This window comes from Phyllobates terribilis, unplaced genomic scaffold, assembly GCF_046119375.1.
Source record: "Phyllobates terribilis strain yellow unplaced genomic scaffold, ASM4611937v1 Scaffold_27__1_contigs__length_16484149, whole genome shotgun sequence".
NCBI classification, from domain to species: domain Eukaryota; kingdom Metazoa; phylum Chordata; class Amphibia; order Anura; family Dendrobatidae; genus Phyllobates; species Phyllobates terribilis.
Genome location: NW_027362787.1, coordinates 15,498,495 through 15,570,583, shown reverse-complemented (window position 1 = coordinate 15,570,583; position 72,089 = coordinate 15,498,495). Strand labels below are relative to the sequence as shown.

The following is a 72,089-nucleotide window of genomic DNA, read 5'->3' as shown; positions in this document are numbered from 1 at the left end:
CCTCCACATTTATACCAGGAATGGCGTTGAAATCAGGGCTGAATGGAGCAGCCGAATCCGAAGCCTCCCATCTGGGAAATGCTAGATCATGTGGCAAAGCCCCTTGTACACTGGCGTGCGCCAATTCACTAGTAGCAGGGACAGCGCTTGTACTGGGCAGTGTTCCCTGATTTGGAGACGTTTCTCCAGTAGCGCTATTTGCCCCTATTGCTGTACTGGTCCTTGGGCTTGAGGATGGACCAGAATCACTGCTCATTTCTGAGCTCTCAGTGTCGCCGCTACTAAAGCCCTCAAAATCCACATCTCCATCTGAGATTGCACTGTCATCAGTGTCAGAACATAGCAGGGCATACACCTCCTCTGCGGTATAAGTCTGACGGGCCATTTTATTTGTTTTTATATTTTTTGACTGCACAGGACTGACGGGACTGACCGGACTGGACTGACCTGCCATGACTGACTGACCCGACAGGACTGACTGACTGACAGGACTGACTAACCCTAACCTAACTCTTACTTTCTTTTTTTTTTTTTACTTTCACAGTGGCAAGGCTGACACAGCTCTTGTCACACTGTTTCTCCTCTGCTCTCTCACTGAGATCGGAGGGGAAGCAGTGTATTTATCAGGCAGATCGCCCGGGAGAGTTTGTTGCTAAAACAAACTTCCCTAGTGATCTCTCTGATTGGCTGGTGTGACGCTGACATCATCGAGACCTGAACCAATCAAGTCTCGATGAGGTCAGAGGTAACAGCACCGGGATCCCCTCGCTGCTAAGGTATGTGGGGGTCCCGATCACCGACTGTCACTATCTTTTAAACGCCTCAATCGCTATGGATCGCGGCATCTAGAAGATAGGAGCAGGTTAACATCATGGGGACCTGATCCAATCAGGTCCCCATGATGTCACATATCAGAGCTATCTCTCTGCACCGGAACCGTAGCACTTGCAGGACCCTGGGGGTCCTGAGCGCTGCGGGACCACCCACCGTTTTTAAACGTCGGCGCTGCACAGAGCCCAGGCAGCGCTGACGTTTATGTACAGTGGGCGGTCCTGAACCGGTTAACAGATGGAGCATCATGTCCTTCAGACCACCACTTTTATGGCCTGGTATTATTGTAGCTTGGATTAGGGTATACAACAACCATGCTTTGTGCACTGCAGTCTACACTCGTCCAGTCCAGTCGGGCCTCCCTGACTGTTGGTCAGTAAGATATGTGTAAGTATTTTCTGTATGATATATTATTCTGCTGATACAACTAGTGAGACCTCCGTGCACAAAGATTTCATTCTTTTGTCTGAGTTAAATGCTTTGAAAAACATGATTCAATCCGAGCACCATATCTAAGGAGTCTCGCCACGTGAAGCTAGTTTCATGAAAACATGCCTCCATTTTTTACTTATTAAAGTGTTGTACAAGGTCTGACCTCGTGTTTTTACCATAAACCAGAATCATTTTATAATAAATCTGCCAGATGCTGCGGGGGAAGAGATACTGGCACCATGCCTGCCCTGTGCATCAGTAATCACAGGACACCCCTATAAATATCTGACATAAAAGGACATTGAACATTAACGGAACAAAATGTACAGCAATTCTTTCTATCTCTGTATGCCCCTGAAGAAAATCATTCTACTTATCCGCATATTTAAGTGACCCTCCACAGGAGCATCATTATGAACCCTAAGGTGTCATTACAGGGGTCTCATGGTCATCAGCTAGAACATTGAAACAAATGATGGGACATGTGAAATGTAATCCTTCTTACATGGGACATGTAGACCACCTTCCATTTATCCTGTGGCCTATAGTTATACGGAGCTATTCTGTAGTAGGTGTGTAGATATTGTGATCTTTTGGCCACTTTACCTGCATACAAATCTACTTCTGTATTTCTGTGCTCCAGCTCTGTGTGCTGCTTGGTCTGGAATACGTGAGCTGCGGGGACTTTAACACCTTCCTTCTGGAGAAGGGGCGGCTTGACATCCCCAGCGCAAGGTACATTTTATGTTACCTACAATCCTGATCATAACTGTATAGAAATGTCTAGCATTGATCCGTTCACTTCCCTGCTGTATTATCTGCCTTTGGGTTCTGGTGTTTTTAATATAAAAAATATTGTAGATTGCAGCGAAATTAACCAGAACATTGACAGAAATCTGAGTGGCCTCATTATTCTTCAGTGGGATCTGGCAGGATTTGTTGTATGTTCTGCATATGGTCATCTTGTTCTAATCGTCCAGTCAATGTAGATAATATTGGCTGGAAGCAATATCTTTGTGTTTCTTGTCTTCTCCTCGGAAAGTTACACTCATTCATGTCTTTCTGTCAGATTCTATGCCGCTGAACTGGTCTGTGGAATCCAGTACCTCCACTCCAAGGGCGTCATCCACAGAGACCTCAAGCCCGAGAACATCTTGGTGGCTGAAACGGGCCATATTAAGATCACAGATTTCGGTCTCGCAATTGACAACATGCATGGAGACCGAACAGCCACCGAATACGCTGGGACTGCCGGTTACATGGCTCCTGAGGTGGGATAATAGTGCTTTCCTATTTAGTTATCGCTAAAATTACAGTCCATGGGAATGTTAACATTTTGACCTTTTTGTTCTTACTTCCATGATAGATTTTTGCTGGCGAGGAGTATAACGCCGGAGTAGACTGGTATTCTCTTGGCGTCATCTTAAAAGATATGGTTACCAGTGAGTGTACGTTCCATCTGACACTCGATGAGGCATCCTCCGGCATTGATGACATCATTAAACAGGTCAGTATAGTTCCAGGTTATTAGTACTAGGGGTTGTACAATATTCATTTAAATGGTGAAGTTGTGAGAATGTTTTATTGCCTCTACCGCTTACCTTCATGGGTTTTACTTTATTGTTTTTAGCTCCTACAGAAAGATCCTGCCAGACGCTTAGGAGTCCATGGTAACATCCGAGAGCACGTGTTTTTCCAGTGTATTGATTGGGTCTCTGTGGAAGCCCTGAAAGTGCCTCCACCACACATCCCTGTAGTAAGTATATGACCAGATCACATTGCACCTCTGTTAAGTATTAGTTAGTGCTGACACTTAGGCTATGTGCCCACGATGCAGAAATGCCCAGGATTTTTTCCTGAGCGTTTCTGCATCTCCCTGGCAGAAAAAAACACATGCGGATTGTACATGCAGATTGTACATGCGGATGGTACTTGCGGATCGTACATGCGAATCGTACATGCGGATCGTACATGCGGATCGTACATGCGGATCGTACATGCGGATCGTACATGCGTTTTTCCTGCCGGGGACATGCGGAAATGGAGCGTTATTCACTGACATTTCCGCATGCGGATTGTACATGTGGATTGTACATGTGGATCGTACATGCGGATTGTACATGCGGATTGTACGTGCGGATCGTACATGCAGATCGTACATGCGGATTGTACATGCGGATTGTACATGCGGATCGTACATGCGGATCGTACATGCGGATTGTACATGCGTTTTTCCTGCCGGGGACATGCGGAAATGGAGCGTTATTCACTGACATTTCCGCATGCGGATTGTACATGTGGATTGTACATGTGGATCGTACATGCGGATCATACATGCGGATTGTACATGCCTTTTTCCTGCCAGGGACATGCGGATGTGAAGCGTTCTTCACATGCATTTCCGCCTGCGGATTGACAAGCGCTTTCCAAGCGATTTTAGCATCACTTGGAAAGTGCTTGTGACAACTAGGTCACACTATATAAATCCATGCAAACTGCATGGATTTATATAGTGTGACCCGAGAGAGTGGTTAAAAATAAAAAAACAAATGTATACTTACCCTCCGATGGCCCGCGCTGGCTTGCTTCGCTCGGTGCCGGCACTTTGCAGTGGATTGAAAGACCTGCCGATGTCAGCGTCGCATGACCCGTCACATGACTCTGACGTCAGCGCAGGTCCTTCAATCCACTGCAAAGTGCCGGGAAGCAAGTAGGAGCGCAGCGCGGGCCGCCGGAAGGTAAATATACATTTATTTTTTATTTTATTCTTTTTTTACAAATTTTTTAATGGTGCCTAGGTCCGGAGGAGAGTCTCCTCTCCTCTAGTCCTGGGTACCATCCGCACATTAGAACGCACCAATTACGCAAGTACAGATGCAGTCTTGCGGAATTGGCGCGTTCTAATGCAAGTCAATGGCGGCGATAAATGCAGCATTTCCGCAAAATAATTGGTAGTGCTGCGTTTTTTTCCTCAATGATAATCCGCAGCGGAAATTTCCGCAGCATGTGCACAGCGGATTATCATTGGGGAACATAGCAGACCTTCTACCATGCGTTTTTAATGCGTTTCCGCAGCTGCAAAAACGCTGCAGAAACACATTAAAAACGCATCGTGGGCACACAGCCTAACATTGGAAAATCAACATCATCCAGAGCTGCTGGTCCTGGTCTGATGGTCCAGATCATTTCATATCATCCTTCTCCAGAACGTTTGAGATTTTGGTAATAATTATTTTTTTGTTTGTTTTATAGCCATCTAAAGCTCATCACAGTTCTCGACCACACCATCTGGAGAAATTAGAAGCAGCAGAGGCCAAAAAGTCACCTCTATCAGCAAAGGACCAGGCCATGTTCAAGGGATTTTCTTTTGTCAACTTGGAAACCCTTGACAAGACACCAGCTCCATAGTCATCAGAGCCAGCTGTCTTCCTCAGCCTCCAGAAGACCTTGAAGAACTGAAGATTGGACATCACTTTGATGATCATCTGAAAGCACTGCTGGAATGAAGATGACCATGGATACGACACTGAGGGACCCAAAACACAGACCCCAAAGATGAAGAAGCCAGACAATGTAATCATGCGCTGGCAGTAAGTATAAGCGCCACAACATCTGCGCTTCACTATACTCATAGACATGTGCAGAACATTTTACACTAACCGGTAATTGGATTTCCTCTTACTCATGACAGCTCCATCTTTCGGTGCTGTCTTAGGCTAAGAAGAAATAACATGGTGTGCGATGGCCGGCTATTAAGGGGAGGAAGGAGGCCGGATTTTTTTTTTAACTAACATTGCACATGTCTATGATCATTTTTACCATTACCAGCAGTAAGATTTCCTCACACTCATGAAAGTGCTGTCATGGGTGTCGGGAAGAGGTGTGTGATGGCCGGCTATTAAGGGGAGGAAGGAGGCCGGATTTTTTTTTTTTTTTTAATTAGCAGTTAATAATGAAGATAAGCATAGCAATGACAGAGGATCCCAATATATGACACCAAAGACAGAGATGCCAGCAGATCTACTCCTATTCTGGCAGTAAGTATAAGCGCCACAACATCTGCGCTTCATTATACTCATAGACATGTGCAGAACATTTTACATTAACCGGTAATTGGATTTCCTCTTGCTCATAACAGCTCCAGTCTTTGGTGCTGTCTTGGGGTAAGAAGAAATAACATGGTGTGCGATGGCCGGCTATTAAGGGGAGGAGGAGGCCAGATTTTTTTTTAACCAACATTGCACATGTCTATGATCATTTTTACCAGTAACAGTAGTAAGATGACTTCTGAGACCCAACAACAAAATTTCCCCAAAAAGTCCCATGTAATAACGACAACATACAGAATTTAACCAAAACTCCTTTTAATGGTTAGAGGTCGGTCACAGCCAAAAAGGATGTGCTCAGCGCGTAACTGGTATAAAACCCGGTTAAGGCACTGTTGGCCAGCTGAAACGGGTACAAATCCATATTCCACTGCCGGACTCCCGGCGCATATCATACTTCGTACTGGAGAAAAACATCAAGATAGAGCAAATGACTGCTGCTGTGACTTAAATACAGAACAACCAAATAATACCAACAAAACACACTGTACATGGGAAAAAAGGGGAGGGGTGGTGGGAAACGCAGACTGCGGGTCCCATGCTTGTGTGGAGAGAGGCAGGAAGAGGCAGGTGACTAGCCCAGGGGATGGGGGAAGACTCGGTTACCCGGGCCTTTAGCCTTAAGGAGGTCGCGGTGGTCGGCTCCCGGGCCCGTACTCTGGGGTCTCTCTTTAAAAAGGCGTTGATAGATGTTAAGTTTATAAAAGTTCGTGACGCAACCTGTGGCTTCTGGTGAGGATCACCAGCGCTGCGCAGTCCACTGAGGCCGATGATAAGGCAGCTGGATGGTATAGCTCCCCACAGGTGGAGCTAGGCCTCAGGGCAGTGTATGACGGGGTATGCAGGACAAGGAGACTCAGCCGCGTCAGAGCAAGAACAGGGACAGACACGATAGTCACTTCAGTACCTTTTACTGATGGAAATTCAGGCACTCCCCGGAGCACTGTAGGGTGAAGAGTGTATGTCCGGATCCTCCCCAATGAGCGGGTTTTGGGCCTCCTGTTCCTTGCCTCTGCGTAGTAAGTTTCTGACCTGCCTGGAGCTAGGCCTAACTTTGTCTCTGTCCTGCGCTGGCTGTCCTTGTGGTAGGGCCTTCTCTTGGAGTGCACGCTCCCGACCTACGGGGCCTATGTGTCTCCTGGCTCTGGTACGTATCAGCACTTTAGCGATCCTGGGACTTGTAGTTCTCCAGGGATTCCGGTTATATCTTACTGGGTCGGGGATATCCCGGTAAGCTTCGGACCCGGTGTCCGGTAATTTCTTCTTCGGGGTGAGCTAGTTAAGCTCCTCTGCCCCCTATGTACTAACTCTCTCCTCTCGCCTTCGGCCTACTCGGGCCCTCAATAGGCTACTCACACTAACGGCAGCTTGCCGCGCTTCACTGATCTTATGGCGCCGGCACACCTAAGCTCACTATTCTGAGCTACGACTCAACCGGGCTCAACTCTGTATTCAGGCTTGCACTAACTGAACTCTCCAGAGGAATTGCTGAGTCACTGAGCTCCACTGCAGACTGACCTGTTTCTGTGTCTCACTCTGCAGGAACTGACTGCCTGGCTCCACCTTCCCTTCTTTATATATCCCTAACGGGCTCCCTCTGGTGGTCTGAGATGGAAGGTGGAGATGTGTGAATGGTTATGGGGGCCTCTTGTGGAGGAATCCGTCAATACACCCTTCTAGGATCTGTCATACCAAGCACAGCTGGGCTTCACATTCCCCCCTAGTTAATCTCAGCACTCCCGAGCTGAAGTACATTTTATAAAACAATAACAATAGTAAACTTAAGCAATACATGAACAATATTCCCTTTATGGGAGGCACGAATCTTAAACGTTGCATAACAAAACAATTACAGAGTGTCCTCAGAATCCAAGTCTCCTGTGGTGAGGTTCCCAGCAAGGATGTCCATCTCACAAGGTAGAGTACTTTGGTAGTTTTGAGGGACCTGTCCTAAACCTTCTACGTTGGCCCTGGGGTAGCTGCAGGGCATGAAGATCCCGAGTTGGACCTCCAAAAGAGCCACTCCAAACAGGTTTTGCTTCTGAGGTCACCTAAAGGGCACTCCAGGGAGCGCTATTATATATAGTAAGAGTTTTTGGGCTGCACACAGTCCTCAGCCACGAAGTTCTTAGGCAAATAAAGAATTAATGAGAAAAAAGCACAAATGGATAAGCATGCATAAAAATAAACAGTCATGCAGTACATTACAATTTAATATACAATACCCCAGGGGTAACTATATATATTTTCAGAGATTTTTAACTATCTACTGAGTGTACCTAACAGGAGGTTTACCTCTTGTACTACATATTGACCTGCGTAGTGCTGTGGTTGGTGGAGTGTCAGTGTCTGTATCCTCAGTTACTCTACCAGTTCTACATGTAACCATGTTGTAAAACTGCCTTAACCTCTCTCTTGGACTGGCAAGTCTACCATTGGCTGGGCCCTGTTGCTCTGCTCCTGCCGGGGATCCTTCATCCGGGGATACTTCTTGAGCTGGCTCTTCTACAGCACTTACAGGTTTAACTTGCTGTGGAGGGTTTGCTGGCTGTTCATAGAATTGGAGTACTGGAATAATTACTGCACCTCCTATTTGAGGCCAATCCGCTGGGAAGTCTCCTAGGTCAGTGTGGGTCACTGCTTCTTTAGGTTCTTCCTGGGTTGTGAGAGGCACTTTTTCTTGGTGTTTCTGTAAGTCTGGACACAACTTTAGGTGGTCCCTGGACACTGTGGCAGATGTTCTTCCTCCATCACGACTAATTATGCATGTCTTTTTGTTGTTAAACCGTGACGGTAACACAGTGTAGGGGTCTTTTTCCCACTGGTCATCAAGTTTGTGGTTACTTCTTTTTCTTTTTAACACTGTTTCACCTGGTGTGAAAGGTTCTGCGGGTGCGTTTTTGTTGTATTAAACTTCCTGCTTTTCTCTCACCCGAGTAAGACTGTCCTTGACACAAGCTTGTACCCTTCTGTACTGCTCTTGTCTGGTTTTGTCCCAGTCCTCAGTGGTCATATCAGCTTCAGGTTCAACAACACCAAGCTCCAGATCCATGGGCTGCTTTCCTGGCCTTGCCCGCATGAGATATGCCGAAGTGCAGTTGGTGGAACTCACTGGTATATGATTCTACAGATCCACTAGGTCAGGTAGTAGGTCTGGCCACTGGTTTCTCTCCTCAAGTGGTATGGTCTTTAGCAGGTCGATGATAATGTTGTTCATCTTTTCGCAGAGACCGTTTGTTTGCGGGTGATACGGTGTAGCTCTTATATTTTTACACCCGTAGAGATGGCAGAACTCCTTAAACAGCTCAGCCTCAAAGGCCGGGCCCTGGTCCGTCAGCACCTGCTCAGGGTAACCATGGGGTCTGCAGAAATACGCTTGGAACGTCTTTGCTGCTGTCTCTGCCGTCAGGTCTTTGACGGGGGCGACCACCAAGAAACGTGAGTAGTGATCCACCATAGTCAGAGCATAGGAGTACCCTGACCTGCTGGGGGAGAGCTCAACATGGTCCAGGGCCACGATCTCCAGGGGTCGAGTCGTCTTGATGGGTTGCAGGGGTGCCTTCTGGCTGCTGAAGTCTTTCCTTCTTAGGCCGCAGGGTCCACAGTCCCAGCACCACCTCTCAATGGAGCTGCGCATTTCTACCCAGTAGAATCGACATTTCAGCAGGGTCTCTAGCTTTTTCCAACCAAAGTGCCCCGCCTGATCGTGGTAAGCCTCTAATACCATCTGGATGTCTGTCTTAGGGACTACTATCTGCCATACCATCTCATGAGTCTTTGGATTGACGCACCTCCGGCACAGCTTCTCATGGTAGATAAACAGCCGACTTCGCTCATTCCACAGCTGCTTTGCTTGCAGAGACGCATCTTTCTCCAGGGAGGCACCTTCTTGAGTTATCAGCTGTTTGATGCGGCTGACAACCGGGTCGCTATCCTGGGTCTCTTTCCAGCTGTGCTGAGACAGGGGGTTTAACGTTTTTCCACGCTGATTCCTGGAGGCTCGTTGCTCATGGATCATCCCACTTCGATGAAGGGCAGGTAGCTCAATCTCTTCCAGGTCATCCACTTCTTCTTCTGTGTCTGACTGGTGAGGCATCCTAGACAGGGCATCGGCTTTGGCGTTCTTGCGGCCCGCCCGGTATTTGATTGTAAATTGGTAGTTTGACAGCCGAGCCATCCATCGTTGTTCCGGAGCTCTCAACTTAGCTGTTTCAAGATGGGTCAAGGGGTTGTTATCAGTAAAGGCAGTGAACTTGCTGGAAGCCAGATAGTGCTTGAATCTTTCAGTGATGGCCCAGACCAAGTCCAGGAACTCCAACTTGAAGCTGCTATAGTTCTCTGGGTTCCTCTCAGTCGGGTGGAGCTTCCTACTTGCGTATGCGATCACCTTCTCCTGCCCATTCTGCTTCTGACTTAGAACAGCACCCAGGCCTTCGTTGCTGGCATCTGTATACAGTAGGAACGGTTGGCTGTAGTCAGGGTAGACTAGGATCTCATCACCTGTCAGGATCTCCTTCATCTCCTGAAACGACTCGGCTTGCTCCTTACCCCAGTGGAATGGGGGTTTTTTGCCTTTGGGGGACTGTCCTACCAGGAGGTCTTGCAGAGGAGCTGCTCTCTTAGTGTAGTCCTTTACGAACCTCCGGTAGTATCCTACTAGTCCCAAGAACTGACGCACCTCCTTGAGGTTCTTCGGCTCTGGCCACTTCTGGATGGCTGTGACTTTCTCCGGGTCTGGTGCTTCCCCTTCCGGACTGACAATGTGCCCCAAGTACTGTACCTTTCTCTAGAGTAGGTTGCACTTTGAGGGCTTCAACTTCATCCCATACCGGGACAGTGACTCAAATACCTCTGCCAGGTGTTTCAAGTGGTCCTCGTACGTTCTGGAGTACACAATTACATCGTCCAGGTAAAGTAACACAGTCTCGAAGTTGCGGTGTCCCAGGCAGCACTCCATCAATCTCTGGAACGTTCCGGGGGCATTGCAGAGTCCAAACGGCATACTGTTGAACTCGCAGAGTCCCATCGGGGTGGTGAAGGCCGTCTTCTCCCGATCCTCCTCAGCCACAGCTACTTGCCAGTACCCACTAGTGAAGTCAAGGGTGGAAAAGTAATTTGCAGACTTTAAGGCAGCTAGGGACTCCTCTATGCGTGGTAAAGGGTATGCATCTTTATGTGTAATGCGATTTACTTGACGGTAATCTACACACATTCTCATGCTCCCGTCCTTGTTCCTAACCAGCACTAGGGGAGCTGCCCAGGGACTACAACTATCCCTTATCACTCCCGCCTTCCTCATGTCATGCAGCATTTCTTTTTCCTTCTGGTAGTGAGCTGGGGGTATAGGCCTATAACGTTCTTTGATTGGGGAATGGTTGCCTGTGGGGGTATGATGTTGAACCCCCTTAACCCTTCCGAAGTCTAGTGGATGTTTACTGAACACCTGCGAGTACTCTTGAACCACCCAGTGTACACCCTGTTTTTGGTGGGTAGGAGTGGTGTCCGACCCAACAGGGAGCGGTTGACACCAATCCTCCACCTGGGTTGCAGGGTCATTATCCTCCACTTCTTCTGGTGAAGTTAAGGACTCCGCCTCATGGATGCAGTTGTTGTTGACAGCATGTAATTTGGCAACAGTGGCATAACGTGGCAGTTTGACCTCATCTTCCCCTAAGTTGAGAAGATGGACGGGCACCCTCCCATTACGTACATCTACCACTCCCCTGGCAGTTAAGAGCGTGGGTATGTGCTCAGAGCATAGGGGTTCTACTACCGCCTGGTAGCTCTGTCCTCTAAGACCTATGGCAGCTCTTCATCAGATGAGCATTTCACTCATTGGGGAAACGACAATGGGTATGGGGTCTGTTACCCGCACGTTACTGATTTCACCATCTGTTAACTTTACTTGCTGTTGATACATCAGGACGCGGATCTCCCTCTGCAGTGCCCTCCTCTCTCTCGGTCTGGCAGTGTCGGCGATCTGTTGGAGCAAGAACACAACTTCTCCCAAACAGTTACCAACAACGTTAGTGCCCAATACCATATACGGGTTGCTGTCATCAGGGTTATTCTCCACTACAATTAGTCCCTGGTCCTTCAGCTCCACTCTCCCCACCTTTACAGTCACATTCTTAACCCCGAGTAGGTTAAGGAGGAGTCCATTTGAGGCATACACAGACAGATTTGGAGCTGGCGGACGTAGGTCGTCCATGGACCAGAACCTCTTGTAGAGGACTTCAGGCATGATGGTTACCTGAGATCCTGTGTCCAGCAGGGCATGCGTCGGGATCCCGTCCAGTACAATGGACAGGAAAGGTCTTCCTCCGACGAACCTGTTGTACCAGTCTGATGGGCCTGGTGAGTCTACTCCTGGGTGTCGGCCCTCGGACCCAGGGTTTTCTCGTTTAAAGGACAATTCTGGGCGATGTGTCCGGTCTTGCGGCAGCGGTAGCAGGCTGGGTCCTTTGGTGGACGGCGCTAGTCACTGATCCTCGGCGAGGGTGGTGTTGGTCTCCTCCTCCTTCGCATCCAGGGGACATTCTCAGGGCTATCGGCTAACAGGATCTTCCCTCCTTCCTCAGGCTCCGTCCGCAACTGCAGAGCACTCAGCACAGTGGTCAGGGTTTTACTCAACTGACGCACCTCAGAGCGCAGACTGTCCAGTTCTTTAGGGGACGTTGCTGGAACTTTAGCTTCAGCAGCCACCGGGGAAAAGGTGGGTGTTGCAGGTACTGGGGTCGCCCCACCCTGGTAACGTTGGATGGCATTTGTTTCCAGGGGCTGCAGTCCTTTTATAGCCATGTCCTTAAGATTGTCAAAGGTAGCTTCTGGATGATCCAGGGACCACCAACGCACAGTCCTGCTCTCCTCTGGAGACCTCAGTCCCCGGACAAACTGTTCCTTCAGCATTTTGTTCTCATTTTCAACGCTGGTTGGACTAACCTGGTTTAGAGCCCGCAGGGCCCCCTGTAGACGCCAGGCGTAGTCCCGAACATTGTCCTCTGGTTGTTGGGAACAGCTGTAAAACCTCATCTGGAGGTCCGCCTCAGTAAGGTCCTCAAAGACAGTCTGTAGTTTTTGAAATATTGCGGACACTGACTCCTGGTCTGCGGCCGATCATGTTTCCACTTCCCGCTCCGCAGCACCGGTCAGCTGTCCTAATACAACGGCGGCTCTTTGTTTGCCGGTCATGGAGTACATGTCCAAGATACCACATATCTTCCGTTTGAATCCAGACAGGGTATTTGGTTTGCCGTTGTACTGGGGGAGCCACTTTGCTCCAGGAATGTACGGTAAAGTCATAGGAATTACGGGTGTTACAGGCGCTGCTGGTGGAGCGGCGGCTTCGGCCTGCTCATCATCGGGCTGAACTTCAGGGACGTTGACCGGTAGGTTGGCGTTCTGCTGCTTGTCGGACATCTTGGCACCCCCCTAGTTAACCGTGGCCTACCTTCTGTTTTTTTTCTTCCGGTAGGCCGCAGCTCCGCAGGTGACGGTTGTCTTCAGGACCTTGCGTCCTACGTCAGAGCGTTCAGCGATGCTCCTTACAGGAACTGGCGCTTCTAGCTTTGACGTCAAGGCGTGGGGCGTGTCCGGGGCTTAGCGCTCTTTTGAAGGTACGCCCCTTATTTTCCCGCGGTTACGCCCTTCTTCTTGCTCAACGGCCCAACAATGGCGGCAACCTTCACCACAACTTTACGTACACAGTTCAGAATAAAGGCGCACAGTACCCGGTGGCAACGGGCACAACACTCTGTCGTTGCAGCGGGCACGTAATCCTGTTCGTGACGCCAGTTGGAGATGACTAGCCCAGGGGATGGGGGAAGACTCGGTTACCCGGGCCTTTAGCCTTAAGGAGGTCGCGGTGGTCGGCTCCCGGGCCCGTACTCTGGGGTCTCTCTTTAAAAAGGCGTTGATAGATGTTAAGTTTATAAAAGTTCGTGACGCCACCTGTGGCTTCTGGTGAGGATCACCAGCGCTGCGCAGTCCACTGAGGCCAATGATAAGGTAGCTGGATGGTATAGCTCCCACAGATGGAGCTAGGCCTCAGGGCAGTGTATGACGGGGTATGCAGGACAGAGAGACTCAGCCGCGTCAGAGCAAGAACAGGGACAGACACGATAGTCACTTCAGTACCTTTTACTGATGGAAATTCAGGCACTCCCCGGAGCAATGTAGGGTGAAGGGTGTATGTCCGGATCCTCCCCAATGAGCGGGTTTTGGGCCTCCTGTTCCTTGCCTCTGCTTAGTAAGTTTCTGACCTGCCTGAAGCTAGGCCTAACTTTGTCTCTGTCCTGCGCTGGCTGTCCTTGTGGTAGGGCCTTCTCTTGGAGTGCACTCTCCCGACCTACGGGGCCTATGTGTCTCCTGGCTCTGGTACGTATCAGCCCTTTAGCGATCCTGGGACTTGTAGTTCTCCAGGGATTCCGGTTATATCTTACTGGGTCGTGGATATCCCGGTAAGCTTCGGACCCGGTGTCCGGTAAATTCTTCTTCGGGGTGAGCTAGTTAAGCTCCTCTGCCCCCTATGTACTAACTCTCTCTACTCGCCTTCGGCCTACTCGGGCCCTCAATAGGCTACTCGCACTAACGGCAGCTTGCCGCGCTTCACCGATCTTATGGCACCGGCACACCTAAGCTCACTATTCTGAGCTACGACTCAACCGGGCTCAACTCTGTATTCAGGCTTGCACTAACTGAACTCTCCAGAGGAATTGCGGAGTCACTGAGCTCCACTGCAGACTGCCCTGTTTCTGTGTCTCACTCTGCAGGAACTGACTGCCTGGCTCCACCTTCCCTTCTTTATATATCCCTAACAGCTCCCTCTGGTGGTCTGAGGTGGAAGGTGGAGATGTGTGAATGGTTATGGGGGCCTCTTGTGGAGGAATCCGTCAATACACCCTTCTAGGATCTGTGATACCAAGCACAGCTGGGCTTCACACAGGGTCTGGACTTATAAAGAGGGGAAGAGGGAGGAAGAAGAGGATTATTGGGTGAAAGCCAGGAGGAGAGGAGAAAAAGAACATGGGACACACAATTTAACCCCTTCAGCAGGGCACAGCAGTCAAGGGGCATTCAATTAAAGATTGACGTGCCCTGCAGACTGCTGAGACCCAACAACAATATTTCCTCAAAAAGTCCCATGGAATAACGACAACACACAGATCTTAACCAAAACTCCTTTTAATGGGTAGAAGTCGGTCACAGCCAAAAAGGACATGCTCAGTATTTAACCGGTATAAAACTCGGTTAAGGCACTATTGGCCAGCTGAAACGGGTGCAAATCCATATGCCACAGCTGGACTCCCAGCGCAAGTCAGACTTCGTCCCGGAAAAAAACATCAAGATGGAGAAAATGACCGCTAAGGAGGAGCGGAGTATTTATACTGCGCTCCGCCCCCCACCCATTTGGTAAAAAGCTTGTTCTATGCTATCCTGGAGACCGGAGAGAAAAATATCCAGCCCTATTTCCGTCAGATGGACTCCATCGGGTAGCATAAGACTGGAATTGTCTCCCTCAAGTTGGTGATGCCTCATGACCACTCCGGCCTTAAAACGGATAAAGCGGGACAAGCGGGCATTAAGCGTGCGCACAGAACGTTCAACTGCCGCCACATCTCTCGCGCCCTGCCATGCAACACGTGACATGACCTCTGACCAAATCAGAGTAAGCTCTGGAAAAAGTCTGTGGAATTTATCCACGTCGGAGCGCATGATTGTGAGGATTTCCGCTAGGTGAAAGGAGCAGAGATCATTCCCGCCCGCATGCAGGACTAGAATTAAGGGAGAGGAAGCAGTCTGAGCTATCCGCACCACCTCGGGAAGAACCTGAGGCCAGGTCAAGCCTCTTATTCCTCTCAAAAAAACGTTGATGCCGTGGAACCCAAGACCTCTGCCACCTGGTCGACGTTCTGCTCTTTGGGATGCCCAGAAGATGTAAGAGTGGCCCAGTATCCTCACTGTGTGTTTTACACCATCTATGAAGAGATAATAAAGTTAGTGAAGCAATAAATTCGGTCTGATGTATCTTGCAAAACAGGAGGAACGCCATCTACCAATGTGCTGGATCTCGGAGTTAGGCAAACCAGCACGGGCTGCTTCGGTAGCAGCTGCTATCCTAAAGGAGTACGTACCAAATACCTTGAGAGGAAGGCCTACGAAAGCTAAACATTTCCAAAAAAACTAGATTGAAATTGAAAAACCGTAAGAGGAGAACCATCCTCATGTGAGAAAAAGGAGTCACCAGATTGCCAGAATGATAAGTAATTATTAACAAGGGTTAAAGGACAAATAGGACCGGGGATGGTAAGAAGGGGAACCCATGAACAAATACCGGACGGGTCAATTTTCGATTTCCGAAAGTGGATACGGAGACCTCGGTCACAGGGAGTGATACCATCATACTGGAGTCCTCCTGAAGTGCGCTTGGATGGGGACACCAATTCACTAATGCGCAAAGCACCAAACCAAAAAACGCGAGTCAAAAAGCGGCAGAGAGTAGAGCAGACTTGAAAGGAGAAGAGCGGACAGCGGGAGTGGGTTGATTAGGCGGGTAAGTAAACTGAAAGAAATGGGCCGTCTGTTCTCCTGACGAGTGTGCTCCCTCCTCCAATCCATAATAGCCTGCCGAATGATGAAAACCTTAGTAACATCGTTCCAACCTAAGAGGCGAAAATAAACACCGAGATCAGATAGGCGGTTCTGTGCAACGGCTCCTGAAACACCCATGCTACGCAAGTAAAGTAAATATTCGATTGTGACCTCCAGACGGGCAGCGTCGGATGCTGCTGCTGATCTATCCCCAAATAGGTTATGCCACTCATTCCATGCCTTACCGTAAGAACGCCATGTAGATGAGGCCACTGAAGATCTCACCAACTCCATCAATCTTTCTCTACCACCTCCCACATGAGGGATGGGCATGGATGCCCCTCTGGTTTGGCTGCGGGGAAACATTCCCGGAATTTCTGCCAATCGAAACGAGAAAGAGAATCAGCAATGACATTATCTGTACCCGGAACATGGCGGGCTTAAAACCAGATGTTTAAACGTAAGCATTTTAATACCAGGAATCTGAGTAATTTGATAACCAGGGGAGATGAGGATGACAAGTGATTTATGGCGTGTACAATACTCATATTGTCAGTCCAATAACAGATCCGTTTATCCCTGAGGGATGGGCCCCATAAAGAAATGGCTGTGATGATAGGAAATAACTCTAACCAAGTAAGGTTTTTAACCCAGCCCTCAGTGCGCCAAGATTCCGGCCAAGGTTCGGCACACCATTGGTCTCCAAAAATGACACTGAAACCAGTAGATCCAGCGGCATCGGAAAAAAGGGAGAGATCCTCATTAGTCAATTCCGATGACTAAAAGAATGTATATCCATTATAGGACAAGAGGAACTCCTTCCCAACCAGCAAGTCTGCTTTCAAAGGAGGTTTTATCCGAATTCTATGATGGGGAAGCTTGATGCTTTTGGTCGAGAGGGATAAACGTCTGGAAAAATTCTCCCCATAGGCATTACTGTGCAAGCAAAGTTAAGGAGGCCTAGCATGGACTGCATTTGACATAGTGTTACTTTGAGGACAGAACAAAATCCTTCAATCTGGGACAGCAATTTTGAATTTTTTTCTGAGGGAAGGCGAAAAACCATGGCAACGGAATCAATCTCAATTCCTAAAAAGGATAGCGAAGTAGTAGCAAAAGTTTTTCCACTGGATAAGGGAACGCCAAAATACGACGCGAAAAAAATAAAATTGTCCAGCAAAAATTGACAGGACCTGGAATCTGGTGGTCCCACAAAAAGAAAATCGTCAAGATAATGGATTATAGCGGAGGAACCTGTTTCATACTTAACCACCCATTCTAGGAAAGAACCAAATAATTCAAAATAATAGCAAGAGATGGAACAACCCATGGGAAGGCAGGTAGATCTCACATCACCGTTACTTTCTGAGTAGCAACGTCTTCGGAAAGTTTATGAAGCTACATTTACAGAAAACATTGGTCCACTGGCTTTACTAAACGCCATCTACAAATTCGAGCTTCAAGATTTGGAGAGGTGTGTATTGCAAGAATTTTTATCACCCAACCACTTTGAGTAGCAGAAGGAGAGATAGCATTAGCAAACTCTCAAGAACTATCTGCATTCTACAATGACGGAACAACGGTTAAACAGCCGAGCCCTTCTGTCAATTGAACATGAGCTCGCCAGACACCTGAATATTAAAGACCTGATTAAGGATTTTTCTAACCAGCAGGTAAAACGACTGCCTGTTCCATACATGTAAATTTGCATCTTCACATCTTCTACATGTAGCCAGTTTTACATTAGTGTGTTATTGCCATGTATGTTCCCCTGTATTATGGATGAGTGTCCTAGCCTGACTGCGGGATTACTGACCCAAAGTCCTAGTATTAGACAGATGTAACAGATCAGTTAGTAATGTTTCAGTTCTGAGACCTGCACCTGACTGACCCTGCGATGCACTATCCGTACCCCAGATGGGAATACCCATTTAATATTAGGGCTCAGTTTTTAGGATAGAGCGCACTATTGTTTGTTGTTCTTGAATTTATGGAAATACATCTTTATTATTATGGTTCATTTCCTTAGATCGTGTGCAAAACTGTTTGTTGTTTTAATATGTTTTCTGACCTCACAAAATGACCTTATTTTCATTGTATTAATTGGTTATACGTTTTGTCTTTGTTTTGTTACATTATAATTTTGCACTTTACATAATTGACCAAAGGATTTAACTAAATGACTCTTATGAAAAATAGATTTAATTAGCGAAATGTTTAGTGGGAATGTTTTACAAAACTTTTATGTTAAGGGCATTGACCATGCTCTGGTTATTCTTAACCATTGTGTGTGTGAGATGAATAAAAGGCCCTTAATGCAGAAATTCAACATAGAAATATAGTCTATTTCCCATATTTCGTATTTAGTGCCGAAGTTCAAGAAAGACCATAATACTAAGTGCCTTATCATCATCTCAAACACATTGGTAAAGAATAACCAGAAAATTGCCAATCCTTTTAATCATAGTTTAACTTTTTGGAAGAATTTACTTTAAAGTTTGTCACCCCTTATATCACAAATAATAAATAAACAGAAATTGCTTTTCTAATAGAATAACACGTCCAGAAGAGATTCCTTTTCAGCAGTCACCTCATTATCATAGCCAGCAGGATTACAATGAGAGATAACAGAATCCACCATTCACATTAGGTCGTGTCACAGCTCACCTCTTCCCCTTTCCTGCACAATGACATCTGCATGTCACTAAACATGAGAACATGTATAGAAAACTCTCCCTAGGAATTAGACTCCCATATTTTGTCTTGTGATATATATACATCCATATGTCTATTGTTCATATCTCCAAACAGGCAAGACAGCAGATTTCCATAAATGTACAGAAAACAGGATACAATAATCTGAAGTCAGAAATACAGATTATAAAAAAATTATCACAATCTGGTTTCAATTAGTTTAAAAAATGTACGTCACTCATTCCCTTAAAGAAAAATAAGCAAAATATACCTAAAAAGAATATTGGATAGTTTAAGAAATGTTTAATAGGTTAGAGTAGAGTAGGGCCCTGCCAAAAGAGTCTACCTTGTCGTGGTGGCAGGCTTAAAAAATCTTTTGGCCAAAACAAAAGCTGATGGCTGTGTATGTGATATGGTGTTCGATGGGAACTGTTTATGTGTGATTGGTGAAACCGAGGTGCAGAAGCAGAGTTTTTCCAAGAGTGGGAGGTGGGACGGTGGAAAGTTTGAGGGGTGGAGGCGGGGCTGGTGTGGAGTCTCAAGGGTGCCCGGAAATGTTGCCAGTATGGGGTGCTGAAATTCCTGGTGGCAGCCCTGCTTCAGTATGTAGCAAAAATCACAGTCTCCTACTCTCCACAGGCATGTGTTCAAAGGAGTATGTTACGGATCCGGGTGGTGGAACCTCTGTGCTGCGGTGCAAGGAGGGACCAGAGGGGCGTAAGTAGCTGTCAACTCGGACTGACCAAGGTCATACGGCGGCTCAATCGACTCCGTGACCAGGGAAGACCGAGCAGAGAGACCAGGTGCTACTCTGGGACCAACCTTGTATGAGAGCAGGTGACTCCCACGGGTCAGAAGGCAGGAACTGACCGGTACAGCAGATGAGCACGGCAGGCAGGCTGACGGGTGATCCGGGTAGGCAGACTGGCAGACACGGCAGATAACAAGCAGGAGCCTCCAGATAAGCTGACTGGTAGGCACGGTAGGTAACAGGCAGGTGCTTCCAGGTAAGCAGGCGGGCAAGGCCCATAGACAGACTGGCGGACTTGACTGTAGACAGACTGTCGGGCTGGAGAGTAGACAAGCTGGCGGACTGGACTAGTAGTCAGGCTGGCGGGCTGGACTTGTAGTCAGGTTGGCGGGCTGGACTTGTAGTCAGGCTGGCGGGCTGGACTTGTAGTCAAGCTGGCGGGCTGGACTGGTAGTCAGGCTGGCAGCAGGACCTGAGGGCTGAAGCAGAGTTTAACACACAAAGCTACAACCTTGCATGGGCACCTCCATCTTGGAGGAGGTGCCTTTTATATGAGAGGTCCTCCGGTCATTGGCCGGGGACTCCTTAGGACGGCGTGCGCGGCCCCTTTAAGAGGGCGCCCTAAGCACAATGCCCGGGAAGCTGCGCGCCGGCAGAAGCAGGAGCGCCGGAGGACGCCGGGAGGGGAGCGCGGCGGTAAGAGGGACGGCGTCTCTGCCTGTCAAGGCGCAGAGACACCGATACTACAGAGTATTGTCATGACAAGCACTGGGGTGTTCAGAAAACCTCAAGCTGTCATGACAACCCTTTGGCACCCCACAATCATGATGCAGGGACAGTTAGAACAGTGTGCCCCACCTGGACCAGTCGCTGTAAATTCTGCCATCACAGATAGTTAGCGGCATATAACAGGTTAACGGTCGCTTCCCTCCACTCGCATCTGTTAGAGGCAGATGATGGCTGAATAATGCAGCCATCATTTGTCGGCTCAGTTCCCAAGTCCACATCAAAGAACGGGACCTGGGATTTGTTATTTTTTTCTATAAACCGTTTTGGTTTTTACTTTTTTTACTTTAGTCCCTTTACAGAATGTGAACCTGGTTGAGCTTTATTGCACGATGCTGCGAGGCATGATTTACAATTACAGCTGTGGGGGCCATTGTGTGAGTTGGTTGACTAAAAGAGCCCCCTACCTTTATTTGACAACCTAGATGCCACTGATACTATAGGTTGCGGCATCAAAGGCGTTAATTAAAGATAACAGCTAGGATCAAAGACATTGACTGCTCAGTTCCTGCGGGAGCCCCTCAGTGATCCAGCTGGAATAGTGCCAGCACCAGAGGTGAGTATAGCTCCTATTATTTTACTTTGTGGAAACATATTGATTGAGAAGGGTTGGTCCTAGTAGTGAACATCAGAGAGAGACTTGCGGCCTAGCCGGAAAACCCAGTGATCCCCGCTAGGGCCAGAGCTTCATAGAGAACTTACATGGAAACTCACACGACTGGGCACACCACCTTTGTGAAGAGAACATTAACGTTAAATAGTGAAAGACTTTCTCTGCTATCCCAAGCTTACTGTTATTAGTTCTACTGTTGATTTGCCTTGTTACTAACACTTTACAGTTTAAAGTATATACCGTATATACTCGAGTATAAGCCAACTGTTTCCGCACACTGAACTCATCATCTTTCCTTCATCTCGCATATCTTCCCCACCTGATCTTTCTATCACAATAAATGACATCACACTTTCCCCGGTCCCCGGAGTAACCCCTGACTCTGCCCTGTCCTTCAAACCCCACATCCAAGCTCTTGCCACCTCCTGTGGCCTCCAGCTCAAAAGTATTCCCAGAATCCATCCTTTCCTCAACCCTCAATCTATTAAACTGCTTGTTCATGCCCTCATCATCTCCCGCCTCGACTACTGCAACACCCTCCTCTGTGGCCTACCTGCTAACACTCTCGCACCCCTCCAGTCCATCCCCAACTCTGCTGCTCGACTGGTTCATCTCTCGCCTCACTATTCCTCTGCTACCCCCCTTTGCAAATACCTTCACATGCTAATAATAATAATAAAAAGTAATTTTTCATTTAACTTTGCATGAAGCCCTGTGGGTTATACAAAATTTCTGAATACGGTTTTGAATATTTTGAGGTGTATACATGACATATAGATCCCTCAAAATCTTTTCAAATGTGTAGATGGTCCTGAAAAACTGAGGGATGGGACATTTCATTGGCATACAAAATTCAAAGTACAAAAATGAGACTTTTTCTAAATATTTATCAAATTTCCGATATTTTTTATATAAATGTCTATCATATTGACCTAAATTTACCACGAACGTAAACTACAATGTGTCAAGAAAAAAATTATTACCACATAAAATGGAACATATTAGTTTAAAAAATTTGGCTTGGTCAGGAAAGTAAAAAGTACCTTAAGTGGGAAGGGGTTAAAGAGTTATTCCCAATATATGTAATAATTCTGAAGTGGAGCAGACTCCACAATACAAACTGTTTATTTTATTAAAATAAATACATTTCTTAGACCTGATGAGGCTTGTTTGGTTGCATTAAAAATCCACTTGCTTTTGAGCCGAAACATTGGCACCTGTTCACACGGGCCAATAAATACACCATTTTTTATGTAATTTTCTATTAAGTGCTACCATCTTTTTTGCTTACTTATATGCCGACACTGGGGTATCGTGTGCCGGGACCCTTGGAGCTCTCACCGCCATAAAACCTGAACGGCCGTGCAGTCCCTCCGCCTCTTATGGGACGTGCTGGTGAAGGTGCGTACGCAATGACATCATCGCGTACGCGTCTGCATAGAGGGCCAAGATGCCAGTACAGAAGTGCAGCTGCAGGGGATTATATGAGAGGTAAGTATCAATTTATTTATTTTTAATAGAATTAATTAAATGGTCTTGGGGGAGAGCTCATGATGAGCTGGGAGTGGAGGTTGGGGAAAGCACTTGGAGAATAGGGAGTGGGGGAAGGGGAGAGCACATGATGAATTGGGAGTGGGGGGGGAGAGAGCACATGGTGAATTGGGGGTGGGGAGAGCAAATGATGATTTTGGAGTGGGGGTGGGGAGAGCTCATGATGAACTGAGAGTCGGGGTGGGGAGAGCACATGGAGAATTGGAAGTGGGGGGTGAGGAGAGCACAAGGTGAACTGGAATTAAGGGGTGGGGAGAGCACATGGTGAACTGGGAGTGGGGGGTGGGGAGAGCACATGGTGAATTGGGAGTGAGGAGTGGATAGAGCACATTATTAATTGGGGGTGGGGAGAGCACATGGTGGGTGGGGAGAGCAAATTATGAATTGAAGGTGGGGGGTGGAGAGAGCAAATGGTGAATTGCGAGTGGGGGATGGGGAGAGCACATGGTGAATTGGGGGTGGGGAGAGCAGATAATGATCTGGGGGGTGGGGAGAGTACATGGTGAATTGGAAGTGGGGGGTGGGGAGAGCATATGCTGAATGGGGGGGTGAGGAGAGCAAATGATGAATTGGGAGTGGTTGGGGAGAGCAAATGATTAATTGAGAGAGGTGAGTGGGGAGAGCAAATTGTGAATTGGGAGTGTGGAGAGCACATGGTGAATTGGGGGTGGGGAGAGCAAATGATGAAGTGGGGGTGGGGAGAGCAAATGGTGAATTGGGGGTGGGGAGAGCAAACGGTGAATTGGGAGTGGTGGGTGGGGAGAGCAAATGGTGCATTGGGAGTGGGGGTGGGGAGAGCTAATGGTAAATTGGGAGTGGGGAGAGAAAATGGTCAATTGGGAGGGAGCGGTAGTGAGAGCTAATGGTGAATTGGGAGTGTGGAGTGCACATGATGAATTGGGGGTGGGAAGAGCAAATGGTGAATTGGGAATAGGGGGTGGGGAGAACCAATGGTGAATGGAGCAAATAGTGAGTGGGGGGTGGGGAGAGCAAACGTTGAATTGGAAGTGGGGGTAGAGAGCAGATGGTGAATTAGGAGTGCGGGTGGGGAGAGCAAATGGTGAATTGGGAGTGGAGGGTGGGGTGAGCAAATGGTGAATTGGGAGTGGAGGGTGGGGAGAACAAATGGTGAATTGGGAGTGGGGAGAGCAAATGATGAGTTGGGAGTGGGGAGAGCAAATGGTGAATGGGGAGTGGGGATGGGGGGAGCAAATGGTGAATTGGGAGTGGGGGGTGGGGAGAGCTAGTGGTGAATTTGGAGTGGGGAGAGCTAATGGTGAATTTGGAGTGGGGAGAGCAAATGTTGAATGGGGGGTGGGGAGAGCTAATGGTGAATTGGGAGTGGGGGAGAGCAAATAATGAATTGGGAGTGGGGGAGAGCAAATGATGAATTGGGAGTGGGGGAGAATAAATGATTATGAATACAGGTTGGGAGAGAGCATGAACATGACATAATGAATTGGAGTGGAGGGGTTCATGTAAATATAATGAATTGGGGGAGCGGAAGGTACAGAGTGGGGGGTGTTGAGGATGCAGGAGTGTGACTGGTAATGAATTGGGAAAGAGTACAGGTGCTATTTAATTTATATATTTATTGGGTGGAGAAAGTGGCTATTTACAGTTAGTGGGGGGGGCCGTGGTGGATTACAATTTGTATTTGGAATGGTGGGTTGCATAATAACTAATTATATATTAATGGTGGGTGCACATCTGTATTCAGCTGCGTAATGTAGAAATTGGGGAATGTGCTCTAGATAACTGTGTGCTATTTTATGCAGAGACGAGTCCTGGCTGGAAGAAGTGAGGTCGGTCTGCGCTGGATGAAAGTGAAAAAAAGCGAAGATGAAGGACTTCAACTAGAGACGTCACTTGTGAGTCAGTGTGTTCTCTGTACAATGACACTATATACTAATGTGCAGAGCTCCTGTGTATGTCACTGGTGATCACTGTATTACCTGTACACTATACACTATATGGAGAGCTCCTGTGCATAATGTCACTGGTGATCACTGTATTACCTGTACACTATATACACAGCTCCTATGTATAATGTCACTGGTGATCACTGTATTACCTGTACACTGACACTATATACAGAGCTCCTGTGTATAATGTCACTGGTGATCACTGTATTACCTGTACACTATATACACAGCTCCTATGTATAATGTCACTGGTGATCACTGTATTACCTGTACACTGACACTATATACAGAGCTCCTGTGTATAATGTCACTGGTGATCACTGTACACCGTCTACTATGTAGAGAGCTCCTGTGTATAATGGCACTTATGGTAATATTAGTATTTTTTTTTTTTTTATTAATGATCAGTATTGTATTATTTGGTCACTATGTGGTGGTAATATGTGGTCCGGTCATGGTGTGGCGGTATTTGTCCCTTACACTGTGTGCAGAATTATTAGGCAAGTTGTATTTTAGAGGATTATTTTTATTATTGATCAACAACTATGTTCTCAATCAACCCAAAAGACTCATAAATATCCAAGCTTAATATTTTTGGAAGTTGGAGTGTTTTTTTTTTAGATTTGGCTATCTTAGGAGGATATCTGTGTGTGCAGGTAACTATTACTGTGCAGAATTATTAGGCAACTTAATAAAAACCAAATATAATCCTATGTCAGTTGTTTATTTTCACCAGGTAAACCAATATCAGTGCACAAAATTTAGAAATAAACATTTCTGACATGCAAAAACAAAAACCAAAAAAATTAGTGATCATTATAGCCACCTTTCTTTATGATGACACTCAACAGCCTTCCATCCATAGATTCTGTCTGTTGCTTGATATGTTTTCGATCAACATTGCGTGCAGCAGCCACCACAGCCTCCCAGACACTGTTCCGAGAGGTGTACTGTTTTCACTCACTGTAGATCTCACATTTTATGATGGACCACAGGTTCTCTATGGGGTTCAGATCAGATGAACAAGGGGGCCATGTCATTATTTTTTCTTCTTTTAGACCTTTACTGGCCAGCCACGCTGTGGAGTAGTTGGATGCATGTGAGGGAGCATTGTCCTGCATTTAAATCATGTTTTTTTTGAACGATACCGACTTCTTCCTGTACCACTGCTTGAAGAAGTTGTCTTCCAGAAAGTGGCAGTAGGTCTGAGAGTTGAGCTTCACTCCATCCTCAACCCGAAAAGGTCCCATAAGTTCATCTTTGATTATATCAGCCCATACCAGTACCCCACCTCCACCTTGCTGGCGTCTGAGTCGAAGTGGAGCTCTCTGCCCTTTACTGATCCAGCCTCTGGCCCATCCATCTGGCCCATCAAGAGTCACTCTCATTTCATCAGTCCATAAAACCTTTGAAAAATCAGTCTTAAGATATTTCTTGGCCCATTCTTGACATTTTATCTTATGTTTCTTGTTCAAAGGTGGTCGTTTTTCAGCCTTCCTTACCTTGGCCATGTCCCTGAGTATCGCACACCTTGTGCTTTTTGATACTCCAGTAACGTTGCAGCTCTGAAATATGGCAAAGCTGGTGGCGAATGGCATCTTGGCAGCTTCACGCTTGATTTTCGTCAATTCATGGGCAGTTATTTTGCGCCTTTTTTGGCCAACACGCTTCTTGCGACCCTGTTGGCTATTTGCCATGAAACGCTTGATTGTTCGGTGATCACGCTTCAAAAGTATGGAAATTTCAAGATTGCTGCATCCCTCTGCAAGACATCTCACAATTTTGGACTTTTCAGAGCCCGTCAAATCTCTCTTCTGACCCATTTTGCCAAAGGAAAGGAAGTTGCCTAATAATTAAGCACACCTTATATAGGGTGTTGATGTCATTAGTCAACACCTCTCCTCATTACAGAGATGCACATCACCAGATTTACTTAATTGGTAGTTGGCTCTCAAGCCTATGCAGCTTGGAGTAGGACAACATGTATAAAAATTATCATGTGATCAAAATACTTATTTGCCTAATAATTCTGCACACAGTGTATATGTGGTATTATTTGGTGACCATTTGGTGGTAATATGTGGTCTGGCCATGGTGTGGCGGTATTTTTTCCTTGTATGTGGTATTATTTGATCACTATGTGGTGGTAATATGTGGTCTGGCCATGGTGTGGCGGTATTTTTTCCTTGTATGTGCTATTATTTGATCACTATGTGGTGGTAATATGTGGTCTGGTCATGGTGTGGCAGTATACCTTGTATGTGGTATTATTTGGTGACTATGTGATGGTAAATTGTGGTCCGGCTATGGTGTGATGGTTTTTGTTCCTTGAATGTGATATTATTAGTCATTTTAAAAAATGTATGTGACACATTCCTTTAAAGAAAAAGAAATAAAAATATACCTAAAAAGAGTATTGGATATTTTAAGAAAGGTTTAATAGGTTAGAGTAAAGTAGGGCCCAGCCAAAAGAGTCTAACTTGTCGTGGTGGTTGATTAAAAAAATCTTTTGGCCAAAACAAAAGTTGCTGGCTATGTATGTGATATATGGTTGAGTGGGAACTGTAAATCTGTGATTGGTGAGGGCGTGGTGCAGAAGTGGAGTTTTTCCAATATTTGGTGGTGGGACTGTGGAAGTTTCGAGGGGTGGAGGTGGAGCTGGGGTGGAGCCTGGGCGGAGTCTCAAGGGAGCTTGAAAATGTTGCCAATATTGGGCCCTGAAATTCCTGGTGGCAGCCCTCTATCTATCTGTCTATCTAAATAACAAAGTAAGGCTATGTGTGTTATGATCTGCAAGAAGAAATAAGGAAAGATAGGGGAAAGCTGTCCCTACAGTAAGACTAAGCTGAATCCCTACGATGTAGCGGGCTGCCTGTTCCTAGTCAACAGACCCACTTTTTTCTTCGGCTAGTCTGAACGAAGACCTATAGAATTAAGGAAGGGCTCCTAAAGAACTAAGGACTGGGACAAAAATGGGACACTTCCTAAACAGAAATTGTTGTAGAACACAAAAGACAAATTGACAAAAAGTACTAGAGGTCCAAGAGGACCAAGCAAACTGACAGAGCTAGGCACCGAAGCACCAGGCTAGCAAAACAGTCAAACAACACTGAAGTCCAGCAAAGCCAGAAGGGCAGAGCTGGAATATATAGGCAGGTGGTCACGTGGCCACAAAACACAAGATAGCAAAAACTAACAGGAGGGTTCTAACAGAACCCCCTCTTCTATGAGGATCCTCCTGATCCTCCAGGCCCAGGCCTTTGAGGAAACCTCCTGTGGAAAGCTTTAACTAGCCTAGGAGCAGAGACATCATCCGTCCTTACCCAGGAGTAGTCTTCGGGACCGAAACCCTTCCAGGAGACAAGATACTGTAATTTCCCTCTATGCCATCTAGAATTCAAAATACGAGAAATTTCATATTCGCCGTCTTCCACCACAGGAGGAACTGTGACAGTGGCGTCCCTATTAGATACGTCAGCCTTTTTCAAGAAGGAAACATGAAATACAGGATTAATCTTCCAGGAAGTAGGGACATCCAACCTAACAGCAGGTGGGTTAACAACCTGAAGCACTTTAAATGGACCCACAAACTTAGGACCCAGTTTTTTAGAGGGAATCCTCAAACGCAGGTTCTTCAAGGACAACCAAACCATGTCACCCACAGTAAACAAAACCTCTTTACGTTTCCTGTCAAAATACTTCTTGGACTTTTTGTTAGCCTCTTGAAGGTTACAACGTACATTAGTCCAAACTCTCTCTAAATCACCGGAAAAATTCTCCTCCTCCGGCACCGCCGACCCCAATTTGGAGAAAGAACCAAAAGACGGATGTCTCCCAGTACAACAAAAAAAAAGGAGAACACCCAGCAGAGGAGGATGTATGACTGTTAAGAGCAAATTCTGCGAGAAGCAGAAACTCCGACCACACCTCTTGATTGTCCGCCACAAAGCAACGCAAAAACTGCTCAACATCCTGGTTCTTTCTTTCAGTCTGTCCATTAGACTCAGGATGATAACCAGACGAAAATGACAAATGGACTCCCAACCTGCACAAAAAGCACGCCAAAAGCAAGCCACAAACTGAGGTCCTCTATCAGAAACAATATCCGTGGGAACACCATGGAGCTTGACAATCTCCTTAACAAATGCCTTAGCGAGTGTCTTGGCGCAGGGCAACTTAATGAATGGAACCAAATGACACATCTTACTAAAACGGTCCACGACCACCCAGATGACAGTAAAACCCTCGGACACAGGAAGATCAGTAATAAAATCCATAGTGAGATGCGTCCAAGGCGCACTAGGAACATCCAGAAGGCAAAGCAACCCCGCAGCAGGAGTATGTGAAGCCTTTGACCTAGCGCACACAGTACACTGACACACTCACTTGATGACTTCCTTCTGCCATCCAGGCCACCAAAAACTGCGACTGATCAGTCTCTTAGTCTCCGAAATTCCTGGATGACCTGCCAACAGAGACTCATGACACTCCACAAACAAATCTCTCCTAAAGGCTCCAGGCACGAACAACCTCCCATGGGGAGTGTTAGATGGAGCATCATCTTGAGCTTTCAGAATCCCATTCTCCAAAACAGAGTCCAAAGCCGCCACCACAACTCCTTTCTGTAAAATGCTCTCCTCCTCCTCGGCACCGACCGTAGGAGAGAAGCTGCGAGATAAAGCATTGGCTTTAACATTCTTAGTACCAGGGAAATAGGTAACAGAAAAATGAAACCGAGAAAAAAAAAGTGCCCACCTAGCTTGACGGGCATTCAAGCGCTTGGCAGCATCCAGATAAATCAAATTCTTATGATCTGTGAAAACCTGAATAGGAAATCTAGCGCCTTCCAAAAAATGACGCCAATGTTCAAACGCGAGTTTAATAGCCAGCAGCTCCCGATTTCCAACATCATAATTCAGTTCGGTTTCCGAAAAAATTTTCGAAAAGAAGGCACAAGGATGTACTCCACCCTTGTTCTCCTGAGACAAAACTGCTCCGACCCCCACCGATGAAGCATCGACCTCGACCAAAAAAGGCTTGGTCTCATCAGGCTGCATAAGGATAGGGGCAGAACTGAACCTCTCTTTGAGATACTCAAAAACTTCAATGGCCTCAGTAGTCCACTGGGCCGTATTCGCACCTTTCCTGGTGAGATCGGTTAGAGGTTTAACAATTACAGAAAAATTCTTAATGAATTTCCTGTAATAATTGGCAAAACCCAAAAATCTCTGTATAGATTTCAAACCAATAGGCCTAGGCCATTCCTGCACAGCCTGAACCTTCACAGGGTCCATCTCAAAGCAATCGCTGGAGACAATGTAGCCCAAAAAACAAATTTTCTGCACAGCAAACTCACATTTCTCCAGATTAGCAAAGAGTGAAATATCACCCAATAACTGCAAAACTTCACGTACACTCTGCCAATGGGACTCCAGATCTGGTGAATAAATCAAAATGTCATCCAAATACACAACCACATTCTTACCAATCAGAGGTCTCAGGATGTCATTAATAGGGTTCTGAAAAAATGCAGGTGCATTGGTAAGACCAAAAGGCATCACCAGATTTTCAAAATGACCTACCGGAGTGTTAAAAGCAGTTTTCCATTCATCACCCTCCTTCACACGTAACAAATTGTATGCCCCCCGGAGATCAATTTTGGAGAACCACTTGTCTCCCACTAACTGGTTAAACAAGTCAGGAATTAACGGTAACGGGTAGGAATTGCGTACGGTAATCTTATTTCACGAAAATCCAGACATGGACATAAACCGCCGTCCTTTTTTTTAACAAAGAAGAATCCGACTGCCACAGGCGACTTAGAAGGTCTAATGTGACTAGCAACCAGGCTAGTCTCTTTGTACTCCTCCAAGGCCTTTCTTTCAGGGATAGTCAGTTTAAACAAGCGACTTTTGGGAAGAGTAGCACCCAGAACAAACTCAATGGCGCAATCATAATCCCTATGAGGAGGTAAAACTTGCGACTCCTCCAAAAAAACCCTCCAAAAATCTTGAATAGGTACAGGTAATTCCACTTTTTCCACAGCCGCAGAGCGACCATTACAACATTTATCATAGCACTTCGGACTCCAAAACTTAATCACATTAGTAGACCAGTCCAATAAAGGATTGTGCAGTTTTAACCAAGGCAATCCTAGAACAACTGGAGAGGGTAAATTATCCAAAACAACCAAGTCCAAAATTTCTTGGTGAACTCCATTGATAGTGCGAGAAAATACTGCAACCTTGTGAGTAATACAGTTCAAAGGAGTGTTATCAATTGCAACCACAGAAATAAGTGATGACAAAGGTTTGGATTTCAATTTAAGGTTTTCCAAAAACCCTTTATCAATCACATTAAGTGCTGAACCACAATCCACAAATACCTGAAATTCAATCAAATCTCCCTGCAGAGTAGTACTCCCAGAAAGAAATACTCTTGCAGAGCATAAACAAGCTATACGGGCGTAACTGACCTTTTTTTTTCTTTACTTAAATGACGCTCACAATACTTAATCAAATGGTCACCTTTACCACAATAAAGACACAATCCCTCAGCGAATCTCCAGTCTTTTTCCTGAGAGTGGAGTGACATCTCCCCAACCTCCATCGGTTCCCCGCCGTCAGTGCAGATTTTCTGGGGACTAGGACCTGACATTACAGGAGTCTTTACGTCATTGAGCCTGCACCTCAGTCTCCTGTCTATACGAACAGCTAACTGCATAGCCTCCTGCAGAGTCTCAGGTGCAGGGAATGCAATTAGCAAATCCTTAACCCTTTCACTCAGACCAGCAAGAAATAAACATCTAAGCGCCGAATCATTCCACTTAACTTCTGAAGCCCATCTCCTGATGTGTGTGAAATAATTTTCAACATCATCAGACCCCTGATTCAAACGTCTAAGTTCTGATTCAGCAGATGAGATTCGATCAGGATCGTCATATAATAGCCCCATAGCAGAAAAAAATTCTTCAACAGAATTTAAACACGGATCATTAGGCTGGAGGGAAAAGGCCCAACCCTGTGGTTCTTTGCGCAAAAGTGACATAATAAAACCAATGCGCTGTGATTCATTCCCAGAGGAACTTGGTCTCAAACGAAAATATAACAAATAAGCATTTTTAAAGGAAAAAAATCTTGCTGTTTACCATAAAAAACATCAGGCAGTCCTACCTTTGGTTCCACAAAATGCGCTCCAGGACAGCTACTCACGTGTTGCTGAAGCTCGGCCACCTCCAGAGACAATCCTTGCACGCGTTGAGCCAACTCCTGGACGGAAACCATACTGATCCCTGAATTTCTTTCCTTTTAGTTTTTTTTTTGGGCTGGACTTACTGTTGTGATCTGCAAGAAGAACTAAGGAAAGATAGGGGAAAGCTGTCCCTACAGTAAGACTAAGCTGAATCCCTACGATGTAGCGGGCTGCCTGTTCCTAGTGAACAGACCCACCTTCGTCCTCGGCTAGTCTGAACGAAGACCTATAGAATTAAGGTAGGGGTCCCTAAAGAACTAAGGACTGGGACAAAAATGGGACACCTCCTAAACAGAAATTGTTGTAGAACACAAAAGACAAACTGACAAAAAGTACTAGAGGTCCAAGAGGACCAAGCAAACAGAGAAAGGCACAGAAGCACCAGGCTAGCAAAACAGTCAAACAACACTGAAGTCCAGCAAAGCCAGAAGGGAGGAGCTGGAATATATAGGTAGATCGTCACGTGACTGCAAAACACAAGATAGCAAAAACTAACAGGAGGGTTCTAACAATGTGCCCACGATGCAGAAATGCTCCGGATTTTTCCTGAGCGTTTCTGCATCTCCCCTGGCAGAAAAAACGCATGTGGATTGTACGTGCGGATTGTACATGCGGATTGTACATGCGGATTGTACATGCGTTTTTCCTGCCAGGGACATGCGGATGTGAAGCGTTCTTCACATGCATTTCCGCATGCGGTTTGACAAGTGCTTTCCAAGCGATTTTAGCATCACTTGGAAAGTGCTTGACAACTTGGTCACACTATATAAATCCATGCAACCAGCATGGATTTATATAGTGTGACCCAAGAGAATGTCAAAAAATAAATATTTACTTACCTTCTGATGGCCCCCGGTGTCTAGCTTCACCGTCCCGGCTGCCGGCAGATCATGTTACACTGAAGGACCTGCCGACGTCAGTGTCGCGTGACCCGTCACATGACTATGACGTCAGCGCAATTCCTTCAGTCCATCGAACTGCCGGCATGAGAGGAGGAGCTCATCGGGGGCCGCCAGAAGGTAAAAAATAAATATATACTTATTTTATTCATTTTTTTTTACAATTTTCTATGGTACAAGGGTCCGGAGGAGAGTCTCCTCTTCTCTAGACCTGGGTACGATCCACACATTAGAACGCATGGAATGCGCATCTACATATACAGTGATGCGTAATCCATGCGATCTAATGCAAGTAAATGGCGGCGAAAACGCAGCACTTCCGCAAAATAATTGGTAGTGCTGCGTTTTTTTCCGCAATGATAATCCGCAGTGGAAATTTCCGCAGCATGTGCACAGCACATGCGGATTATCATTGGGGACCATGGCAGGCCTTCTACCATGCGTTTTTTAAGCGTTTCTGCAGCGTTTTTGCTGCTGCGGAAAAGTTTAAAAATGCATCGTGGGCACACATCCTTATGGAGACCAATCTCTGTGATGGGGGAAGGGCACTAAAATAGTGTATGTCCTACACAACAAACTACCTGCTTGAAGACTGAAGACCGGGACACAGAGACACCGAATACAAGAGACACAAGCAGTGTCTGACTGGTGCCAGAGACCCCCACTGTCCAACTTTAGGGCCCCACTTCTCAACTACATGCAAATGTGACATTATCCTCAATCACAAATTTATATAACCATGAACTGGGTAGATTGGTAAATGAATAAGATGCTACCTTTGTCTGCACATAGTGAGTAAAGTTTATTGTGCCAAGTACTGCTCATATAAAAGGGTGGTGGCCACTCTGCACAGGGGTCCACTGGAGGATTCTCCTGTCGGCCAGTCCAAGCCTGAGCACAGAGCTGGCACAAAAATGCTCCCATCCCATCCAAAGTTCTGGCCAGAAGTGGTCTTCAAGGAAGAATTGTAATCAAAAACAATATCTTAGTCATAGAAACAAGGGTGCCGAAAAATGTCAGCCTTGGCTATGGACTAATGAGCAAAAATGTGAAATATTTGCCGTTCACAGAAGACAGTTAGTTTGTCAAAGGGCTGGAGAGTGGAACAATATAGAGGGTCTGCAAGCAACAATGAAGTATGGTGAAGGTGTAAGGGACGAGACAAGGGGTTCCTCGTTGTGTGCACATATTACGGATTCAGCTGATGGCACCTTCAGACTATGTTCTGCCACAGTTGGTGAGACACTGGGACTCTTTAACTCCGCAAAGAAGAAGACAGACATGTTTCCGAAAATAAACTCTCATTTACTAGGTCTGGAAAAAATGTACAATGGGTAGCAGGAATAATGCTTTAAACTTTCATCTGTATAGTATGACAGAGGTTCACATTTGATGGTTGAGGACGGTGGCGCAATACTTGTGTAGAACTTTGCAAATGAACAACAAGCTCCACCGAGGGCCTTCATATTCCCAGTACAGGGCTACATGGGTCGATGTATTGCGCTGTGACCATTGTACCAGCCTGACTGATCCCATATTTCTTCACAAAGACCTCCAGGTCTGGCTAACACTGAGACTAGCTTTAAAATGATTTATTTTTCAGTGGGTGCCCCAACTTGCCTTTGGTATGGAGTACTGCTGCCACTGTTACTTGAATGCTGAAATGTATTCCCTAGTATGTCTGTGACGCGCCCCTGGGCCTGTGTCGCGCAGCGTTGCGCACGCGGGAGCTTACCCGGAGCCGGATCTGTTGAGGGTTGTAGTCTCGTGGCGGTGATCCGGTCCGTGCCCAGGGAGTCAGACTAAGCGGCGATGTTTTAGCAGTAGATGTTAGATGACTACGCCACCCGTTGAGTGCAGCCAGGGAGCTGCTGCTGCAGGGCAGACCGCTGAGGCCGGTGGTAGGATTGTGCAGCGTGATAGTATAACCCCCAACGGGAGGGGTATGGCCTCAGGGCAGCCGACGTGGATGATGGGGGTAGCAGGAACCACTCGGAGACGGTACTGTGTAGTTCAGGGTCTTTACTGGTGACAAAGATAGACCCTCCCGGAGTACTGGCTAGCGATTGGGGCCTGGTCAGTCCTTGAGCAGATGGGATCTCCCCTGGCCAGGCGGAGTTGTAGGCCTCCCAAACTAACTGTACTCTTCTGGCTACCTTGCTAGAGGCGGGTAAAAGTAGCCCACGTCCCTGAGTGTGCCGTGTGGTGCTCACCCGTATGGCCGGTGACTCGGGGCCTTCTAGTAGCTTCCGCTCCACGATGGCGGTGCTGGTCCCATGCGTGTGACCGTGCCTTCAGGTTTCTTGGCCAGAGGACCTGGAATCCCCTGCCTGACGGATTCTGCTGCTGGGCAGGAGTTAGTCCCCACAGTCTCGGACTCCGGGTCCGGTAAGAAATCTTCTCAGTCAGGGCGAGCTCTGCAGCTGCCAGCCCCTGACTCCTTGTACACTGCTCCCACAGAGCTCCTGTTGTTTCTTCCTATATTTGCTTCTTTTCTCTGCTTCTTCTCTACTCACTAACCCTGCCTCAGCCCCAGGTTTATATAGGGGAAGTTCTTCCCCTCCCAGGACTGGGCAGGAGGTGTGGCATGCATAGGATCCCTGACCAAGAGACCTCCCACCTGCTCTCAGACGTAATATCTCTATCACTGTGGCAACCAGACCCCTGGGGTGTCACATTCCCCCCTAGTGAAATTTAGTACTCCGGGACTAAACATATTTTTAGAAAAACATAACAAGGTATAAACAATAATAATACAATAAGAAAAACACATAAAGATGGTTACGGCGTGTCCGCAACCGGGTGCAGTTTTGAAGAAAACAAAGGTGTCCATTTCACCAAAACAGGGAGACGTAACCAGGTAGGGGTCTGTCTTGCCCCGAGTCCTTAACAGTCTCTAGTCCATCCTGGGTTACGCTCCAACTAATTGTACAAGGATTCCCGGAAGATCCACCAAGGACTCCTAAAAATAACTAGAAACACAAAATTATACACAAGCAACAATACACAGGTAAACATAAATAAAACAATTTATACACTTTAAATCCTCCAGCGTGCGGGTAACTGGCCTCTAGTGGCTCTGGTGGACCTACGGAGCTGACTGTCTGGCCCCGAACTACAGGGTGTAGGAGCTGTCAAGGGTAAACTGGGCAGCTGTCTACGAGTTCCCTGGCTCACTAGGGATATGGCAGGCTCACTGCAAGCAGAGGATTGATCCTCCTGGTCTGCGGGTGTGGGGTCTTCTGCCTCCTGGACCGGCTGTTCTTCCAGCTCTACCCGTTGCTCCGTAGGTGCTTGGGATGACGGTTGGAGGAAGGTGAGTACGGGTACCACAACTGCACCATTGACTTGAGTCCAAGACCGAGGGAAGTCCCCGAGCACAGTACTAACCATATCTTCCCTTTCCTCTACGGGTCGATGGTCTTCTTGTTCCTCTTCAGGGTTCCTCAGTTGTTCGGGACACTTCTTCAGGTGGTCCCGGGATACAATGGCTGTGGTTTCCCCTCCGTCTTTACTGATGGTACAGACCTTCGGGTTATCGTGGCTTGAGGGCAGTACGGTGTACGGGTCCTTCTCCCACTGGTCGTCCAACTTGTGGAGCCGTCTTTTCCTCTTTAAGACCTGCTCTCCGGGTACCAGGGGAACGGCGGGAGCATATTGGTTGTAAGTTTTCTCTTGTCTTTCCCTAGCCTGACAGAGACTTCGCTCCACGCTCTCCTGTACTTTCCGGTTCTGGTGAAGTGTCCTCGGGTGTCAGGACTCCCATTTCCAGGTCAACAGGTAACTTACCAGGTCTCGCCCTCATTAGGTAAGCCGGGGTACAGTTGGTGGAACCTACCGGGATGTGGTTGTATAGGTCCACCAGATCGGGCAACTTCTCAGGCCACAGACTGCGTTCTTCCAGAGGCAACGTTTTTAGAAGATCCATTACCACCTGGTTCATTTTTTCACAAAGTCCATTAGTTTGCGGATGGTAGGGTGTCGTCCTTATCTTCCGGCAGCCATACAGATTGCAAAATTCCTGGAAGACCTCCGCTTCAAAGGCAGGTCCCTGGTCCGTCAGCACTTGGTCCGGGTACCCGTGTGGACGGCAGAAGTGCTGCTGGAAGGCTCTAGCTGCTGTTTGAGCCGTTAAGTCCTTGACGGGGACGACAACCAAGAACCGGGAGTAATGATCCACGATGGTTAACGCGTAGACGTAGGCACTTCTGCTTGGGGTCAGCTTTACATGATCCAAGGCTACCAGTTCCAACGGTTGCCGGGTGACGATGGACTGCAGGGGAGTCTTCTGGCTGGCACGGTCCTTCCTTCTCAGGTTGCATGGGCCACAGTCTCTGCACCACTTCTCGATGGTTCCCCTCATGCCTACCCAGTGGAACCGCTCGCGCAGCAGGAACTCCAGCTTCTTCCACCCGAAGTGTCCAGCTCCGTCGTGGTATGCCTCCATCACCATGGCTGCGTCTCTTCGTGGCACCACTACTTGCCAGAGTAATTCATGCGTCCGGGAGTTAACCATTCTGCGGCACAACTTCCCTTTGTAAAGGAACAGTCGACTCTTCTCTGCCCATAGTTGTTTGGCTTCCTCCGGAGCGTCTGATTCAAGGCGAGCCTCCGGCCGAGTCAGCATCTCCTTCACCAGTCGGACGGCAGGGTCGCTGTCTTGCGTTTCTGCCCAGTTGTAGTGGGGTAAGGGGTTCAACGTAGCAGCCTGCTTACTCCTTACCCGGTGGGAATACTGGATAGTCCCATGACGGTGGAACGCAGGGAGTTCAACTTCTTCCAGTCCCTCCGGATCTTCTCCTCCGTCCGGCAGGTTGGGCATCCTGGACAGGGCGTCCGTGTTGGTATTGGAGCGTCCTGCCCGGTATTTGATTGTGAACTCGTAGTTGGACAGACGGGCCATCCACCTCTGCTCCAGGGCACCGAGTCTTGCCGTGTCCAGGTGTGTCAACGGGTTGTTATCCGTGTACACGGTGAACCGGGAAGAAGCGAGGTAATGCTTAAAGCGCTCGGTGACTGCCCATACCACGGCCAGGAACTCTAGCTTAAATGAGCTGTAATTCTCGGGGTTCCTTTCGGTGGGTCGCAGTTTTCGGCTGGCGTAGGCGATTACTCGTTCTTTCCCCTGCTGAATCTGGGACAGTACGGCTCCTAGCCCGATGTTACTGGCGTCGGTGTAGAGGATAAAGGGCTGGCTATAATCCGGGTACGCCAGGATTTCATCCCCCGTGAGGGCCATCTTCAGCTGGCGGAAGGACTCTTCTTCCAGCTCCTCCCATTTGAAGGGCGGCTTCTGGTTCTTGGCCTTCCGGGACTGGCCTATCAGGAGGTCCTGCATAGGTGCTGCCTTTCTGGTGAAACCGGGAATAAACCTTCGGTAGTAGCCTACCAACCCGAGGAACTGCCGCACTTCTTTTACGCTGGAGGGGCTTGGCCATTCCTTAATTGCGGTGATCTTATCAGGGTCGGGAGCCACTCCGTCAGCGCTCACCACGTGTCCCAGGTACTGCACCTTTGGTTTCAGGAGGTGACACTTGGAGGGTTTCACCTTTAGGCCGTAACTCGCCAGAGCTTCGAACACCTCCGCCAGGTGTTTCAGGTGGTCCTCATAAGTCTTAGAATATACGATGACATCGTCCAGGTACAACAGGACCGTCTCGAAGTTTCTGTGGCCCAGACAGCACTCCATTAATCGTTGGAAGGTTCCTGGTGCGTTGCAGAGTCCGAACGGCATGCAGGTGAACTCACTAAGTCCCATCGGGGTGGTGAATGCAGTCTTCTCCCGGTCCGCCTCTGCTACAGGAACCTGCCAGTACCCGCTAGTGAGATCCAAGGTAGAGAAGAAGTTAGCAGATCTTAAAGCAGCCAATGACTCCTCTATCCTTGGTAAGGGGTACGCATCCTTGTGTGTGATACGGTTGATTTTCCGGTAATCTACACACATCCTCATGGTGTTGTCTTTCTTTCGGACTAAGACTAGTGGAGCTGCCCAGGGGCTACAGCTATCCCTGATCACCCCAGCCTCCTTCATGTCTCTAAGCATCCCCTTAGCGTGTTGGTAGTGGGCAGGGGGTACGGGTCGATACCTCTCTTTTATAGGAGGATGGTCTCCCGTGGGGATGTGGTGTTCTACCCCCTTGACTCGCCCGAAGTCTAACGGGTGTTTACTGAACACTCTCTCGTACTCTTGAACCACCCGATAGACTCCTTGTTTCTGGTGTGAGGGAGTGGAGTCAGTACCTAGATGTAGTTGCTGACACCAGTCCTCCATGTTTTTCTTAGAGCCGTTACCTTCCTCCGGGTGAGATGGAGGCAAGGGTTCCACAGATTGTATAGAATTTTGGTTAATGGTATATAATTTGGCTAGCGTGGCATACCGGGGCAGGTACACTTCCCTCTCCCCGATATTTATTATGCGAACGGGCACCCTCCCATGGCGTACATCAACCACCCCCCGGGCTGTCAAAATGGTGGGCCTACTGTCTGAGTAAACTGGTTCTACCATTGCCTGGTAATCCCTACCTCTCAGACCAATAGCTGCCCGGCACCAAATCATCATTTCACTTTTTGGGGGCATGGCAATAGGAAAAGGGTCACACATTCTTACACTACCAATCTCACCGCCGGAGAGTTCCACCTGTTGCCGTCGCATCAGTGCCCGGATCTCTTTCTGGAGCACCCGCTGCTCGCCGGCGCTGGCGTTCTTGGCAACCTGCTGTAGAAGGAAAATCACCTCTGCAAGACAATTTTCAATTACATTAGTTCCCAGAGTTATTTTTGGGTGACTCTCATGTTTGTCAATATCTACAATGATCAGTCCCTGTGCTGCCAGTTCGACTCTTCCGATTTTGATAGTCACCTCTTTAAATCCGATCTGTGGCACGGGCTGGCCATTGCTGGCGATGATACTCAAGTCGTCGTCAGGGTAGCGGGTAATATCCGAGTCATTCCAGTACTGCTTAAAGAGCACGTACGGGATGGTGGTGACCTGTGACCCGGTGTCCAGTAGGGCACTCATGGGAATGCCATCCAGTACCACAGGCAAGACTGGACGTCCTCCCACATATCTGTCTCGCCAGTTCGATGGGCCTGGTGATCTTTTTCCTGGGGGTTGGCCCTCTACCCCAGGTTGTGCCCGTTTAAAGAACAGTACCTTGCCATATGTCCGGGTTGATTGCAGCGGCGGCAGATGGGTCGTCCGTCCTCGCTGTATCGGTCACTGGGTCTTCCTCTGGCCGGTGGGGTCCTCCTTGGTCGACGCCACGGGATGTCCTCCGGTCCGGATGCCAGCTGGATCTTCCCTGGGGTGGAAGCCTGTAAAGACTGCACAGTTCGGGTTAGCGCAGCAACGCTCTTAGCTAGCTCTTGGACCTGATGGTGTAGGTCTGGAGCCGGGTCATTGTCCAAAGCCTGCGCATCAGCTCCCACAGGCCCCGCCGACAAGGGCGCCGCCTCCTGGTGGTAAGTGATAGCAGGGCGCCTGTGGGTCACAACGCCACCCGGTGCCGGTTCTCGGAGCACCCGGATGGCTCTGTCCTTGAACTGTGCAAAGCCCAGATGGGGATCCTGTAAGGCCATTGCCCGCAACTGGGTTCGGTGGGTATTACAATATAGTCCCTCTATAAACTGTTCGGTCAACAGCCTGTCCTCGTTTCCCACTCCATCAGGGTCGGTCTGCTTAATGGCCCTCAGGGCCTCTTGTAGGTTTAGTGCATAGTCCCTTATACTCTCATGCGCTCGCTGCTTGCACCCGTAGAATCTAAGCTTAATCTCGGCTGAGGTGCGGGTATCAAAGGTGTCCTTCAGCCGGGTTAGTATCCCTGCGACAGTATTCCTCCCAGGTGGCCAGGATTTTACTTCCCTTTTGGCTGCCCCGGTTAGTTGGGCCACCAGGATGCTCACTTTTTGCTCTTCTGTGAGGGGGTACACCTGGAAGAGGCTATCCAGCTTTTCTCTAAAGTCATGCAGGGTATGTGACTCCCCTGAGTACTGGGGTAGCCAAGCTGCTCCCGGGATATAGGGCATGGTGAAGGGCATAACTGCAGCAGCGGTAGCGCTGGCAGGGGTTGAGGCAGTGAAGCTCTCCTCCGTATCCGACATCTTCCTCCCCCCTAGTGGACCGTGGCCTACCTTGCGATGATCCTCTTCCGTAGGCCGCGGCTCCGCAGTGGATCGTCAGGGTTGAGGACCTTCCGTCGCGCTCTTGTGACGTCGGCGTCTGCTGGGCTCCTTCCAGGACCTTACGCAACGTCCGGACGTGAGGCGGGGCTTCAGTTCTCGCGCGCTTTCGGAGTCCACGCCCCCTCTTCTTCCCGCGCGGCGTCCTCAAGATGGCGTCCAATGGCGGGAAAACTCCACGGATGGCGGGAAGAAGGCAGAAGATGGCGCCGGATGGCGGGAAACTTCACCGATGGCGGGAAGAAGGCTGAAGATGGCGCCGGAAGGTAAGTTTGAAAAGTCTCTTTTTCAGGCACGCAGTACCCGGTGGTTGCGGGCACGAGATCCTGCCGACTACGCCAAAGTTGACGCGCCCCTGGGCCTGTGTCGCGCAGCGTTGCGCACGCGGGAGCTTACCCGGAGCCGGATCTGTTGAGGGTTGTAGTCTCGTGGCGGTGATCCGGTCCGTGCCCAGGGAGTCAGACTAAGCGGCGATGTTTTAGCAGTAGATGTTAGATGACTACGCCACCCGTTGAGTGCAGCCAGGGAGCTGCTGCTGCAGGGCAGACCGCTGAGGCCGGTGGTAGGATTGTGCAGCGTGATAGTATAACCCCCAACGGGAGGGGTATGGCCTCAGGGCAGCCGACGTGGATGATGGGGGTAGCAGGAACCACTCGGAGACGGTACTGTGTAGTTCAGGGTCTTTACTGGTGACAAAGATAGACCCTCCTGGAGTACTGGCTAGCGATTGGGGCCTGGTCAGTCCTTGAGCAGATGGAATCTCCCCTGGCCAGGCGGAGTTGTAGGCCTCCCAAACTAACTGTACTCTTCTGGCTACCTTGCTAGAGGCGGGTAAAAGTAGCCCACGTCCCTGAGTGTGCCGTGTGGTGCTCACCCGTATGGCCGGTGACTCGGGGCCTTCTAGTAGCTTCCGCTCCACGATGGCGGTGCTGGTCCCATGCGTGTGACCGTGCCTTCAGGTTTCTTGGCCAGAGGACCTGGAATCCCCTGCCTGACGGATTCTGCTGCTGGGCAGGAGTTAGTCCCCACAGCCTCGGACTCCGGGTCCGGTAAGAAATCTTCTCGGTCAGGGCGAGCTCTGCAGCTGCCAGCCCCTGACTCCTTGTACACTGCTCCCACAGAGCTCCTGTTGTTTCTTCCTATATTTGCTTCTTTTCTCTGCTTCTTCTCTACTCACTAACCCTGCCTCAGCCCCAGGTTTATATAGGGGAAGTTCTTCCCCTCCCAGGACTGGGCAGGAGGTGTGGCATGCATAGGATCCCTGACCAAGAGACCTCCCACCTGCTCTCAGACGTAATATCTCTATCACTGTGGCAACCAGACCCCTGGGGTGTCACATTTGCTCTTCGCAAACGCAAAATTATGGCTAGATCCGATTGAAGTTGTCCTTTCTTCTCTGCAGCTCTACTCAGACTCTCTATTAAAACAGGAACTAACTCCTGGTGCCCACTTACTCCTCCCCAAACTATGGGCTGGCCCTACAGTTAACCATGTCCACCCCTGTACAGAGGAAAACTGGAGCCTACATAAGGATAAAACACATAAAACCACAGGTCACACTAACTATACAGTCAGGAGTCTTCAGAGAGGGTGTTCAGACATCTTTTACACCAGGGGTCCTCAAACTTTTTAAACAGGGGGCCAGTTCACGGTCCCTCAGACCATTGGAGGGCCGGAATATAGTTTTTAAAAAAAACTATGAACAAATTACTATGCACACTGCACATATCTTATTTTGTAGTTAAAAAACAATACAGGAACAAATACAATATTTAAATGAAGAACAAGTAAAGTTAAATCAACCGGTATTTCAATAGGTAGGTAACTGTGCCCAATAGGCAGCATAGGTCCTCAATAGGCATGTAAATGTCCCCAATAGGCAGCATAGGTCCTCAATAGGCAGGTAAATATCCCCAATAAGCAGCATAGGTCCCCAATAGGCAGGTAAATGTCCCCAATAGGCAGCATAGGTCCCCAATAGGCAGGTAAATATCCCCAATAAGCAGCATAGGTCCCCAATAGGCAGGTAAATGTCCCCAATAGGCAGCATAGGTCCTCAATAGGCAGGTAAATATCCCCAATAGGCAGGTAAATATCCCCAATAGGCAGCATAGGTCCCCAATAGGCAGGTAAATGTACCCAATAGCCAGCATAGGTCCCCAATAGGCAGGTAAATGTCCCCAATAGGCAGGTAAATGTTCCCAATAGGCAGCATAGGTCCCCAATAGGCAGGTAAATGTCCCAAATAGGCAGGTAAATGATTCCAATAGGCAGCATAGGTCCCCAATAGGCAGGTAAATGTCCCAAACAGGCAGGTAAATGTACCCAATAGGCAGCATAGGTCCCCAATAGGCAGGTAAATGTCCCCAATAGGCAGGTAAATGTTCCCAATAGCCAGCATAGGTCCCCAATAGGCAGGTAAATGTCCCAAACAGGCAGGTAAATGTACCCAATAGGCAGCATAGGTCCCCAATAGGCAGGTAAATGTCCCCAATAGGCAGGTAAATGTTCCCAATAGCCAGCATAGGTCCCCAATAGGCAGGTAAATGTCCCAAATAGGCAGGTAAATGTTTCCAATAGGCAACATAGGTCCCCAATAGGCAGGTAAATGTCCCAAATAGGCAGGTAAATGTCCCAAATAGGCAGCATAGGTCCCCAATAGGCAGGTAAATGTCCCCAATAGGCAGCATAGGTCCTCAATAGGCAGGCTGTTTCCCCCTTATAATGCCCTATGCAGGCTGTTCCCCCCTTATTATGCCCCATGCAGGATTTCCCTTTCTCCCACCATATAATGCCCCGTGCAAGATATCATTCAGGATGTCACTCCCCCATATAATGCCCCATGCTGGATGTCACCCCCCATATAATGCCCCATGCAGCATGTCACCCCCCCATATAATGCCCCATTCAGGATGTCACCCCCCCATATAATGCCCCATTCAGGATGTCACCCCCCCATATAATGCCCCATGCAGCATGTCACCCCCCCATATAATGCCCCATGCAGCATGTCACCCCCCCCCATATAATGCCCCGTTCAGGATGTCACCCCCCCCATATAATGCCCCGTTCAGGATGTCACCCCCCCCCATATAATGCCACAGGCAGGATGTCACCCCCCCATATAATGCCACAGGCAGGATGTCACCCCTAATATTATGTCCCATGCCTCCATACATTAAAAAAAAAAATCCAATACTCACCTCCCTCCTTGCCTGCTGCCGCTGCTCAGGTCCGGACTCCAGTGTCGCGGCAGTGACGTCCTGCACTGCGCTCCCTGTGACGGCTCAGGGGAGGGCGCGGTGTAAAGACGTCACCGCACCCTCTGACCTGAGACGTCACAGGGAGCGCAGACCAGGAAGACAGCGGATCTGCGGAGGCACGGGGAGAGGTAAGTATCGGGCTGCCGGGGCTCTGAGCAAGCGGGAGGAAGGGCGGGCGCTGACACCGCTCTCCTCTGCCCACAGCCCGGCGGGCCGGATAAAAGTCCTCCGCGGGCCGCATGTGGCCCGCGGGCCGTAGCTTGAGGACCCCTGTTCTACACCATTACAGAGGGACCTAGCATATTTGGAACTCCAGTTCAACAAATGGAGTTGGGGATTTGGTCATCATGAATGGTGTCTTCAATGCAGAGAAATATAGCAGATAATTATTAGTGTTGAGCGAGTATGTCCTGTTAACACTTTTGGCGAGTATGACAACTTTAATACATGTGAGGAATGTGTAATAAATAGACATTCCTTACATGTACTAAAGCTGTCAAACAGTCGCAAATCATGCACACGTTGTGATTTAAACATAACACCGAGCAGCTGTAACTACTCGGTGCTCGGCCCAAGCATACTCGCCGAAAGGGTTAACAGAACATACTCGCTCAACACTAATAATTATCCATCATGCAATACCATCAGTTAAGCGTCTGACTGGCTCTAAATTTATTATTCAGCAGTGTTATGCGCTAACGCAGAAAGACCCAGGAAGACTGGCACCAAACCAGCAAATCCGCAGGGACAGACGCACTTGGCGCAAGCTGCCCAGCTAGGTGAGCTCTTTAGGACCGGGAACACTTTTCACTCAGCTCCCAGTGATGGAAGGGGGACTTTGGCAGAGCCTTCCCAGGCCCACTGTCGCCAGCCAGCTGGGGTCTGGTGACACGGCCGGTGCCTAGTCAAGAACCAGGTGGGTACCTCTATAAGAACACCTAGTAAAAATTAAAAGGGAAAGAGAGGACTCCTAAGACAAAACACTGGAAAGATAACAGCTAATAATGATAGCACCCCTCACCACCACAGCACATTGAAACTGTAATAAACAGCAAAGGACTGAGCAGGGAACAGGTTTAAATAGCCCGCCTAATGATCAGGTGTTGAATACCTCTCAATCATCCCAAGACAACCACTCCCTGCTAACTTGCACAGCAGCTTGGACCCAATCCCACCACTGCCTAGTGCCAGACACTGCAGTATCGTGTGTTGCCTGGCAATCAGGGGAACACAGCATCCCATGTTAACCGGGCATTATATCAGCGGGAGATACGGCATCCCGCGTCCTCACAAATCCTACTACTCCAGAGCGCGATGCTCCATAAGATTGAGGCGGTTTTCCTGCATGCGTAGTAGCTTCGCCTGCAGAGTCAGGACAATGGTGGCCCCTGCAAACCGGAGTAGCGTAGCACTGGACTTGATCCATTCTCAGGTGGGAGCACAGAACCACAATTCCTAACAAGTAGGACAATGACTCCAAACATAAAGCCAATGTGACTAAGTACTATCTACAGTATAAAAAAGAACAACGAACCTGGAAGTGATGATATGGCCCCCACAGAACACTGATCTCAAAATCATCAAGTCAGTCTTGGATTACATAGAGAGACAGAAGTATTTTTGTCCAAGCCTACATCCACAGAAGATCTGTGGTTATTTTTTAGTGAGCCAAGATATTGGGAACAGTCTCCTTGTTGAGGTCCTTCACAAAACTGTATGCAAGTGTACCTGATGCTTTGATGTTGTTTTGCAGCAGTTTTCCATACCTGTTTAAAAATATTGCACAGTACTGTATGTACCCATTTGACTGACTGGTTATAGCTGCATGCAGTGGCGTAACTAGAGTCGTATGGGCCCAAGTGCAAGATCTGGACCGGGTCCCCCTTCTATCTTGAATAAATTATTATATTATATTATATTATATTATATTATATATATATATATATATATATATATATATATATATATGCGCGTCCTCCATCCTGGTATATACTGTATATCACTCATCCTGGTATATATGTCCCTCATCCTGGCCCCATCCTGGTATTTATATCGCCCATTCTGGTATATGTCCCTTATCCCGGGCCCATTCTGGTATATACAGTATATCCCTCATCCTGGTACATTTTCCCCATTCTGCTACTGTTCTTTAATGTATAGAAGAAAATAAACTATGCTCATCAGGGGCGTACATAAAAGTCACGGGGCTCCAAAGAAGAAGTATAATGGACATCTCATAGTCCTTTATATTGTATAATACATCCCATAGTCCTCCATATAATACACTGCACAGCCCATAGTCATCCATATTAGCATAATACACAGCCCATATCCTTCATATAATATAATACACAGCCATTAGTCCTCCATAAAGTATAATGTACAGCCCATAGTCATCCATGTAGTATAGTGCACCCCATAGTCATCCATAAATTATATAGAATCATAGAATCATAGAATGGTAGAGTTGGAGGGGACCTCCTGGGTCATCTGGTCCAACCCCCTGCTCAAAGCAGGATTCACTAAATCATCTCAGACAGATTTCTGTCCAGCCTCTGTTTGAAGACGTCCATTGAAGGGGAACTCAACACCTCTCCTGGCAGCCTGTTCCACTCATTAATCACCCTAACTGTCAAAAAGTTTTTTCTAATATCTAATCTGTGTCTCCTCCCATTTAGTTTCATCCCATTGCTTTTAGTCTTTCCTTGTGCAAATGAGAATAAAGATGATCCTTCTACAATGTGACAGCCCTTGACATATTTGTAGACAGCTATTAAGTCTCCTCTCAGTCTTCTTTTTTGCAAGCTAAACATTCCCAAATCCTGCAACCGTTCCTCATAGGACATGGTTTGCAGACCAGTCACCATTCTGGTCGCTCTTCTCTGAACTTGCTCCAGTTTGTCTATGTCTTTTTTAAAATGTGGTGCCCAAAACTGTACACAGTATTCCAGATGAGGTCTGACCAAAGAGGAGTAAAGACCGATAATGACTTCACGTGATCTAGACTGTATGCTTCTGTTAATACATCCCAGAATTGTATTTGCCTTTTTTGCTGCTGCATCACACTGTTGACTCATGTTCAGTCTATGATCTATTAGTATACCTAAGTCTTTTTCACATGTACTGTTGCTTAGCTCTATTCCTCCCATTCTGTATATGCTTTTTTCATTTTTATTGCCCAGATGTAGTACTTTGTATTTTTCCCTGTTAAAAACCATTCTGTTGGTTGCTGCCCACTGCTCCAGTTTATTTAGGTCTTTTTGAATCTTCCCTCTCTCTTCTCTGGTATTAGCTATCCCTCCTAGCTTTGTGTCATCAGCAAATTTAATCAGTTTACCCTCAATTCCTTCATCTAAATCATTGATAAAGATGTTGAACAATACAGGTCCCAGGACGGAGCCCTGTGGTACCCCACTTGAGACATTCATCCAGCTGGATGTGAAGCCATTTACAACCACCCTTTGAGTCCGATCACTAAGCCAGTTATGAATCCACCTAACAGTTGCCTGGTCCATTGCATACTTGGTCATTTTTTCAATAAGGATGGTGTTTTTTTTCAATAAGGATATTGCACAATCCATAGTCATTCATAACGTATAATGCACAGCCCATAGTCATCCATGTACTATAATGCACCCCCATAGTCATCCATAAAATATAATGCACCCCATAGTCATCCATAAAACATAATGCACCCTATAGTCATCCATAAATTATAATGCACAGCCCATAATCATCCATGTACTATAATGCAGCCCCATAGTCATCCATAAAGTATAATGCATCTCCATAGTCATCCATGTAGTAGTGTGGCGCCCCTGAGGGTTTGGTCGCCACAGAGGTACTGCTCCTCACCCAGAGGTGTGGTGTCTCCCTTCTCTCAGGTAAGGAGGGAGTGCTGCATGGAACCCCAACACCTACATCCAACACTACACTACCCCAGGCCAGCAGGAGGGGCAAGACGCAATGTAGTTTTCTGCTGAGCCCTGACCCTGGCTGGGGTGGGGGGAACCCAAAGTTAGGGGGAACCAGTAGTGGGTGTGGGTGAAGGAAGTAGTTTATGGGAGCACTCATACAGTAGATATATAAAAAGGTAGACATCTTAACAAGAGCAGGAAGTTGAGGAGTGTGGTTCAGAGGAACAGTCTGGGAGCAGAGTCTCTGTAGGAGCTCCGCTCCACTTCAAGGGCCCAGGACTGAGGCCCAGGAGGGGAGCAGGGAGTAAGCTCTGTTCTGTAGAAGGGATCCTAGGGGAGTACGGCGAGTGCAGGCGCCACCCGTACACCCCGAACCTGCCAAGTGTCAGGAGGATCTAGGCTGCAAGAAGGGGACCGGCCCCTGGCCCAGTCATGCAGCTTCAGGCCTCGGCTGGAAAAACCTGAGGCTTCTGACTTCTATAGCCAGGAGCCAAACCCCCACTTCAATCCGAGTAAGGTCAAGCAGGTCTGTGCAACTCCGACGGACAGGGCGGACCTCGCAGCCACCCGAACAGGATTCACAGTGGGAAGCGCAGGGCAGGAGGGAGTAAGACCGAGCGTGAAGTCAGTCTAGAGAGGTACATAAGAAAGTGGGGTTCTGCCAGGTACACCCAAACTGCCTGAGGAAAGATGGAACCCCTGCCCGGTGAACGCGGCGCGACGCGGGAGGCTTGCACCAGTACAGTGCACCTGTGGACTGTCTAAGAACTGTGAGTAAATCTTGGATGACTGCACTGAGCTGCCTCCGCTCCTTTCTTTCGCCGGTGCCATTTGCCTCCCTGCACTACAACGCCCAGCGCACCTCCATTTATTCTACACTGCCCTGAGGCCTGCTCCACCTGTGGGGAGCCATTCCATCTGAAGCTGCCCTATCATTGTTAAATGGTTAATTATGGAAATTCATTTGGAATGTTAAATAATTAATAATCGATAATCATTTTTCTTAAATCTGAGTTCTATGCCTCAGCCATCGTGTCTAGTTGACATGCGCTATTTGTGTGTGTATTTTTAGTTCACTACCATATGTAGAACAGGTGTGCCATACGACTGGCTATAAAAGCCCATGGTACAGAAAGGGGGGCTCTCTTGCTCTGCCCACCCCACAAGAAGAATCTTCATGCTGAGAAGCAGATGACATGTAGGCTTGGACACGTGCTGGACAAAGACATGATTTACCAGCCAGGATCCAAGGAAAGATGGGTGAATCTCAACCATTAAGCTAATTATGGACAAATGGACAATTACTTTATAACTAATTATTGTATGTACCTGCTGCAATCTGATTCTTTTTAATGGACAATCCAAGAATAAATCGATACATTTTTTTATAAGAATATCGTGATATTGATACTTTGAGAAGTCCTCAGTAGAAAAAATAATACAGAGAAGAGTATTATTTTACAATGGTGAGCCAGCCAGTCCTGTTTTTCGTTTTTTTTTTAATTAAGTGAATTTCTTCCGTGAACAAGGGGGGAAGTCCTGACGAGCTGAACAGCTGTTGTTCACGTGTCAGTAAATTCACTAATTTGTCACGAGAAGCAGAAAGGATCTATAGACTGAGGTACTAACAAGGAACAGAATCACACAGGAAAAGAATCAGACGAACTGAAGACAGGATGTGCTGATAAAGAGAAGCTAAGGAATCTTAAGGTAAGCAAAATATGGATATAATTTCTTCTTTTGCTAAACAAAGTAATATTAATTTCAAAGTTAATGTAGGAGATGATATAGAAGTTTTGTGGCTCAGTTTATACAAAGAATGTGAATTGCAGAATTTACAGTTCACTTCTAAATTGGTAAATAGAGACAAACAGAAATTGAGAAATATTCTACATTTGGTAGATTTTTTTCATAGTCTTGTGTTAGAGATTTCTAAGCAGAAAAATAGTGTAGAAATGTCAGATGGTGATACTGATTCTGACTGTAATGTGGAAAATAAACAAGAAATAAGACACGTGTCTGTAACTGAAGGTGACCTTGGGTCTGACCAAGAGATGGACATACAGAAACCTGACATGGGAGGAGACATGACTGACATACGAGAAACCGACATACTAGGTGATGTGGGAGGAGACGTGAGTGACGTAGGAGGAGCGGACGTACAAGAGCCACTAAAAATATCAGAGAATTCAGGAATTACCCAGGCTCAACTGCAAATTAAAATGAGGAAAAATTTGCTGAAATTATACAAAATCATGCCAAAATATGATGTCAAAATCCATGCCTGTAGAAATTCAGAGACATTTGAGAGCTTCTCTGATAAGTTTGATTTATCCAATGAGGAGAGGAATCAATTATTTAAAATATGGATTCCTGTGACATTGTCCAGACGTTTACATTTAATGCCCTGTGAAAATGACTCTCCTAATGGATGGGAAAATGATTCGGACAGATTAAGATATTTGATTTATTGTGTCACAAAGGATTTTCCCAACATAGAAGATCTGCAGAAACTAAGGATTGGTAGGAAGGAATGTACATATACATTCATGTCCATATTTGAACGGTTGTACAAAGCTCTCATCAAAAATGGAAAAGTACAACATATGATAAAAAGTTTTGTACAAAAATTCAAATTCCTAGATCCAGTATCTAGAGTTATAGCGTCACAAAAAGAATCCCTATTCAAATGTGTGCAGTTGCTGGATTCTGTTAGGAAACATGAGAATCGTGAAAAGGAAAAAAATCAAGTTAATTTTATAAAACCAGGAAAGGTAAAATCTTATCAAAAGCCAATATCAAACTCTCCTAGACTGAGTCATCCCCATAGTGAACTCTATCAAATACGCAGGAGATTTCATATCTGTTATAAGCCATATCAGCCAGTGCAAAGGTCCATCTCTTCACAGAATGAGTTAATTCTCAGTCAGAACTGTGATTCTCTAAAAAGGAAAATGGCCGAAACTGATGGACAGAGTCAGGTGAGACGACCGGCTCACAGTGACGTCATGGAATGTGGACAGAAGGACAGGCAGTTCTCTGAGGTTTTGAAGGATAGAAAAATGTCTTTCCTAAATAGGGCGTTCCTGGAGATATTTGAGAGAGACAGAAGATTTGGTTTAGGGAGTGGCTAAGAAAAAACTGTAATTATAATGTAGCATAGAAGTGTTACAATGTCTCAATATTTATTTATAATCTTATACAGTAAAATTGTAGTTACATAGTTTCTACCGTGTTTCCCCGAAAGTAAGGCCCCCCCGAAAGTAAGGCAGGGTGGGGGGTTTCGGGGGGTCCGCCAATGTAGGGCACCCCCCGATTGTAAGGCAGGGTAGCGGCGGGGGGGGCGGGGAATGTAAGGCTGATTGGCCGATCAGCCTGTTCGTCACAGGCTCCGTACCGTAGTCCCTGCTGGCCACCAGCCCGAGCTGTGATTGGCCAGTCAGCCGGCTCGCAGCTGATTGGCCGAATCAGCTGCGACGTCACCGCCTACAGGCTCGCTCCGATTGGTCCAGCTTCCCCGGCATCCGAATCGTCAGCCCGGCACCGCAGAGGAGATCGAAACAGAAGGAAAGTAACGGTAAGTTCCGAAACTCTCTCTGTGTGTGTGTGTGTCTGTGTCTGTGTGTGTGTGTGTACGGTATGTGTACGGTATGTGTATGGGTGCCGTATGGGGCTGTATGTGTCAGTGTGTGTACGGTACCGGTACGATATGTGTGTGGGTGCCGTGTGGGGCTGTACCGGTACCGTATGTGTCAGTATGTGTGGTGGCAGAGTGGGGGGCAGAACCACTGTATGGGGATGCTGCAGGGGGGAGGATGGGGAGGGTTGCCGGACTGTTAATAAATGTTAATTTTATTGTTAAAAAAAATTGTCGTCATTTTTTTTCCCAATGTAAGGCCTCCCCCGAAAGTAAGGCAGGGTGGGACTTTTGGGGGTAAAATTAATGTAAGACAGGGCCTTACTTTCGGGGAAACACGGTAGTAGTTCATGTATGTATATATATATACACTTGTCTAAGTAGAGATTGTGTATAATTGTATTTATATATATGTTTATAAAATATATATATATATTAATTAATAAATTAGAACTTCATATATAAATTTAAGTAACAATATTTTGAATTACATTAGAACCAACCAATATATGTATAAGATATTTAAATAATTCTGTTTCTGTATGAATTTGATATTTAATTTTATTTTCTTATATTTCCTTAGAGTTTTCATTCCAAAGCAGGATTTGATCAAACAACTCTAAAATGGATTTATTTCTTTATTCACACAGGAAGCTGAAAATTGCATGATTTATGTGTAACATTAATTAATTAATATTTTCTGTGCATGAAGTGTTCGTGCAAATTAAAGTAGCTTTACAGCATGACGTGTGACAGCTGCGGCCTTTGAACTTTGAGCTAATAGTATAGATCCTATTCATTCTATTTTCAGCTGATGTAACTTAAGACCGGGCAGCCAGTGAAAAAAGAATCTATAAGGCTGAGTTCACACGATGCGTATTTCATGTGTTTCCGCAGCGTTTTTGCAGTTGCGTAAACGCCGCGGAAAAGCATGAAAAACGCATGGTAGAAGGGAAGCAATGTTCCCCAATTGAAATCCGCATGTACTGTGCCCATGATGCGGATTTTTCCGCAGCGTAAACGCTGCGCTCAAAAATCCGCAGCATGTCATTTAATTTTGCGGAAACGCGGCGTTTTCGCCGCCATTGACTTGCATTAGAACGCGCCAATTCCGCAAGACTGCATCTGTACTTGCGTAATTGGTGCGTTCTAATATGCGGATGGTACCCGGGTGTGGAGGAGAGGAGAGTCTCATCCACACCCAGGTACCATTAAAAAAGCTGTAAAAACAAGAATAAAATAAAAAATATATATATACTTACCATCTGTCGGCCCGCGCAGCGCTCCTGCTTGCTTCCCGGCACTTGCAGTGAGTTGTAGGACCTGCGGTGACGTCAGAGTCATGTGACGGGTCACGTGACGCTGACGTCGGCAGGTCTTTCAATTCAAAGTTGCCGGCAGCCGGGAGAACGGAGTGAGCAGGACAGCGCGGGCCATCGGAGGTAAGTATATACACTCTCTAGGGTCACACTGTATAAATCCATGCTGTTTGCATGGATTTATATAGTGTGACCTAGTTGTCAAGCACTTTCCAAGAGATGCTAAAATCACCAGTAAAGCGCTTGTCAATCTGCATGCGGAAACGCATGTGAATCTGCATGTGGATCCGCATGTATTCTGCAGGAAAAACGCATTTCTGCATGCGTTTTTTCTGCCAGGGAGATGCAGAAATGATGCAGAAATTTTCTGCTTCATTTCTGCATCGTGTGCACATAGCCAAACAAGAGGTTTTTTTTTCAAGTATCTGAAATTTCAGCAACTTACTCTCATATTATATAATATGTACTTGGGGAATATTCAAAGAATATTAAGATATTTAATTGATATGACAATGCGCATTAATAAATTGGGATACAACAATTTTGGGTTAAATATATATATATCTAAAACTTCATATGTGGAATGTTTGAGTTGAACAGATCTGTGAATGTCAGAGTGAAGGTGACAGATGAGTAAATCAGCAGCTGCTAAGTGTGATTGATGTGACAGAGGCCTCGTACGTTTGTATGTTTGGAAAAAAAAAATGTTTCTTTATGTGAAGGTACAAAAATATATTTAATTCTGAAAAAAAATTATAATACATAATTAGGTATTATCTACATATATATATACTTCTATATTTCTTTAATAATTATTATTTCTTGATTTAACTAATAGTGGATAAGGGCAACCACACATCAAAATGGTTTACAAAGCAAATTTATATTTAGAATAATTTTCCACATGATAATATTCTTGAATAACTATGATATTATTTTTAATGGTTACCTAAATAGGTACACACCTCTCTGTAGACAAATCTATGCTACTCATCGATATGAAATTTATGCAAAATGTTCATAGAAGAATAATTATTTTTAATTTGGTTCTGATATATACATAAATTTTATAAAATAATATTTTTTGGTATTAAAGGGGAAAATGTGTTTTTGATCCTGATTACATAATCACTTTTGATCAATACTTATTTTTTCACACATTTTAAAGAAGAAACAATAATAGAATCATAGAATCATAGAATGGTAGAGTTGGAAGGGACCTCCTGGGTCATCTGGTCCAACCCCCTGCTCAAAGCAGGATTCACTAGATCATCTCAGACAAATGTCTGTCCAGCCTCTGTTTGAAGACGTCCATTGAAGGGGAACTCACCACCTCTCGTGGCAGCCTGTTCCACTCATTAATCACCCTAACTGTCAAAAAGTTATAAGGTACAATGGTATAATTAAGAAGGGTATTACATGCAAAGTTGCATAGTTTAATAATTTTTTGGTGATACAAGGTTATGACAAATATGAAATCATCCAGATAATGGAAATATAAAGGTATTTTTTATGGAGAATATAATTACTCTTCATTTGTCATTAACATATGAAGGCCTTATTTTTATTTTCATTTTTACATTTTTATTCTTACTTATTTTCTTATTTTTCCATTTTTCAGTTTTAATTTTCAATTTTTGATTTTAATTCAGTTCAATATTTCAACTGAGAAAACACATTAATATTTAATGGGGTAATGTCTAGTACAAAGAATATTGCTTCATTAAATATAATGATGATATGAATTAATATAAGAAAAATGTTTACATTTTCTGAGTAAACACAACAATTCATTCATTCATTCTTACATTCATATATTTATTCATTTTAGTTCAGCAGTATACATTCTTTGGTATTATTGGTTTAATAAAGATATAAACACTTGTTGTTTCAAAACACACTGACACCTATGGGTTGGAAAAGGCAATTACACCTATGACATAAAAATGTTCTATCACATGAAGAACTTGATTAATAATGAATTATTATCTATTATTGTTTATTATTCCAAACATAATTTATTTTAATATTTTGATAATAATTAGATGGATATTATTGATTGCTATGGTACGCTGTGATATTATAGGTTAGGAAAGTTGCCAGATTTGGTATCAGATTAGGGAATGAAGACTTCAATCAAGACATCGCAATTATGAATTCTATCTTAATAATGACTTTTCATATTTATAAATCAAAGAGACTCTCAAAGGTTACAAGAAGAAGCAACTGATATCCGGAGGTCTCAGAAGGTAACAGGTGTGAATGCTGAGTGATCATAGACTGTGTCAGATACAATTCACACCACTGATCACCAGGACGGCAGAGGACGATGATCCTATATGAACTGTGTTGTGTTCAAGTTTCATCACGTTCCAGTGGTTTCTTATCACCTGCAACGCTTCAATGAAAGCTGGTGAACAGGTAATACCTGGCATATGTGTCCTGTATATAAAGGACTGAGTACTGGTTATGGGGCTATATAAAGCAGGGAAGTGTCAAGTTAACCCTTGCTTTACTGACCAAAGACGTCACATCTGTTCCAAAAGTGACATGAGACCAGTGCAGATGACACGGGGAAGATTCCAGAATATCCAACGTCAGTCCAGGTGACATCACACAGATATTAAAGCTACATTTCATCCATAGACTTTGTTTTCTTATCAGTTGACACACATGATCTTTCTAATAAAGAGTACAGTTTATAGACTGCACAATGATGAATACAATTATGGACTGTACAATATCTACACGCTATAATTTATTTCAAAGGAGTTTTCATCTAAAGACTGTGTTATAAAAGAACCAAGAAGAAGATGAGACGAAGACCCGATGACATCAGATGATGACGATTGGACCCGCGATTACTTCAATTTAGATATAGGGAAGTATAATTATACATATTAAATGAATATTAGTCACGGCTTACCATAACATGAATTCACATCATTATATAACAATAATCAGATATTGATATTATTATTATTATTATTATGGAAATTTAATGATATTGCCAAGGAAGAAGGAAAGAAAAAATGATTGTTATCCTAATGATAAACCTGTCTTCTTTTGAGGATTTTTCAGTCCTTTTTATCCTCAAAAAGGGGGGAATGTTAAATAATTAATAATCGATAATCATTTTTCTTAAATCTGAGTTCTATGCATCAGCCATCGTGTCTAGTTGACATGCGCTATTTGTGTGTGTATTTTTGGTTCACCACCATATGTAGAACAGGTGTCCATACGACTGGCTATAAAAGCCCATGGTATAGAAAGGGGGGGCTCTCTTGCTCTTCCCACCCCACAAGACACAGAATCTTCATGCTGAGAAGTATCTGACATGTAGGCCTGGACACGTGCTGGATAAAGACATGATTTACCAGCCAGGATCCAAGGAAAGATGGGTGAATCTCAACAATTAAGCTAATTATGGACAAATGGACAATTACTTTATAACTAATTATTGTATGTACCTGCTGCAATCTGATTCTTTTTAATGGACAATCCAAGAATAAATAGATACATTTTTTTATAAGAATATCGTGATATTGATACTTTGAGAAGTCCTCAGTAGAAAAAATAATACAGAAAGAGTATTATTTTACAGCCGCGCATGACGTCACTGCCATGCGCGGCTGACATGGAAAGATCAGCTCCCGGAAGTCACTCCCATGCCGGGTCTGTGTGTGCGGGGAGCAGTGACTTCACTCTCCTTCATAGCCGGCACACAGCTTAGCCGTGCTGCGGCTCCTGCTGCTGCCGGGCTATAGCGTGTGCCCGCTTATTAAAGGACATGAATATTCACCCCCTCCCCACGCCCATGGGCGTGGAGAGAGGTTGAATATTCAAGCCCTTTAATAGCGGGCACAGGCGATTCCGGCAGCAGCAGGAGCCGCAGCGCGGCTACACTGTGTGCTGCTATTAAGGAGCATGAATATTCAGTGCTCCCCATGCCCCATGGGCGTGGGGAGCAGTGAATATTAATTTGCTGTAGCAGCGGGGACAGTGTAGGCTGCAGCGGGCGGCCGCTGCCTCCTGTGCCCCGCTCCTCCACCGCTACCCCCACACCCCACATATATATATATATATATATACACACCCCCCCCCAACATTCGGACTATAAGATGCACCCCCCATTTTCCACCAAAATTTTGGAGGAAAAAAGTGCGTCTTATAGTCTGAAAAATACGGTAGATTATTAAATTAAATAGAGATTTAGGATTAAATCAGTGTAGGGTGCGGACAACCCCTTTAAATTGTTAATTGAAATAAAAACAGTTCCCCGTTGTATTAATAAGGCAGTGATTCCAACTGTATTACCACTGGGAGACCCCCAACTCACACTCCTATTTCCCGAGTGCCTTCCACGCCAAGCTTGGTTATGGAGGCTTTGGATTACCATCCATACTGTTCAGCACAGATCATGCTTCTTATGTCTTCATCGATCCCCCAGAACACAACCCTGCATTACCGCGTCCTTCAGGCTTTGTCCAATTATTTTCTCCAAATTTGTTTGCCGATCAGTGGCAAGAGGCTGTTGAGCTACTCAGTCTCCTTGTTTCTTTGGAAAATTGGCACACTCTTGCATATAACAGTAGAGAATGGCCAAATCTTACGGAGACACTGGTAGATCGCAACGAAACATGGAGAGAGCAGATGTTCAGCAGTGAACTTGGAGTCTCCCTCCTCTATGAAGCTTTGCCGTACACATCTGACTTACTCCTGAGGACTTCTCGTAATTCACATGTGCAAAAATAGTTCAATCCACAACTAAAACGCTGGAACCAACTCGTGGAAAACTGGATAAAGATAGATAAAAGGCACATTACCTGTGGGTAGCCCAAGTGTGAAGTAATTGTCAGGTCCAGGATTGAACTGGGCGATGCGATTACTTAGGTATTTTGCTGCCCATTCGCTGGCCAGGGCATAGTCATCAAGAATCACCAGCCGCATGATTGTGCCCACAAGCTCTCGCCTGGCAGCATGTGGCTAACAAACTGAAAAGAGAAGCGATACACAAGATAAGAGGTGACACAATAATATACAAAAGAGGTAACACAATAATACACAGTCGGCAAGTTTGGAGACTGAAACACATTCTGGCTTTCATAAAGTTTGCTGCTTCAGTTTTTATAGTGTCAATTTGCATTAACTGTAGATTGTTATGAAGAATGATCAGATGAATTGTTAAAAAAAAAAAAAATGCATATTAATTTTTTCCCAAAGAAATTACTTAACCACAAAACCCTATCACTACACTATGTGTGCTGTAGCCTGCTTCTCCGGGTCCTACATCACCAAAGCTTGGCACTTCGGGGACACATACCTCCCGTCCACGACCTGTCCGGCAGCAACCTTACATACCCCCCCTCTGCCCAAAGCAGGGGGGGGGCTTGGCACCTTCTGCCACCATACAATAGATACACAAAAGGTATAACGCAGTGTTTCCCAAACCCCATCCTCACAGACCCCACAGGTCGTATTTTCAGGATTTCCTTAGTATTACACAGGTGATTGAAGTATCATCAAGTCATCAGGAATTCTCTCACCTGTGTAATACTAAGGAGATTCTGAAAACATGACCTATGGGGGTCCGTAAGGATGAGGTTTGGGAAACACTGCTATAACAGAACAAAACTAAAAATAACCAGTCCATACAGCACGGCATCAGCCGTTTAAATGTAGTGCTTTTCTCGGCCTCCAGCAGACTGAGCAGCACATGCAAGGTTTGCTCACCTTGCACAACACACAGCACCACTGAGACAGGCGCAGCTGTCTTAAATCAGGCCTTCCAAGACCTGGACTGGAGGTAAGTGAGCAGCTATTTCCCCCCAACTCTTTCAGCTGCTCTTAAAACCCGGCCCTTTAATCCGGGCCCATTAACTCCCTCCCAGCACTATGTGTTCTGGAGCCTGCTTCTCCATGTCCTACATCACCGAAGTTTGGTACTTCGGGGACACATACCTCCCATCCACGACCTGTCTGGCAGCCACCTTACAGTGTGCTGCACTGAGTTAGACCAGAAATGAACCAGAAGATACCTGAAGGTAACTGCACAGCCAGAGTAAAAAATGTTTCTCTTTGTTTTCACTCTCACCCCTATAGTCCTACACGTTCTACTAACCCTTCTAATCCCTACACCTAGTAATGAACTGGTCATCTCTCCCTCCATCTCACCTCCTCCTCAGATCTGTTCCTCAACATACAATCCTCTGTCTCTAAACACAGACAGCCACCTCACGCTCGCTCCTTCTGCTCCTCACTGCTGGCGATATCTCTCCAAATCATGGCCCTCCTCACCACATCCCCACAGTCACTTCTACCTCTCATCCACAATCTATCAAATTTCCGCAACATTTCTAACCCTATACCCATTGCCCATCCCCAGCTTCCCCAATCCCACTAACAGGAGCTCTATGGAATGCTCTCTCCGTCTGCAACAAACTTTTCATTACTAACAAACTTTCCTTCCTTGGCATCAATGGTACCTGACTCACCCCCTCTGACATGGCCTCTCCAGCTGCACTTTCATACGTTGGATTCCACCTTTCCCACACCCCTCGCCCCATCGGCAAGCATGGCAAAGGAGTTTGTTTTCTCCTGTCAGATAACTGTACTCTGCTGCCCGACTAATCCACCTGTCCCCCCCACTATTCCCTGGCCTCTCCCCTCTGTCAATCCCTTCACTGGCTCCCCATTATCCAGAGACTCCAGATGAAAACCCTAACCATGACATACCAAGCCATCCACAACCTGTCTCCTCCATATAACTGTGACTTAGTGTCCTGGTACTTACCTGCACGCAACCTCCAATCCTCACAAGATCTCCTTCTCTACTCCCCTCTTATCTCCTCTTCCCACAATCGCACGCAAGATTTCTCCCATGCATCCCCCTACTCTAGAACTCTCTACCCCAATATATCAGACTGTTGCCAACCGTGGAAACCTTCAAAAGGAAGCTGAAGATCCACTTCTTCTGACAAGCCTACAATCTGCAGTAACCACCGCTCCATCATACCACTGCACGACCAGCTCTACCCTCACCTACTGTATCCTCACCCATTCATTGTAGACTGTAAGCCCTCGCGGGCAGGGTCCTCGCTCCTCCTGTACCAGTCGGTGATTCGTTTTTGTTCAAGATTATTGTACTTGTTTTTTGCTATGTATATCCCTTTTCACATGTAAAGCTCCATGTAATAAATGGCACTATAAAAAATAATAACTTAATAGGGGGAGGTTAATTTGCTGTGGAGACTTCAGGACTCCGAAAAAAGTCCAGCAAGTCCCTGTATCACTTCCTACATAGGATTCAGCTATGGAATTGGTTCAACACCAGTGCAGAGCTTGCTCAAGAATGGCAGCAGGCGGGCGTCAGTGCATCTGTACACACCGTGAGGAGAAGGATTTTGGAGGCTGTGCTGGTGTCAAGTAGGGCAGCAAAGAAACCACTTTTCTCCATGAAAAAGATGAAGAACAGGATTATAAAATGCAGTAAACTACAGTGATTGGATTACAGAGGACTGGGGTAAAGTTATTTCCCTGATGAAGGCCCCCTTCAAACTGTTAGGGACATATGGAAGAATGAATGTCCGGAGAAGAAAAGCTGAGTGCTACTTTGAGTCCTGTGTTATGCCAACAGTAAAGCACCCGAGACGAGTCATGTGTGGAGTTATCCATCATCAAAAGGGAGTGGGCTCACTCACAATTTTGCCTAAGAACACTGCAGGAGCATTTTTGGTGATTAACAATGCATATATGAGCATGACGGAGAATATGTCACAAGGCAAAAGTGACAACTAAGTGTCTGGGTAACATTGACATTTTGGGTTCATGGCCAGTAAACTCTCCAGATCTCAATTCGATTGTGGTCACTCCTCAAAAAGCGGGTGGACAAACAGAAATGTATGTAGTGAGCTCCTAGCACTGATTAGACAAAAATTGTCCATCGTCAGTCAGGATTTGGCCCAGCAGCCGATATCCAGCTGCCAAGGCGAAGGGAACGAGTCTTGAAAAATAAGGGTCAACACTGAATATTGAATCTTTCCATAAACTTGATGTATTTGTCAATAAAAGTGTAAAACTTATAAAATGCTGATAATTGTACTACAGTAACCACAGAAACATCTGACTAAAAGATCTAAAAACACTGAAGTGAACACCAAAATTTGTATCAGTCACAAGACTTTTGGCCAGAACTGTACATAAAGTGACACAAAACAAGATACAAGACATAGGTCAAAAAAAATTCTCCATCTTCTTCGTTCCGTCAATCCGTGAAAAATGGGACTGCACTCAGATGTCATCTGAGTGCAGTGCGATCTTTTCGAAGGACTCATTAACTTGCATGGCCGAACGTGATCCGAATATTAGATGAAACTCAAGCATAGTGATTTTTGTCCTCGGACAGACTGTCTATGGGGCCGTGCACATGTGCGATTTTTCTCCTTGGACAAACACTGGTCACAGTGCGATTCAATGTTTTGTCAGATCGCACTCCGACCGAAAACACTGCTATCTGCACCTGCCTTAACATTGCAACGCTAACAATAGTAATCTCAGCAAGGACTGCTGGGAGATTTCAGCTCAGAAGCCTGCAGATCTCTGAACGCAGCTCTAGACTATCACTGGCTGTAACTCAGGATTAGTAATCGATACGTTTTTCGAAAGTTACACAATAAACTATAATAAATTACTCTCATGTGAACACAAATTCTAAAGGAGAACTCTAACACTAAGATATTAACTTAAGGAGGAATTCACACATCCGTGGTGGGATCCGAGGACCCGGCCCGGCTCTCCGGACCTGATCAGTGCCTCATCCATTCCTAGGAGGTAATCACAGATCAGCACTGGTGACCCAGCGGTTGTCAGATCTGAGCTCGCTCCGTGGAGCACAGATGTGTGAATTCAGCCTTACAGAAGTTGTCCCAGAGTAGAAAGCCAGAGCTGTTGGATTACAGCGCCACCCCTAGGTACAGGCTGTGTGTGGCATTACAGCTCAGCACCTGTCACGTCACTAGACCGGAGCTGTAGTACCAGACACAACCTGGGGCCAGGACTGGCGCTCTGTGTTCCTTTTTCTCATGGACAAACCCTGTGCAGAAAAATACAGAATCCAGGAACCTCCAAACATGGCAGACATCGCCAAGTTCTAACAGTGCATAATGGGCGCAGCTCCAGCCATACTGTCAGTGACTGGAAACCTGGTTTATAGTCCAACTGCTGACAGGTGAGAGGCTGCGGCCCCCTGTAATCCCCGGCTCTGACCAGTCACCGACCATTGCTGCAGGGGACTAACCACATCCACAGGAAGCCAGGGTGCCCCCCCCCCGGACTGAGACTGCCCCCCCCGGGAGCTCAGTGTGGGGTGCGCAGTCATCCGCCATGTCTCCCCAATACTCAGCAGCCTCACCACCCACAACTCGCTCTGCAGCCTCCTCCCTGGTAAACGTTAGAATGTATGGGCTCCTTCCAGGTATGACGTAGTTTGCGGGGGCGTGTCCTGACTGCATTATGGGCGTGTTCTAGTTTAGCACCAGACGCCAGAGATTCATGCAGAAAGTGATACGGTGAAGCTTCAGGAGGAGGTCAGTGCTGGGCTCTGGGGGATGCTGCTTGCTTTGGGTGGTCTGTGGGGCTGGTGGGGGCATGTTCTGGGTATTCTGGGGGGATGTTGCACGTGTGTGTGTGTGTCTTTCCTAAATTCCTAAACACCCACCGGAAAACTAAGGCGCCCGCGAGTTGCGGGGTGAATTGGCAACTCGGGGGTGTACTTATTTCCTCTGTGGGTAGGTCACAATTTTTTTTTTTACCGTCCAAGATCCATCTTGGCAAAAGTATGGTGGTAATTTCTGCCTTTCTGGACATTGGGGCGGGGTTTATTTTGATCGACGCTAGGTTCGATCAGGACCTCAAACCTCATAAATTTTCTGGCTCAACACCCATAATCGCCATTGACTCTGCACCCTTGAGCTAGGGGTATTTTACTCTTGTCGCTCGTGTGCTACATCTGCAGGTAGGGGCCTTGCACTCTAAATTTATTGACTGTTATGTGCTAGAGGGCTTGCCCTCTCCTGTGGTCCTTGGACTACCTTGGTTTACGCTGCACAATCCTGTGGTAGGTTGTGTGCCCACTATGCGTCTTTTAAGCGTTTCCGCAGCGGCAATTCCATTGCAGAAACGCTTAAACGCTTGGTAGAAGGTCTGCAATGTTCCCCAATGATAATCCCCATGTGCTGTGCACATGCTGCGGAAATTTCCGCTGCGCATTATCAGTGCGGAAAAATCCGCAGCACTACCAATTATTTTGCGTAATCGCAACGTTTTCGCCTCCATTGAATGGCTTAATATCCGCATGACTACATGTGCACATGCGGATATTAAGCGATTCAACGTGTGGATGGTACCCGGGTCTGGAGAAGAAGAGACTCTCCTCAAGACCCGGGTACCATGGTACCTGTAGTAAAAAAAAAAAAAAAGAAAAGAAAAAAATACATTATTCTTACCTTCTGATGGCCCCCTGTCTTTTCTCCGCTGCGCCCAGTCTCTTGTACGGCTCGTCGGCGGTCGCGTGATCTGTCACATGACTAAATGACGTCATGGAAGGTCCTTTCACACCACCGTGAGCCGTACAAGAGACCAGGGGCCATCAGAAGGTAAGTAAAATGTTTTTGTTTTTTGTTTTTTTTACCATTTTTAATCTTTTTTCTTCAACTATTAACTTGGTCACACTATATAAATCCATGCTGGTTGCACGTATTTATATAGTGTGACCAAGTTGTCAAGCACTTTCCAAGTGATGCTAAAATCGCTTGGAAAGCGCTTGACAACCCGCATGCGGAAATGCATGTGAAAAAACACTTCACTTACACTTGTCCCTGGCAGGAAAAACACATGTAAAATCCGCATGCATTTTTTTCTGCCAGGGAGATGCAGAAACGCTCAGGAAAAATCCAGAGCATTTCTGCATCGTGGGCACTTAGCCGTAGACTGGCAGACTCGGGAGGTGGTAAAATGGAGCGAGTATTGCCAAGAACACTGCTTGGTCACTCGGATAGCCACGGTGGGTCTGATTTTAGGAATGTGTTTTCTGAACAGGGGAGTCAAGAACTTCCTCCCCATCATCCTTATGATTGCGTCGGCAATATTATTCCTGGGGCCAAGCTACCAAAAAAACAGGTTATATAATATCTCTGGTTCAGAGAGGCAGGCCATGAAAAACTAGATCACTGAAAGTCTACCAAAGGGCCATAAGACTTTCTTCATCTCCCGTTGCAGTGGGGTTTTTCTTTGTCAAAAAACAAACAAACTAGGGGTTGTGCCCCTGCCTTGATTTTTGCGAGTTTAATCAGATTAAGGTCTGGGATGCATATCCTCTCCGTCTCATCCCAGACCTCTTTAGAAAACCATTTGGCTCCTACAATTTGATTAAACTAGACCTCAGGGTGGCTTATAATCTCATTCACATTGAGGAGATGAGTGGAAGACGGCCTTCAATACTCCTGAGGGGCACTATGAAAACCTTGTGATGGCATTTGGGTTGACTAATGCTCCCATTTTTACTCATCTGGCAGGTAGATCACAACAAACCCATCTTGATGACATAATGGTAGACTCCATACTAAATAAGGAGGGAGTCACTGACTGTGGTGGCCCCTCCCTGGGCCGTGGCGATTGGTGACCCCCCCTTCTCTGCCCCTTACTGACCAGTGATCCTGAAGCCCCCGGAAGGATCCAATGAAGCGAAAGGGACGGCTGCTGCAAGCCGTCCCCTGGATACATAAACACCGGGACATCCCACGTTACTTCCTTTCTTTGCTGGTCCCGGAGTCGAATGTCATGGAGATTTCAGGATCAGGTCAGATTGCTGAGGCCCTCCAGGCTGGGTTTGCACAGGGGGGCGAGCGCTGGTTACAGGCTCTCATGTCGGGGCTCAGCGCTCATCCCCCTGGCCCCAAGCTCTAAATCCCCAGATCACCCTGCCCCTGGCCCTCAACCCCTTATGGGAACATCATATTCCCCAGTCCCCTCACCACTTGGGCCTACTCACTCCAATTGCCCACGATACAACGGTCCCCTCCACGGCGGTCGGGTCATCTGGAACGGGGGGCTGCATTACTTCCGCGGCCTGGTCCCGATCCCCATCCTCACCTGACCGCCGCATCCGCACAACTTTACAGTGTTCATCGGGCCACTCAACCCGGCACGGGACGGCAGGTGGCTGCGGTAGTGCTGCAGGCGCGCGCTGACTCGGGGAAGCGGGCAGACGTGGCGGTCCGGAAGCGGGCGCGCGACTCCACTAGGCCGAAGAGGCATGTTGGGGGAGGCGGAGCTGGAGGGCAGGAAGCGCTCGATGCGCATGTGCGGGGCGCATGTCCGCCTCACGTGACCCCGCAGGTCACGCCCCCCAGTCCAGAAAGCTGCGGGGCGGAGCAGGAAGCTGAAGCTAGTGCGGCAGTGGACCCTGCGCCTCACTCACAGCGGGCGCAGGGCTCCGCTGCACTAATAAATGAGTGCGGGCTGTCTTCCATGTCGGCGGCGGGCACAGAGGGGATTCAGGTCTCCTGCCTGCCGCCGGCGCTGGAGACAGCATAGAGCCTGTTGTTCCCCACCCCTGTTAACACTCCCGTCCCGCATCCTGCCGAGGAGCGCCCTGGAGGGCGGAGGTCCAGCAGGCACTCCCGTCCTCCAGAGCGCTTTAGGCACAGCACCCCGCAGCCTCACAGAAGAAGCTGCGGGCCACTTAGTAACCATTCCCCGCCCCCTCAACACACAGCAGGGGCTGTGGCAGAGCAGAGCTCCAGACAGGAATCCTCTGCCGGGGGCTGTGCTCTGCCTCCCCCCCAAACAATCCCCCACAGAAAAACTCCTATTAAAAATAAAAGAAAAAGTTCCCAAAACAGAACACGTGACACTACACATCCAGGGGACATTGCGGCCCTGTAATCACCGCAGCCCATCCAGCGCCCAGTCACAGTATCAATACCCCACTGATGGACACGATACGGAGCCTAAACACTTCAGCGACCATCCTCGCCTCCCCCATATACCCCTATAATAGCGCAGCGACGCACGCGCTTGACACCGCTATAGCATTGCCCTGGCCACAAATAGCACCGACATGTCCCGGTGGGACACATGTAAACTGCGCAGAACCCCCCATACACCCTCAGGGACACAGAGACTCCAGGCGTACTCACTCTAGGCGAACTCGCTGTAGTTCCTCCGACGACAGATCTATGCCATCGCACACAAGTCACCGGCGAAGGAAGCGGACATCTCAAGCAAAGCGGAGATCGGCATCCCACAGGAGGGGTCACAGGTCGCAGTCCTCAAGGTGGCGCTCACCATCCTCTGCATCAGAGATGTCGAGCGCATCGTCGAGCCCCAACAGCCGCTTGCACCGATCCCGTCCTCCCGGGGACAGAAACTATACAATAGCACCCTCCAGAGCTTACAGTCTGCACGATACAACGATTTCACGCAGGTCTACGAGCACAGGCACGCCGCTCACCCCGAGCGAGACAGGTGTCAGAGTCCCTCCACACATCGGAGTCCCTCCTCCAGCCGCAGGAATGGGTGCGTGCAATATAAGTATAACTGAAATGGGAAATAGTAACACCAACTTAATAGCGGCCCTTAAGGCCATAGTCGAACAACTATCCGCGCCACCAGGCGCTATACATAATTCTACTAAAAGAACTCCACCATTAGCCAGCATACACAAGGACACATTCTTTTGCGGGAAAAGCCCATTGGGCTCACACATAGACGAGGAAACCAGAATTAAAATATGGAATAATGACTGCATCGACATTTGGTCACTTGTAACCGCTGACCAACATACTATAGACAAAGAGAAAAGGATAGCCGACAGACCATTCGACAGAAACAGACAAAAGGTTGCAATGACGATGAGTAACTGGTTACAGGCGTTTTCTGTGCTGGGTTCATCATGGGCCAAAAGCATCCGGAACGCTGCTCGGAACTATTCATATACCAGGATAGGGTGTATAACTCGTACAAAGCCCACGGCGGTTCAGCATGGTGGCGCTACGATGAAGAGTTCCGGAGGTGGTTGGCCCTGCAACCACAGTTAGGCTGGGGGGTAAAAGCTACAGACGTATGGTTGCGATGAATGCTGTCACAGAAACACCATCCCTTTCCAACAACGGCTACTGGACAACAGACAACAGCAGGCCAAAATTCAGTGGTAGTACGTAGACCAGGGGCCAGCTGGCAGTACAATGAGGGACACTGTCGTTTCTACGCCTTATGCAGATACAAACATGAATGCTCAGCCTGCGGTGCAGCCCACCCCGCGGCAAGATGTTCTCGTCCCACAAGCAAATTATCAATTAAACTCCCACAGTCAGAATCCAAGGACCCCGGTGAGCGTAAACGCGATGGGCCCCTGGCTAGACCAATATCCTAAGAAAGACGCAGCGGGACAGTTACGTTTTGGTTTCACATACGGTATTTTTCATCCCTTTCAAACTTAATAAATCGCCCACCTTTGCAAATAACCTTAAATCTGCAAAAGAGCACCCTGAAATACTTAGGCAAAAAATACAAAAAGAAGTAGCTCTAGGCAGAGTGGCGGGCCCTTTCCCAACACCACCATTCAGTAACCTAAGAGTTTCCCCTCTGGGAATAATCTCCAAAAAAGAGCCAGGTTCATTCCGGCTTATCCATCATTTATCTTACCCAAAAGGAGAGTCTGTAAATGACGGTATTTCGTCTGAAGACGCCTCGGTCTCCTACGCGTCGTTCGACAGAGCAGTAATGTTAGTACGCGATGCGGGGCCCGGAGCGCTGCTCGCTAAATCCGACATAGAATCCGCCTTTCGCCTACTACCGGTGCACCCAGATTGCTACCACCTGCTGGGATGCCAAGTGGACGATGAATACTTCTACGACACTTGCCTCCCAATGGGTTGTTCAATATCTTGTTATTACATCGAACTATTCAGTTCCTTCCTAGAATGGGTGTTGAGGTATGAAACCGGCAATAGGTCCGTCACACATTACCTAGATGACTTCCTATTCGTCGCACCCAAAGACTCATATCAATGCCAATCATTTCTTAACGAATTCACAAACATCTCTCGACGGTTCGGAGTCCCATTATGCCCTACAAAAACCATAGGCCCCACAACAAAGCTATCGTTCTTAGGCATCGAAATCGACACCACAGCAAGGTTATTCCACCTCCCAACAGAAAAAATACAAAAAACACTACACCTCGAGTGATTTTGCACAGTACGGAAAGTAACACTACAACAGATGCAAGTGTTACTAGGCCTCCTCGTGTTCGCGAGCCAGGTGATGCCAGTCGGAAGGGTTTTTTCTCGTCGTTTATACCTTGCAACAAAACGTGCATTAAAACCGAGTCATAGAATCAGAATCAGCAGGCAGCTTCGGGCGGACTTAGAGGTGTGGAAAACATACTTACAATCATTCAATGGTCACACGTTATTTATGTCAGCAGAACAGTCCAACATTGAACTAACATTATTCACCGGGGCAGCAGAAGTGGGCGGATATGCAGCGATACTAGATAACCAGTGGTGCACAGGCTTATGGCCTCCGTATTGGTCTGAACAAGGGTTAACAAAAAAACAGACACTCCTGGAACTTTTCCCAATAGTGGTAGCCATAGAAATATCGGGCACGTACCTAGCGAACAAAAATATACGCTTCATAACAAATAACACCAGCCTAGCGCACTGCATTAATAAGATGGCATCATCGTTTCTCCCAGTGCTAGGCCTACTACACCGGCTAGCATTCCTGTGCCTAAAACACAATGTATGGGTCCGCGCTAGCCACAATGTGGAGGGGGGATCTAACGCTGCTGCTAACGCTTTATCACAATTCAATTGGCAGGTTTTCAGAGAGCGCCTCCCCAAAGCCCACCCGTCGGGCACCAGTTGCCCACCCTCCCCATGGGATCTAGTGGCGAACAGCTGATGCCATTAATCAGAGCGTCAGTCGCCCCGTCAATGTGGAAAGCATACGGTAAGGCATGGGAAGACTGGACACGACTAGTAGCAGGCAGACTGGTTGACCAATGTGAACAAGCCAGACTAGATGTAACCATAGAATTTCTCCACCAGCTAATAATGAGGGGAATATCAGGGGCGTCAGCGCAGCGGTGGCGGACCGGAGTAGCATTTCATTTCCAACTACTGAATTGGGGAGATGTGACAAAAAGATTCATCATCAGTCAAGCCTTAAAAGGGTGGAAAAGAGGTCAGACAAGTCAGGAGTGCAGACATCCCGTGTCACTAAATCTGCTCTCAAAAATCATATCCCTAACACCATTAACATGCCACTCACAATTTGAAGCAACACTACTGTCTACTGCATTTGTGATCGCCTTTTTCGGGGCACTACGCATAAGCGAATTAGTCCCTCGATCCAAAATCACCACCAGTGGAGGCTTATTACACCAGGACGTAGTCATAGCCAATAATGCAATACGCCTACGCATACGCAAATCCAAAACAGACCCAACGGGCAAGGGCACTTGGGTGCTTCTAAAACCCACAAACAGTACACTGTGTCCGGTAACAATAGAAAAAACATATGCAGCCATCAGGCCACAAAGTAATTTCTTCCTATCACACATTGATGGAACGCCATTATCAAGATACCAGTTCCAATTTATATTTAATAAATGCCTAACATCAGCAGGGAACCACCCCAAAGATTACGGGACACACTCATTCCGCATAGGCACGGCCACGGAAGCAGCTAGAGCAGGACTGTCTGGAAGTGCAGAGGATAGGCAGATGGCGATCCGTGTGTTTTGCGAGATACATAAGACCGGACTTGTTATCCTAACGTGGTTTGTTTCTTTTACAGGTGACGATAAGCCAACAGTGTGGGTGATAGGACACTCGTACATATACTGGGCAGAAAAAAGGGCGACAGTCCGCCCAGGCGGGAGGAATATGGGGTTTCATGACACATATTTCAACTGGAGAGGTATTAGAGGCCTGCGATGGCCACAGGTACTAATGGAGGTAATCAACATAGGGAGAGAAGCAACAGGTCCGGTTATCTTAGTTATACACGCCGGGGGGAACGACTTCGGTCATTACAAGAGCGCATAACTAATGGCAATAATGAAGCTAGACACTGAGCGCTTCAGAGCATTTTTTAGTAAACTAACTATAATATGGTTAGAGATTGTGCCGAGAACGGTATGGCGAGGTGCGCGAGACAGTGCAGCCATCGAACGGACAAGGCGGCTAATAAATATTCGGATGGCAAAATTTGTAAAGGAAAGAGGTGGTGTAGTGATAAGACACCGAGAACTGGAAGGAGATAAAGCTGGCCTCATATGGCCCGACGGTGTTCATTTTACGGATATTGGACTGGACATATTCCTGTCAGGACTCCAGGACGGAGTGGAGCAAGCGTTAATGATGATGGGTGGGGGTCGGAGTCCTGCATACGAGTACGCAGGATCCTCCTTGGCCTGAAATAGAAAGGACATGTTGGAAAGTTACTCTTGTTGGCCAACTTGCCGGTGTGGAGACACAGGGCATGCTGCAACAAGCGGAATTATTTTTGGAAATAAAATGCCTTTCTAATGGAATGAGTTAAAGAGTTAATAAAGCTGTGACCTATCCTCACCCATCCAGTTGTAAGAGTTACATTATTGTATTGTTAAGGAAGGGGTGGCGGTAGGGGGCCTGAGCGTCGGGGTTTGGTTGGGGGTCCCCACAGTCTAATTTATTCACCTCGTATCACATCAGGTACATGTCAGGCAGGTCTTACAGATACTCAAAGATAATACATTTCTCTGGTTTGACAAATAATTTATGTTCTCCATCAAGAGGTCCCTTTTTTGGGTTATTTCTTATCATTCACTGTTTTTGCATGGATCTGGCAAAAGTCCGGACGGTACTGGATTGTTATTATATTCAGGACTTAAAGGTGTTACAAAGTTTTTTGGGTTTTGCCAGCTGCTACTGTAAGTTCATCAAAAACTTTTTGGTAGTGGCCAAACCTCTGATGAACGATTTTGCCAAATAATAAACTCTTAATTTTTTTTTTCTATTTTTCTTTCCATTCTTGTACCTAAACACAATCCAGCTAAGTTTTAAAATTGAAATGAAGCCCCTGTACCCCCCTCTCTAGGTGCTTCTGTACCAACTCCTCCCTGGTCCAGGACAGTCTCTGTATCACGGCCTCCATCAATAACCTATTGACACATGATTGTGGCAGCCCTCACGTGCTGGTATATCACGCTGCCAATAGAAATGGGAAGCGGCACAGAAATCACAAAATAAAGGCAGTGTTTGTGGTAATGCAAGAATCCAACAAGCAGAGTAGTCCACACGTCGTACAACAGCCCAACATGGATGATGAAAAGCAGTGACCAGCCCAGGGGATGGGGATGACTCGGTACCCGGGCCTTTGCCTGGCCTTCGGGATGTCGCGGTGGTCGGCTCCCGGGCCCGTACCCTGGGGTCACTCTTTAAAAGGGTGGTTGTTTGTTAATTTTATGAACGTTAATGACGCCACCTGTGGTTTCTGATGATAATCACCAGCGCTGCGGCAGTCCACTGAGGCCGGTGATAAGGTTGCTCGATGGTATAGCTCCCCACAGGCGGAGCTAGGCCTCTGGGCAGCGTATGCAAGGGGAATGCAGGACAGGCGAGACCCAGCCGGGTCAGAGCAAGAACGGGGACGGACACGGTAGTCACTTCAGTACCTTTTACTGATGGAAAGTCAGGCACATCCCGGAGCACTGTAGGGTGAAGGGTGCATATCAGGATCCTCCCCAATGAGCGGGTGTAGGGCCTCCTGTTTCTTGCCTCTGCATAGTAAGTTTCTGACCTGCCTGGAGCTAGGCCTAACTTTGTCTCTGTCCTGCGCTGGCTGACCTTGTGGTAGGGCCGTTTCTTGGAGTACACGCTCCTCAGCTTGCGGGGCCTATGTGTCTCCCGGCTCTGTTACGTATCAGCACTCTAACGATCCTGGGACCTGTAGTTCTCCAGGGATTCCGGTTATGTCTTACTGGGTCGTAGAGATCCCGCTAAGCTTCAGACCTGGTGTCCGGTAAATTCTTCGGGGTGAGCTAATTAAGCTCCTCTGCCCCCTATGTATTCACTCTCCACTCACCTTTGGTCCCGCTCGGGCCCTCACTAGGCAACACACACTGCAGCCGGGACACTGCTCTTCTTCGCCGCTCTCAGAGCGTCGGCACACTCCTAGCTCTCTATCCTGAGCTGAGTTCTAGTCTGGAATCACTCTACAGACTGTACTGAACTCTTTCTGCAGGAACTGCTAGGCTCTGGCTCGACTGCACTGAGTCCTTCTGTGTCTGAGCA

The 72,089-nt window shown here is 47.0% G+C and overlaps 1 long non-coding RNA gene across 1 annotated transcript; it reads right to left on the bottom strand.

Moving 5' to 3' along the window:
• Window positions 1–15,089: 15,089 nt before the first annotated feature.
• Window positions 15,090–65,108, bottom strand: LOC141176495 (uncharacterized). Its single transcript, XR_012253176.1, has 4 exons — window positions 64,891–65,108; window positions 57,570–57,737; window positions 16,205–16,336; window positions 15,090–15,346 (listed from the first exon to the last, which is right to left on the bottom strand). It is a non-coding gene; the product is annotated as an uncharacterized lncRNA (long non-coding RNA).
• Window positions 65,109–72,089: the final 6,981 nt, after the last annotated feature.